The following is a 72,089-nucleotide window of genomic DNA, read 5'->3' as shown; positions in this document are numbered from 1 at the left end:
AAAATGATGGCTGACACAGTGCGTGGATGCCAGTGTAATGCCGAAAGGGAGCGGCGCGGCTGGTAAGGGAGGTACACCCGGCAACAGTTCCGCCTGGGCCCCCCTGTAGCGAGATATAGTAGATGTGGCAGGAGTGTGTGTGTTTTTTCGTTTGTACATGCTCGAAAAATGTTCGGATCGTCAACTCTCTCACTCCATTGTGAACGTGAATCGGCCTTTGTCTGCAGTTTTAATTTAAAGACAAATCCTCCTTAATCTGTGCTGATAATGCTATATACTGATTACTTAATGACCTGAGAGAGAGAGAGAGAGAGAGAGAGAGAGGGGGGAATACGTTATGGAGGGTATCCAATCATCGTGGAATATATTGTAACGGGTAACAATGCAACAATATTTCATTTTTTTTATTGTTGTTAGGAATACAAAGTGTCAGTAACCTGAAACGATCCACAATAATGACTGGGAAAACTATTATCATGTCCAATACAAACAACCTAGCTGTTCGTCCACCCCAACTCCGACCCACCTACCGTCCTGACCTCCCGTCTCTCCCCCATAACCACACACCGCCATCTATGGAGTGAATTCAAAGGCCGAATCACGTTCACAATGGAGTGAGAGAATTGACGATCCGAACATTTTTCGAGCATGTACAGACGAACAAACCCACACACTTCTGCCACATCTACTATATTTCGCTACTGGGGGGGCCCAGGCGGAACTGTTGCCGGGTGTACCAAGAGCGTGCGACCGTGTGTGAATCCGGGACCTGAACACCGACGTGAGTCAAACTGACTGATGGTTAATCTTTCACGCACGACTGAGTACATTAAGGAGCTACTAGATATTATAAAACCGGTTTTAAAAATATCATCTGGGTGACTCCAGTCTAAAACAATAACAGAGGAACAGGTATTAAGGAAACATAATTATCATGTACTGTACACTGGGGGTTAAAAGTTCTATCCTGATCCCTGGGACAACACGAATCTCTACCAACTGAGGTTCGAACAACGGTGCTTCGGGAGGTGGGGGATGCGAGGTGCTGGGGTGGCAGGAGAGGGGGTCAAAGGAAGGGACTGAGTGTTCGGATGCATGGAAGATAAGTAACTAATATTGCCATACTCTCGATGTGATTCACTGGTTAGGCTTGGCTGTAATATCCAAGATTTACAATGGTCAAATATTCCATGAGACTGTGAGCATATATGAATGTCAGCCTTGATATACTCGTAGTGAATTTCAGTCTCAGCCGTTCAATTGTGGAGGAAACGCAAAGCACGACGTGATGAGGTTATGCAGACTATACAGCTGCCCTACTACCACCAACTTCGATCAAAGTATGTAGCTCTGGGTATTATTTCCCTGTATCTCCATCCCACCTTCTTCTAACCGCTTTCCATCCATTCTCACCCTTCCTGTCAACATCCTACCTCTTTCCTCCCTCTTCCTTACCTCTTTCCGCCCACTTTCACTCTTCCCACCTACTTACTCCCCACCCCTCAGGGTCCATGGACCTTCTGGCTTCTGTTTGGATCCAGCGCTATGTGTGATCAAAAATACAAGGAGAGCTAACTGGTGATCTGAAGACCAGTGGTAGTGAAAATTTGCCTTTACTAGGTATACCACGACATTCATTACATAAATATTATCTGGAGACAGTTGACCAGCTTTAATCGGAGCCTCTCAATTATCAGAATAAGTACTCATTTTCCAAACCTTCCCTTATAGGAAAAAAAACAATGAAAATTGTTTAATATGATTTGCAAGTTACTAAGACAAGAATGTGGCGATGGCAGGAGGGTAGAATCCCCTAATTATATAGTGAAATGACATGAGTGCTTATACGAAACACACACACACACACACACACACACACACACTGCGAGAGAGAGAGAGAGAGAGAGAGAGAGAGAGAGAGGCTGTTTTGAATGCAGAAGAGAACAGCAGCGAAAGTTTTTTTTTTTTTTTACCAGTGTTAGTCTAAGACTACATTACCAACTATCGCATTATTTTGTATTCGTTGTAGAAATGGCAAAGGGACGTGGGAATGTGGTGGGTGAAGAGGAGAGTGCAAACAATCTTGAGGTCATTACCCTCCGTGGCCGTATCATCGGGCTGTGGGAAGTGGGAAATTCTTCGAGAGAAACTGCCCTTCTCACAGATGTCTCTGTTAGGACTGTGAATTAATGGATTCAATGGTGGCAAATAGAGGGCTCAGTGAAGACTAAGCCTCGCAGTGGAAGACCTCGAGTTCTCACTCGTTAAGATGTCGCCTGTATATCGAACGTAGTAAATGAGCAGTCAAGGTGCTCTGCAGTTCAAGTTTCTCGGATTCTACAGCTTCCCTGCCATCAGCGGACGACAAGATGCATACACGGAATGGGCATTCACTGTTGCAGACGGCCAAGAAAGAAAAACTCTTAAGCCAATAAAGAGTGTAGACTAGGCTTTGTTTTACAATATCCTGAACCAGACGGAGATTTTTGGAACACAGTAATATTTACTGGTGAGAAATGCTTCACGTCGGTGGAAAAGGGGCTCGGATGTGCTGGAAACCTGTAAACACACGATATGAAATGGAAAAAAATATATAGGAGAAGGGCGAAAGTAGTAGGGTTAGCCTATCATTCTGGGGATGGACTTGGGCCAATGAACCTGGAGCACTGACGAAAATAGAAGGAAGATTTACAGGGCAAAAATAGAGTGACGGTAGAAAACGTTTTATTGCTATCCGTGCGAAATATGGCAATCACACTTCCTCATCCTATTAGACTTGTTCACGACAGGAGTCCTGTGCATATGTGCAGAGTGGTAAAGCATTGGTTAAATCAGCACCCGGAAGAGGAAGTCCTCGATTGGCCCTCAAAGGGTTGTGTTCTAAACCCAATCGAGAATTTATGGGCCATTATGTGCAAGGACTGGGACGTTGGCAAAGAAATAACTGTTCAAATTGTAAAACGTAAAGCTTGAGGTTTAAGAGTCTGTGAGGAACCGTCCAAATATTTGTCATAATTTAGTGGCATCCCAACCCAGTAGGGTTGATAGAGTTGTTCAAGCTCAAGGTGGCTCGACCTTGTATTGATGTGTTAGCATCATCTGAATGCTTGATGATGTAATTTTTTTGACCGCGTGTAGCAGGGCCGTTTCTTGCTATAGGCGAAGTATGCTGTTGCCTAGGGCCCCCGACGCCACTAGGGGGCCCCCAGGCTGCCAATATTAGCTTTTTAAGAAATTAAAATATGTGTAAAGTGACTCGAGGTTGTGGTGCTTGGCTATTTCTTGGCTGTCTTGGCTTTTGTTCGCGCCTTTTCGTCTGGCATCCCTGGTCTAAGATAGGGGCCCCCAAACAGCATTCTGCCTAGGGCCCCCAAAAGGCTAGAAACAGCCCTGGCGTGTAGGGTAGCTTTAATACTGATAAGTAATATCGTATGTATTGTACATGTATACTCCGTAGGCAATGAATACTCAAAGCCTGGCATTCTGTATGTGTCTGTCAATATCATTCTTGTTTCCTCTGTGAGGGTTAATGGTATCTAGGGTTATCATAAAATAGTATAATTACTATATGTATGAATGTATTTTTCATAATTGTCAGTGTGGGTTATTTGTATAAGTAAGTAGTGTGGATGTGGATGTGATAGGAAACGTTACGAGGAACACACTGAGGTGGTTTGGCCATGTGGAGAGAATGGAGGGTGAAAGACTGACGAAGAGAGTGTATGTGAGTGAGGTGGAGGGGGGAAGAGGGAGGGGGAGGCCGAGGATGAGATGGAGAGATGGGGTGGAGAGGTGTATGAGAGAGGGGGGTGTGAGTTGGGAGCAGGGCAGTGAAATGGCGGAGGACAGGGCGACTTGGAGGCGATTTGTTTGTGGCCACCCCAAACGGGATTGAGGAGTCTGGCAATAGATAGATAGATAGAAGTAGTAGTATTCCAAGTCTATATAAAAAATACATTAACTTCTTCATTGTATGTGTCATTAATAGTGTCTGATTGATATAAATGCATTTATTTAACTTATGTTTCGGTTACCTCTAAATTAAAATTTTCCGCTATAATTTCTTCTTCATCCTGAGCACCTTCTACCAAAAGTGGTTGAAATGATGAAGCATTTGCCATAAACTCCTTCCCTAGCTGAAGGGACAGAAAATCACGGTGGTACGGTATACCTGTAAGTGTGGTAAGAATTATAACCTCATTAAAGACAGAAAAGTATGATCATAATATACACTAAAAAGTTTAATATCCAGTGATAAATGAAAACTGGCCCGTCTGCAAAGAAACCAACGAATCACAGTTATGCAAACGATGACTGAAAAAATGAAATACAAACAGATTGCTTCCACGCTATGAGGACTGAGAAACATCATAGTACTAACAATGATTTTCTTAATCCTCTTATAAAATATTATCTCACGGAGTATACAGCTACCTGTATATCATCATACTCATACTTATTAATTTCATATAACTTTATCAGTGAATCATATAGAGATCACGTCAATCTTGGTCACTTATCTATCCATGGATCCGGACACTCAGTCCCTCCCTCTTACCTTGTCTCCTGCTACCCCAGCACCTCGCATCCCTCACCTCCCGAAGCACCGTTGTTGGAACCTCAGTTGGTAGAGATTCATGTTGTGCCGGGGATCAGGACAGAACTTGTGACCGTCAGTGTACACTATTACTGTTTGAATTGCGCCATAAAATATTTATTATAAGACTTCGCGAACAAAGATGTACAGTTGCGGACATATCAAACAGAAACATCCCGTCCACCAGCGAGGTGGTGTAATGCTTTCCACACCTGGTAGCACTGACAGGTATGGAACTTCACCAGGTTTTGTTTGGTCGCTAAGGCGAACTGAACGCGAATATCATTGTCGCTGTGAGCAGTTATTGGTGCTAATATAACATGTAAGCAATGTTCCGCCAGAAAAAATGCTTATAAAAGCATATCATGATTACTGTAAGTTTTTAAAATTATGTCTCACAATACTCCCTCTATATAATGGCAGTTATTATGAATGACACGGATTTCATGAGTGGTTTAGTTTCGAGTCATGAACCATGAAACAGTTAACAATTCATGATGTAATTCATAGTCTGCTTCCCCACAGCTATCAATGGAAAGAAAATTATCGTGACACCTATCACCCCTACCGTGAACCTGAAGTAAGTTCACTACATACAGGAGGTGTCGCCACAATGCCACAGGATGGGGGTGGGGGACCTGGGAAACAGGGGAGGTGGGTGAGTAAGGGGACAATAATGGTCGAACTGTGGGCTAGAGGAGAGGGGTGATGGGGTAGGGGACGGTGGACTATGGTAGACGAAAGGAGCTACAGTGGGAGGGATAAAATAAAAGGTGATGACACGGCCAACTCATCGTTTTATGGAGGCTATGGAATTCTAGAGTCAGAACATGAACTGTTATGTTTACAATGCCATGAGTTGTAACTGACCATCATGCCTTGTAACAATTCATGACACAAATTTCACTGAGTGGCCCAGTAGCCCTGTATAATGAGTATATTGACTATTTGTTAATGTGAAAATATATGACACGTCCTTACAGTTTGTCAGATGTTACAGCTGTCGTCACAGTGATTGGGAATTTCTCTTGCAGTCAAAAGCTCCAGCCACACGAGTGGGCAGTGACTGGTGAGCTGTGCCTGCACCGGGCAGAGTCTGCCGGGCACGACTGTGATGTCTGTGAGGATATAGATGGTCTCTGAGTAGGTAGTCGGTAGCACTTGAGTACAGTATGACAATGGCCAACACAGTTCGTACGAGAAAAATAACACTGTATAGCACAATAATCGCTGGACTAATGAAGAAAGAAATGAAACCAGAGAGTGAAAAAACCGGGCAGTATCTGGTGATTTTACTCAACGATGGGCACAGACTGTCCATTGTTTTGCCTGTCAGACTTGCCACAAATTGTCCGATGACAGACTTCTCTCTCGTGCCCCCCAGTCACTGTCCACTAGTGCAGACGGGACTTTACGCAGTATCATCATGGATGATGACTGATATTGCAAACAGAATAGGGATAGGCCTATGTGATTTTTCCTTTATTTCCAATAAATATGAACAGTCTGACAGTAGTAATGGTCCCTATGGTTCTGATTAATATCTTCATGGCACTGATGTAAAATAAGGGTGGATTTACTTAACTGAGGTTTATGTTACAATTTTCTGTAGGCTTTGCCATTTTTGGCTCTTGGTTTTACACTTTCCCAGTGGTCATTAGTTATATTTAGGATCATAATGAGAACTGTCGTATGAACCAAGCATTCCTTCACAAATCCTTGAGCCAATAATGGTGGAACAAGGTTGTAATGTCTGCAGTTATCTAATCTGAGGACGTGCGTATTACATCAGCTATGCCATTACATACAGAAGTGCATCCATCCATCTAGCCATCATCCAATCCTTCGTTGCCTCATGAACGTAGGAGCCTGGGACTAGGCAAGTTGGTCCTGATATTTAAGATAAGAGTGACCAGCTTCACTCATCCCTGAGTGGCATTACATGAGAAATAAACCCCAACCACCCATTGGATATAAACCTGAACCGACTCAATCTGATTGGAGCGCATTAATTACTCATTAAACCACCAGGCGCCATAATTTGATGGTTACCACCCAGCGTAGTATATGGTTTCCTGGTGTACAGGAAACCAGTTAACTTGTCATTCAGTGTAGAGTCATCTATAGGCAGAAGGAAGAGGAAAGAATGAAGGAAAGAAATACAGAACAGGGAGGAAGGACAAGAAGAAAGGGCAGACACCCAAAGCAGCGCTACGTTGAGTGAGCGGATGGTGAGCACAACCACCTACCACTAATGTTACAGAAATTGTATTAAATGCTAGCACACACTTTACCTGCAGTGTGCTTTTTTATTCTAAACAACCGCGTAGCATTCACACTATATGAAATTGACAGGATAACGATCAATACGAGTATTCGTGCCAAGTCAGTTTTTCTTTATGGTATAGACGTCCACGTCAGACTGTTTCGGGTGAAGGGTGCATACTGACGAGCTTCGCCTGGTACCTGAAAAATATTGAAATGCAGTTAATCCAAGTGCCTCAAATGAAATACGTCAATATTTATGGAAATGAGGCAGTACAACATGCATACAGCAGACGATGGCAACCGTAAGCATGCTTCCCCATAAACTTCGGAATTGTGTAGCACTGTGCCACCCGTTAGGGCGCGTCCACACGTGTGCATGAACAAGTGCTGGCAACACTTAAACAACACAGTAATGAACACGCTGCAAACATGTTGGGAACAGCAGCATCCAGATCATGTTGGCAACATCATGATGAAGTCTCAGCTGCTTGATATAAACATACTTATCCCATCGCCTCTGCTGCCAATGTTCGAAGCTGACCTGATAAATGTTTGCATACACTCGTCCAAACATTGCTGCATACATATACCCAGATATGTTGCCAGCTGTGTTGCCAACATATGCTTGAGGGCACGTGTGGATGCGCCCTTAAATAATTGTGTGTGTGTATGTGTGTGTGTGTGTGTGTGTGTGTGTGTAATTCACCGGGTCGGCCAGGATCACTTGATGGTCGTGATCGTCAGCTTTTACCCTCCCGGAAGGAAGCTGAGAGCTCATTAAGTCCGATCTAAGGGCAAGGCTGTGACCTTCACACACGCACACACCCGTCCCCTTGCTCAAGGGGGACAGTAACCACCCACTTCATCAGTGAAACTTTTCGCAACCTGAGCGAGGCGCGAACTCCCATCCACCAGATGGCAAGCGAGAACGCTACCACTGAGACAGCGAGCGGTGTGTGTGTGTGTGTGTGTGTGTGTGTGTGTGTGTGTGTGTGTGTGTGTGTGTGTGTGTGTGTGCGTGCGTGCGTGCGTGCGTGCGTGCGTGCGTGCGTGCGTGCGTGCGTGTGTGTGTGTGTGTGTGTGTGTGTGTGTGTGTGTGTGTGTGTGTGTGTGTGTGTATGTGTGTGTGTAATTTTATATGGGGTGGCAGAGTGCTACACAAGTCCGAAGTTTATGGGGAAGCATGCCTACGGTTGCCATTGTCTGCTGCTGCACGCATGTTGTACTGCCTCGTTTCCATAAACATTGATGTATTTTATCTGTGGCACTTAGATTAACTGCATTTCAATATTTTTCAGGTTCTAGGCGATGCTCGTCATTATGCACCTTTCACCTGAAACAGACTGACATGGACACCTATATCATCAATAAAAACTGACTTGGCGCCAATACTCTTATCAATCTTTACCCTGTCAATTTCTGATAGTGTAAACACTACTCGATTGTTTAGCATAACAAAACACGCTGCAGATAAAGTGGAAGTTAGCATTTAATACAGGCAATTTCTGTAACTAGAGGCATAGCTGATGTAGTACGCACGTGCTCAGATAAGATAACTGCATACATTACAACCTTGTTCCACAATTATTGCCTCTAGGATTTGTGAAGGAATGTTTGGTTCATACGACAGTTGCTCATTATGATCCTAAATATAACTAATGACCACTGGCAAAGTGTAAAATCAAGTGCCAAAAATGGCAGAGCCTACAGAAAATTGTAACACGAACCTCAGTTAAGTAAATCCACCTTTGTTTTACATCAGTGCCATAAAGATATTAATCAGAACCATAGGGACCATCATTACTGTCAGACTGTTCATATTTAATGGTAATAAAGGAAAAATCTACATAGGCCTATCCCTATTCTGTTTGCAATATCAGTCATCATCCATGATGATACTGCGTAAAGTCCCGTCTACACTAGTGGACAGTGACTGGGGGGCACGAGAGAGAAGTCAGTCATCGGACAATTTGTGGCAAGTCTGACAGGCAAAACAATGGACAGTCTGTGCCCATCGCTGAACGAAATCACCAGATACTGCCCGTTTTTTTCACTCTCTGGTTTCATTTCTTTCTTCACTAGTCCAGTGATTATTGTGCTATACAGTGCTATTTTTCTCGTACGAACTGTGTTGGCCATTGTCATACCATACTCAAGTGCTACCAGCTACCTACTCAGAGACCACCTATATCCTCACAGACATCACAGTCGTGCCCGACAGACTCTGCCAGGTGCAGACACAGCTCACCAGTCACTGCCCACTCTTGTGGCTGGAGCTTTTGTCAGCAAGAGAAATTCCCAATCACTGTGACGACAGCTATAACATCTGACAAACTGTAGAGACGTGTCATATATTTTCACATTAACAAATAGTCAATATACTCATAATACAGGGCTAATGAGCCACTCAGTGGAATTTGTCTTGAATTCTTACAAGCCATGATGGTCAATTAAAACACGTGGTAACATGAACATAACATTTTATGTTCTGACTGATAAAATACCATACTGTAGTCTCCATAAAACAATGAGCTGGCCGTGTCATCATGTAATTTATCCCTCCCACTGTAGCCTAGCTCCTTTCGTCTGCTGAAGTCCACCGTCCCCTACCCCATCACCCCTCTCCTCTAGGCCCCAGTTCGACCACTATTGTCCCCTTCCTCACCCACCTCCCCTGTCTCCCAGGTCCTCCATCCCTTCCTTGTTGCCTTCTGTGACGACACCTCCTGTATGTAGTGAATTTACTTCAGTTTCAGAGGTCTACTGATGTCAGGTTCACGGTAGGGATGATGGACGTCATGCGTGCTTGGATGTTTTGGCCACGGACGTTTGATACATGGGCCACCACCGTAGGACATTTTGGGCATAGGTTAGGTTTGGTTATGTTAGATTAGGTAAGGTTCACAACACTTCACACTTCAAAACGTCCTAGGCTGGTGGCCCATGGCCCAAACGTCCGTGGCCGAAACGACCTACATTCGGCGTCACGATAATTTTCTGTTCATTGATAGCTGTGGGGAAGCCGACTACTATGACTTATATGCTGAATTGTTAACTGTTTCATGGTTCATGACTCGAAACTAAACCACTCAGGAAATCCGTGTCATTCACAATATCTGCCATAATGTAGAGTGGGTATTGTGAGACATAATTTTAAAAAGTTACCATATTCATGACATGCTGTTATCAGTATATTTTATGGCGGTTAATTATTATATTAACACCAATAACTGTGCACAGTGGCAATGATAATCGCGTTCAGTTCGTCCTAGCGACCGAACGAAACCTGGTGAAGTTACATACCTGTCAGTGCTACCAGATGTGGAGAGCATTACACCAACTCGCTGGTGGACGGGGTGTTTCTGTTTGACGTGTCCGCATCTGTACGTGGGAGAGAGGGAGGGATGATAGTTAAAGTTTTGTTAAAATATAGTAGTTAAAGTTTTGTTAAAAGAGAGACGAGGGAGGAAGAAGGAATGTTGGGAAAGGGAGGAGTGAGTGTCAGGAGAGGGAGACGAGATGAAAAAGAGCAGGTGTGGGAGAGCGAGAGAGGCAGATGAATGGAAGGCGTTGTTGTTCAGGACATGTTGCCTCACCAAATATTGGAATTTACATCATGCAAAACCAACCAAATGATAAGGAAACAGAAATTAGATGGCCATCAACTTTTGGGAAATTATCCACAAATACTCAGTAAAATATAATCAGGGTACAAAATTGGCAAAAACTGACAGGCTTATTTACAGGCAAAATAACGGTGAGAGTTGAGAGTCGGTTTGATACAAGCACGTGGGTGTTTGCAAACTTCTCACCAAAATGTGGGGTACCGAAATGTTTCAAAACATTGACGACCAATATTCATCTAATTGTTCTCCTTTTTAAATTTTACTTTCTTTACATACTGTACAGTAGATAGGCTTTCACAAAATATTTCTTCCCGTTAGCTCATTGTAATTACCATTACTCTTATGATCCAAAGTTCATCGTCTCCTTGTTCATAAAATCTAATATTAGAAATGAGGAGGTCAATAAAATTACAGTGAGTGCTTCTGGATGATCGATAAAGAGACTCTCGCCACGGAGATATTTATACATGGATTGTTTAATCGTGTTTTCTTTACATTTAAGCTTGATAAAAAAAAAAAAAATTCTAGACTGTTTCCATATTTATTCTTAAATCATGAGATGGAGGAAATGTTTGGAATCTGTTTGTACGAGGAAGTATTTGTAAAGGAAAGTTTTCTTCCCCTCTCAGTTAGTAGTGATGTCAACTAGTGAGATGTGTGCCATTAAAAAAAAAAAAAAAAAAAAAAAGACTAATACTTCTGATTTCCTTCCACCCTCACATTATTTTTTTCCTTTTGTTTCCATGACATCTTTCCCGTTCAGACTTCATGACACAATAATTTCGGCCTTCTTACTAACTTCCTGCCACTTTGTATTTCGTTTTGTCTGATCTTTGACTATCATATATTCTTCTTACATCTAGCTGCACTTGATCCCTCACAAATTTAGCTTTATTTTCCCTATCATACGGTACTCACACTGCTTCTTACCTTTCTTCTTCTGTACCAAATATGAATTTCATGTGTCATTAACCCTTTCGTGCACGGATAAGGTAATAAGTTTTGTGGGACATGACGTGCCTGCATTTCTCCCCTCCCCCTCGCCCGACGTGCGCTCCAAAAATGTGTACTCTCTGCTTATTTTCACCACCCAAACATATAATTTTTTAGCCACAAAACCCACATATTCCTATTCGTCGATATTTGTACATTAGGGCCATGTGAATAAACTTTTAAGAGCATACATTTCACTTCCCAATGTCATAAGTCGAATGTTTACTATTCAATCTCTACATGTTGTACAATCATTGGAAAGAGAATTTTATTAGCTTTCGAGTGCCAGAGGTCCCGGTTTGATAAGTGGTACAGTGTTCGAGTAATAAGCGAAAAAGTAAAACCCTTTTCCGACAGACAACAGATTTTTTTATTCGGGGAGCTCTAATGAAAAAATTTTCATGCCACTGTCATGTTTTTGTTTTATCATCCTATGCAGAATTTAATTGGCTTTCTTTTGAGCCAACAACGGTGATCCTAGGCCTCATAATTTTCGAAAAAAAATGCAAACAAACTATGGTGCACCCATGCTGTTTGTGACTGTAGGGCAGTTTCCTGCCTTCCTCTAAGCTACTGCATGTATTTCACCAATTCTGTGTACACTAGATATGCACACTATATTCACATGATTCACTGTCACTATTATTATAGCTGAATACTCACATTTGGTGGAGGGTAGCGGCAATGTAGTTGATTAGAAAGAGTAGCATAATCTTGGTTGGCTGATAACGACCAGGATTGCTTCACAAACACCAAATTTCCTATTGTAAACACCAAATCTAATCACAACAGTGCCCAAACACTATACACAAGCACTACTGGTATAGTGAAATGTGTTGCACGGTTTGGACGGGAGTAAGAGTGGAAATATAATGGGACAGAACTGCGCAGTACCTTCCCCACTCACAGCTCATTTGGTATTGAATAACCTGCCCGCTCTCTTGCTGGTATTGGGACCCACAGTTGCCAACTCATTACTTTTGATGAGGAGCAGGAAAGCTATGATGCCTCCAAAAATGACACTGATCGGCCTAAAACTTTTCCTCTGATGAAATATTTTATGCTTCAATGACACCAAAAGCGTCAACGAGTATATTCGCAGCCACACCCATATGGTGACAAATGCGTCATTGTGGGCAAATATCTAGGTTTTAGGTTACCTTAGGTTATCTAGGTACGATATATACCTTTAGTTCTTTCATTAATTTTTACTATAAGATTTTTGTCCTTTTGCACCTTACTTCCCATACCTATGTGGCAGAATAAGGTAATACTGCTGTTCACGAACTTTCCCATAGAATTTCTTCATTACTAATACCATATTCTAGTGTTAATAGCTTGCTAACATCAGTATTCACGATGGAGGATGACAGTTTCACTCCTGGTTAAAGTGAGCAGTGTTAACCAAAAGGCTGAATGTAAGATATCCATTGAGGGAACTGAGGACTGAATTATTTTCTGCTTGGACTCTGATGTTATGAGAGGATTGTTAAAATGAGGTATGTCAGCGAAGAAAATAATAAATTTGGCCCTGCATTTACCATTGCAAAACATGTTTTTATTACTTTTGATACTTCTAGACGATATTATTTGCTGTGGATGTTACGTGAGTAACGGCGTCCATAGTAGCGTACCAACTGATTCCATATTTTAACATTCCGAAGGGAGGAATGGATGCACCAAGAGGAAAGATCAAGACATAAATGCATAATGCATTTAGACTGATGGAGTTGCCCCCAACATTGATGCAGCTGGCAGAGAAAGTGGAAATGTCATTGGAAACGTCGGCTGCATCATTTACCTTAGAGACTGAGGTCGATGTTCGCATGGGTGTCCCTGTTAACATATAGGCTAGCACTCGTGTTCAGTTTTGGTGCTCAGACTAACTTCAGTCATAGATAACACAATATTTTTTATCTCTCTGTATCTTTATTCATCATAGAGATGGTCATAATAATAATTGTTGTTCTATAATCCTTAAAGTGACCAAACGAAACACAGATGAATTTTGTAGTTTCCTAAAACTAAATATATTATAATCAGTCCTACCTTTCTCATTGAAAATCCGGTCTTCTCTATAGTCATTATGTGTGGTATATAGTACTGAATATTATTTCAATATAATTCTGACATTAACCCCTTAACCGCGGGGCGTCACTTTCATGACGCTTGGGCGCAATGGATCATCCCGCTGGGTGTCAACTTTGTGATTTTGTGTTATTTTGAATTCTCCCGGGCTTACAAGTGGTGGCTTGTATCATCTATCAGTACTGCTAATGTCCAACACTAGTCAGCACTTCTAATCTCATCTGTACTCCCATCCATTGTTGACAATTTAGCCATTTTTCCCCATTCTGGACTCCCCTCCCTACCTCCCCTCCATTACCCTCTCCTCTTGCCTGCCCAGCCACGCTGTGCTAAGCAAATCTTCCCCGGAATTTTCCACTGATTTCATCCAATGAAATAAGCCCTATGTCCTTTTCTTATACAAAATAATATATACATGAAAGAAATAAGGTAAGTGATAGTGCCATACACCTGGAATTGGCTAATTATCACCTGACAGCACCTCAGGTGTACTCGTTCGCTAATTTCCCCCAATAATTTCCCCTTGAAATATGCCGTATAACCTATTCTCGTAATAAAAATATATATATGAAAGGAAGGGAGAAGCCTAAGTGACATTTACATTCACCTGGAACTACCTATTTTTTTCATGTATTGTCGAGATTTCCTACCAATCATTTCGTTGCATGTAAATTAGCAGCTGTCACCCTATTGACCTTGTCAACCCTTGCCTGCCCATATACGCCTTGGGAATCAGTTCCTTGTCGTCCTTTGAGGTGAAACCATGTCACACTCAAGCCCTGCCATTTCTGTCGCTTCTGCGCCCATTGCAAAGGGCCTTGTGACCTCTACCCCTAGAAAAACTCGTGTGGGAAGCAGTAAAGGACTTAGTGACTCGGCAGTGGAACATGAACTGGCAGAATTATCTATGATAATGATGGATAGTGACTTTGATCCTTTGGGTGAATTGTGTGAGGAGCCTGGGGAGGAAATCATTACAGAAACTCCTAGCACGAGTGCTTCAGTGTCCCAAGTTATCCCTAGCTCCAAGGGAAAGGAGCCGTTAGTGCAGCAAAGGAAGGAATTCGGGAAGGGAGTGAAAAGGTGGCGGTTTAGCCCCGGAAAAATGGCCCCGCTTGACCCAGCCCGCCATGAGTCCCAAGGTGAATCACCTCCCCACTTCCCCAGCCCCACTTCACTAATTTCTTCCTCGTCTTCAACGGAATTTTCTCCTGAGTCTTCGTCGTCGGAGTCTCCACTAGCATCTACAGTGAAAGCAGGCCGTAGGGGAAGAGGTAAATCCCTGACTCGTCGTAAAAGTAGAGTAGCAAGTACAGTAAGGGCTGCTAGTGCTACATGGCAACCTAGGGTCTGTGGGAGTGACCTTGAAACAGCCCAGTCTGCCTCACAGCCACCCACCACCCTCACCCACCCTACACCACCATGACTGGGAATCCTGGACGCCTCCGTGTGGACGGAAGGTTCCAATTTTGTCCCTGAACATCTTCATTTTGACAAGAGTTCCTCAGGGATGCAGCCTGCCTTCATTCTTGACGAGGATGCTGAGTGTGTGGACTTCCTTTTGGTCTTCCTCGATGATAAAGTCATGCAGCACATGTAATGAGACAAACAGGTACGAATCACGTGCTGCAAGTGGTGCAGGTGCAGCAAAAATGCAACAGTGGATCGTGCTGGGAGTGCTGGAGCTGTATGTGTTCTTTGCCCTCATGCTTCTCATGCCACACTCAAAGAAGCATGAGTTGGAAGAATACTGGTCCATGGACACCTTACTACCCTCACCAACCTTCAATAAGTACATGGCCAGAGATCGCTTCTGGAACATCATGGGAAACCTGCACTTCGCCAGCAACGATGTACCTTCCCAAACCGAGATCCGGGTCTGAGCAGAATGAAGGATAAGTTTATGTCACTCTTCCACCCCTTTCAGAAGGTTGTCATAGACGAATCCTTGGTTTTGTTCAGAGGACGTTTTAGGTTTGTACAGTACATTCCAAGCAAACGCCATCACTTTGGAATCAAGTTCTTTGTACTGTGCGACTGTAAGACAGGGTACATCCTTGACTTCGTCATCAATTCAGCCAGCACTGTTGATCTGGACAAAACACACCCCCTTGGCTTCTCAGGCTGTGGAGTGAAAGTGCTGCTTGAAAGGTATTTTGGTGGGAATCATGTGCTGTATACTGACAATTATTATACAGCACCGAAACTCGCTAAATATCTTTCAGAGCACGGCATCGGCTCCTGTGGCACTGTGAAGAGCAATCGTGCCCACTTCCCCAAATTCCCAGAGGCAGGAAACTCGCAGCGAGGAGACGTGCACCTACTCAAGTCTGAGAAGATGCTGGCAATACGGTGGCATGACAAGAGGGTCGTGCACATGCTCACCACCGTTCACAAGAGGGAAATGAAAGACAGTGGGAAGGTTGACTGTAGGAAAGGCGAACCTTTGAGGAAACCTGATGCTGTCATAGACTAAAATATCAACATGCGTCTGATGGACAAGTCCGACATGATGATTGGAGAGATCGACTGCCTCAGGAAGAACATTAGATGGTACAGGAAAGTTTTTTTGCATCTCATAGACATGATGATGCTGAATGCCTTCATCCTGTACAAGATGAAGGTAAGCCACCCAAGTCCTTCTCCCTGAGGTTGTTTGCCAGGACTTGTGTTCAGCAGCTGCTTGAGAGATATGGTAGGGTGACAGCAGCAGCTCCAAGGCGCCATGCAGTAAGACTTCCCAGTAGACTTGAGCAGAGGGCGTACATGGATCGGGATAGACTTGTGCAAATGCCTGCCACAACCAAGAGGAAGGCTGCGATCCACAGGTGCCAGGTGTGTGCACACACCACCCAACGCACACCTGAGCACAAACGCACCTCTTGGCAGTGTGCTGAGTGCCAGGTTCCCCTCTGCATTACCTGCTTCTTTGAGTACCACAGCCTGAAGCAGTTCTAAAAGTGCAAGTGGAAAATGTAAATAATGTGTAAATAGCAAGTGAAAGCAATGGATGTAAATATGATGGAACAGTGTAATATAGGTTTATAAGTTACTGCAAGTGACAGTGCATTACATAGTGTAAGTAAAATAGAAGTGTAAATATTGAAAATACAGTAGAAAATGTAAATAGAAATGTAAACAATTAGTAATATAAGAATATGAGTAAAAATACTTGAAGTTATGACAGTGAAAGTGAAACCGTGGCTCCCTACATATTTTACTGAAAGAGAAATTGAAACCCTCAAGTGACAAAAAACTACTATTACTGAAGGAAACTTATGGATAAAGACTGAAGATATATATAAGTGTTATATAGTAATAGGAATATAATGTGTGAGTGTTTTTACGAATAATAAATGACAGAATACCAGCGGCGAACGAGAACAAGTGGGAAGGTCATACATGCTCATAATTATCATTGCTTTCACAGGGTTTTTTTTTGGAGTATGGATTCCAGACTATTTGAAAATCATAGAATAGTGTTTCTAGTGATAATATCAGGCTGTGGTAATCATATTACGGGTTGTCGGGAAGTGTAAAGTGGAGACTTCGTTACCCAATTTTAGAGGTCTCCATAAGTCCTACGGTACCCGACGAAGGCTCAACAAACATCCCAGGAGAAAGCTGAAGGTATGTGCCATAAGCAAATTTAATTATAATATTCTAGGACTAATAACTTATTTTTGGCAAATATTTTTAGAAAGTCTGTTGGAGTGCGAATATCCCCGCGGGACAAGCAAGTCGAGTGAAACAACCCCGCAGTTTAGGGGTTAAGGACAGCTTTCTGAAGTGCGATATGGGTGTGAAACATTAAAAATAATCAAATTGTGATCAGAATAAATTACTCGCTCTCTTCTGTTCCATCCCTAAATATTCTGCCTATAAAAACCTCTAAACCATATTATTCCTCCATCGGCTCATCGTTTTGAATAGGTATGTGGAGATATGATGCTCCCTTGGGAGACCCTGCCGACAGCTGACTACAGAAAATGCCACTCAAGGTTCCTGTAAAATCTGTAGCGCTCACGCCTCCACGACTCCTCTGTCCCCCACCACTTAATCCCCCACTTTACCTCCTTTCTTCCCTCCCCAAGATCCCTTAATTTCCTCTCCTCAACTTCCCCACTCCTCCCAAACTAATCCACCTCCTTAACTCCACACTCCCTCGATCCTCTGACACCTTCCCTCCCATTTCCCTCTCCTCTCTTACCTTAACCTTATTCCCACCCAAATCTCCCTCCCTCCCTCTCGCCACCCCCGTCATCCGTAACCCACTGGATAAATAGGCAGGAGAGGGAGCTTCAGGAGCCTCTCCCGGGTTCTATCCCTACCCTCTTCACACCTCAATGCATTTACACAGGTGAATGGAGGCCTTACACACACACACACACACACACACACACACACACACACACACACACACACACACACACACACACACACACATGCACGCGCGCACACACACACACACACATGCACGCGCGCACACACACACACACACATGCACGCGTGCACACACACACACACACACACACACACACACACACACACACACACACACACCTCTTGCTGGCTCAGTTGTAATGCTCTCTCCTAGCATCGGCTAAGATGGGAGTTCGCCCCTTGCTCAAGATGCGAAAAGTTTTACTGACGAAGCTGGTGGTCACTGTCCTCCTTGAACAAGAGGGTGGGTGAGTGCGTGTGAGAAGGTCAAGGCTTTTCCCTTAGATCGAACTATATGAACTTTCAGCTCTCTTCCGGGAGGGTAAAATGATGATGATCTCAACCCTCATATGATCCTGACCAAGGTGGTGAATTAAACAGATACATACACACATACTGTACATACACACACACACACACACACACACACACACACACACAGACACACACACACACACAGACACACACACACACACAGAAACACATAAAGACACAAACTCAAAGATACATACGCACGCACGAGCACACATGCACACGTGTTTTACATTATAGCTATCTATCTATCTATCTATCTATCTATCTATATATATATATATATAATATATACAGTATATATAAATATATATATACATATATATATATATATATATATATATATATATATATATATATATATATATATATATATATATACATATATATATATATATATAGTAACCGCAGGAGAAATGAAAGGAGCGACAGTGAGAACGTTCGTTCATCACATCTTCAGTGTGATAAAGAAACGTAAAGGGTATAGGTCTTTTATGCACACCTGCAGCAGGAAGTGGCACACAGAACAAATAATAACCTGAATTAAAAAGGATCGATACACAGACCAATTTGTACCTGACATTTTACCTTAGGGATGCACCTGACAAAAATGGTAAGTACTGCAGCTTAACTTATGGGAGTGGCACACAGAACAAAGGATGACCTGAATTAGAAATTAGCGATGCACAGAACAATAGGTACCCCAATTTTTACCTTTGGGATGCACCTGCCAAATAGGGGTAAATACTGCGACCTACCTTACGACCTAGAGGATTAATGCTAGGTGTATCCCACACAGGCGTGACCGCACTACCAGGAAACGACAAGGAATAATCAATTGTTTGTCTTGTGGGTACTGCCATTAAATTATCACACTTAAAATGGCCATAGCTCATGTTTACATTCTTTTCATATGTGCCAGAAATTAGGCAAGGTTCTATTACATTTCTTTCATCATAGCTTTTTGATCTGGCTAGAATCTTAGAACCTTCCCGGTCAATATGGTGATCACTGGATGCCTTGTGCTTTAATAAGCCACTACTTTGTTGGGCTGTTCCTGCACTGTGTTTATGTTGTGAGATCCTAGTTTCCAAATCTTTTCCAGATTGTCCTATGTAAAAATTGTTACAGTTTTTACACGGGATTTTGTAAACAACGTCTGAAATACTTTAAGGCCGTTCTTGATGAGTTTTTTTTTTTTTTTTTATGGTGTTCTCATATTTAAATACTACTTGTACATTAAGTTTCTTCAGGATGCGAACAATATCAAGAAAATTTTCGTGGAAGGGGAGGACAAGGGTTCTTTGAATATTCTGGTGATCTGGCTTATTAGTTTTCCCTTCAAGGAATAGTTTCTTGGTTGTACAGCCAAGAAACGATTCCTGGTAAATGCAAGATACTAGAAAGTATCCATAGCTCAGGAGGATCCTGTCTACTGTGTGCTTCCAGTGCCCAGATTCCTTTCACTCTCTTCTTTCTTCTCTCCTGGTCATTACGGTATCATAATTTTTCATTGTGGTTACCTACATTCTTCAGTAATAAAGGACTGAATATCTAACAAATTTAGTTGAAGAGCAACACCCGCATCCAGAAACTGGTCTAGTGACCAATCGTTAATTTTGGCCTTGACCTTTGACAGATTGTTCTCGAAATCGACTTAGTGATATTTATCTTTGCCTTGCATAACGAACGACTACTCCGTGAGACTGCTTCGAGACCATTTTCTCCACATAATAAGCGAATGCTAACTTCAGCTACATAGGATATTCAGGTTCATCCTATTCATAGGGTGATACCCGAACAAGTCAACTCAAGGTGGAGGAGGCCAGGGGGAAAGGCTGGAGCAAGTCTATCGTTCCTGTCAAGGGAAACAGACTGGGGAAGGAGCTTGTTATGAGGGATCCATGTGAGTGGGCGCTTCCTCCAGTGAGTTAGTAATCCTTTATTGACCTTCATTTCTACCACCAAATTTGATGACTATCCAATCAAAATTGCTTGAGTGTTCCTTGTCCTGTGACCTTTCCTTTTATCCACTGTACTCAATTTTTTTTTTTCATCCTGCTGACCCTCAGCCCTTCAAACATGTCTAGAGGTGCTGGACAGAGGAGCCTTCACTTGGTGTCACTGATATGGATGGGCGGCTCAGTTGCCTGGTTATGTAAAGGCCCCTTAACTCCGCCCCTCCCTGATACTGGGGATGGTTGACTGCAGGAGGTGTCGTAAAGACTTTGTAGTTAATTGTAGAGAAGTATATTTTAGACTTGTGGTCGAGCGGCTTTTATATCTTGTAGTAGTTTCCCCACCAGATGTCATGTAGTGACGGGAGAGGTAAAGAATAGTATGGGACTATTTTTATTTGTCTTGGAAATATTAAACAGGTATAATAGTATAAGTCCTGGGTAGCTACCTCCCTGTCTCGCTATCTCTCTCTCTCTCTCTGTTCTAAAGCTAATCTCCGTCTCGACCTCTCTCTAGGGTCGCTTGTCTCCTTCTCAACTCTCTTTCCTAACATCTCGTGTAGTAGGGTGTGTGTGTCAGAACTTTCTCACGAGAGGACTGCTGACAGCTAACTGCATCATCTCCTTACTGGCCGCTGTCGTCAGCTTTCCTCCGTGTAAGCGTAGCGCTGCTCGCTTTCTCGCAAACACAACACCTTCTCATCATTTGACTTCCTGCTTCTATCTGTCTCTCTATCTATCTATTTATCTATCTATCTAGTATGATTTGCAATTATAATATGGAGACCTACCACATTGCTCTGCCGCGCAAAAATGGCGTACCATCGACATTTAATAGTTATAATATATTAATACATACTACATACACATTATAATGAACTTATAAGCTAATTAAGTGAAATACATAATATTGTAAAGTAACATAATTGTATGAATATTGTATACATATATTATTCATAGTAAATAGTGATTATTCAGTAATATTACATTTTAAATAAGTTGAATACATATTGGAATAAATGCAATGATTGTTGTATAACACTTTGTAAGACGTGCATGTACAACAGACGTACGCATATAATTGTGCAATGGTAATACTGCTAGGTTATACATTACATATTTGAGTTATCACTTTAGTAATGTCTAATATTTCACCTAACTTGTATGATGATACTGGTAATATAGAATTGTGCTATAATTGTATGACTTATAATATTGTACTAACATTGTGGTACTACATAATTGTAACATTTTATGAATTGTTACCAAATATTGTGTTAATGCATAATTGTGTTGGCCTTATAATTATAGTTACATAAAAGTTACATCTTGTTAATGCAACTGTTTTGTCGTTACATAATTGTTACATATCGTTTGTAGGTACATATTTGTTGTTAAAGTTACATAAAAGTTACATCTTGTTAATGCAACTGTTACATAATTGGCAAAGTGTAACATAATGCAATCGTTTGTCGTTACATAATTGTTACATATCGTTTGTAGGTACATAATTGTAGTTAAAGTTACATAAAAGTTACATCTTGTTAATGCAACTGTTACATAATTGGCAAAGTGTAACATAATGCAATCGTTTGTCGTTACATAATTGTTACATATCGTTTGTAGGTACATAATTGTAGTTAAAGTTACATAAAAGTTACATCTTGTTAATGCAACTGTTACATAATTGGCAAAGTGTAACATAATGCAATCGTTTGTCGTTACATAATTATAATATGGAGTAACAATTGTAATAACTGCAGTCCTAACATATGCTGCGGTCGATGATAGTGATGATGTGTCGTGCCACTTGTATGTGGAGACAACAATTTGCTTTTTTTGTTTGTAGTTTATGTGGTATTTTGGCTTATGTAGTAACACTTACACTTATTTTCATTTGTTTGTTATGTGATCTTACTCTATTTCTCTTTTTTCTGTTTTACTTTTCTTTCTTTCTTTCTTTTTTTTTTTGTATGTATTGATTTTCCATAGTTTGTTTCTCTTTGCTTGTGTACGCTTGTTTCCATGTTGTTCATGGTTACATAATTACTGGCTAATTTTCTTGGGATACTTTTTCAAAGTTTAGTTTATATTGCACAGATACTATAAAATGATATTATATAGTCCCATATTTTGTTATTTTATATAAAATATATATATATATACACTATATACAGTATTAACTATACACACTGACTTGTTGTTCACCTGTACCTATCGTGAGTAATATGTGTGTCAGCACTGTGTGGAAATCATTGTCTTCACGATTGTGTTGAAGATGTTCACTCTTGCTAACGGCATTTGTGTTGGCCATTTTTTTTTTTCTAGTTTACCTTGTAACTTAATTTGTATGTTTCCACTAGGTAGCTTTAATTAATAAATGTTAAATACAGTTCTTTTAATTGCTCACTGAGTAACTGTGATGGTATATTTTCTTTATTACTTTGTAGATATAATTAATGTATAGTTGTATGTATGAAACACGTATTTTACGTAGGTATAAATGGTAACACTCGTTGGTAGTAAATAAATATTATAATAAATGAATGAATATATAGTGTGTAGAATGTTTATTGTTGGTGCAAGTATTTAATGATTGAATTATGAAGATAATTGAAGTAAGTATGTGTATTTAAACTGTAACTATACAGCACGTTTTATATGTTTGTGCAGAAGCTTATTGTCTATCACTGTGTATTGTATAAATGAAGTAACTATGTAACTTACTAATTTTTACCGTGGTGGGAAATGGTGTGAGTGGTGGTGCAGGTGGTGTGTTGACTGACGTGGCGTCTGTTCAGCAAGCACGCATGATGACCTCAACTTCCCACACTGGTAGCTGTGGTGAGTGAATGAGTAGCGATGAGTAACTTGAGTGAAGACGAGTGAGGAAGATGAGTTGTAAATCGTGTCTCACTCTTCGTTTGTTTGTTCCCTTTATTCTATGTGGAAGTTTTCTCTGTCCTTTTCTCTAGTGATTTATTCGTTGTGGGATGAAGACTGCCGCTACTTGTAGGTGCGTGTAGAAGATTATACAGACGACGTAGAGTTGTTAATTGTAGTTGATTGTAGATGGCTGTAGTTGATTGTAGATGGCTGTAGACTTTGTAGAACTGAAGCTAACCTTGTAGTCTCGGTTGCTTTTGTAGAAATTTGCTTTTAATTCGGAGACGATGTCCGCAGATTCGCTGGTTTGTCGTTAAGCTACTTGCAAGGCGTCGAGTGATCTCTTGACCTCTGCATCAGCGTAATGATCTGGGAGACGGAGGGGGCAGGAGCTGATATTGTTGGTTGTTGTCAATCTTGATATTTTGTAGGAATTTAATGTTGATTCGTAGACGAGGTTCGTATACGTTCGCTGCTACCAAATGTCATAAAGACTTTGTAGTTAATTGTAGAGAAGTATATTTTAGACTTGTGGTCGAGCGGCTTTTATATCTTGTAGTAGTTTCCCCACCAGATGTCATGTAGTGACGGGAGAGTTAAAGAATAGTATGGGACTATTTTTATTTGTCTTGGAAATATTAAACAGGTATAATAGTATAAGTCCTGGGGAGCTACCTCCCTGTCTCGCTATCTCTCTCTCTCTCTGTTCTAAAGCTAATCTCCGTCTCGACCTCTCTCTAGGGTCGCTTGTCTCCTTCTCAACTCTCTTTCCTAACATCTCGTGTAGTAGGGTGTGTGTGTCAGAACTTTCTCACGAGAGGACTGCTGACAGCTAACTGCATCATCTCCTTACTGGCCGCTGTCGTCAGCTTTCCTCCGTGTAAGCGTTTAGCGCTGCTCGCTTCTCGCAAACACAACACCTTCTCATCATTTGACTTCCTGCTTCTATCTGTCTCTCTATCTATCTATTTATCTATCTATCTAGTATGATTTGCAATTATAATATGGAGACCTACCACAGAGGGGGGCAACTCTAGCCTGCAGTCTACTGGCTTAACATTCAAACTAACCCGAGGTAACAACTACTGCTACTTTGAACTGCTAGAACAGCAACAACATCACCACCACCACCAACAACAACAACATCAACAACAATAACAACTACAACAACAACAACAACAACATCTACTACTACTACTACTGCTACTACTACTACTACTATCAAGTCTGATAAACATAAAATCCAGACTAGGTTATAAGATCGAAAATTACCTTGAACTAAGGTCTTGATTTTTGTCTGTATTGGAGATCTAATTACTTCATCCTTATCTAATTGTCAACCTTTCCCTCAAGTGTGGTATAAACCGGTGAAAAACTATTTAAGTTGACCTTTCCCTCTGACACCAAGATTTAAAGCATTATTAAACTCAAATAATTATATAAATTAGTCAGGCCATGGCTGACCCTCAACTCTTCAAATAACTTTAATAAAATTCGGACACTTTCTGTTTGAGTTATCTTTTCACACCGGCTCGTGTGCCACCGCGAGGCAAAACAATCCACTCACTAGGGTACAGCGTGCGTTGGTATAAGAGTTATCACAATGGAACAGGGAACAAAAAACTACTTATAAACCACCAAATTATGTCCCATGATGTATTATTTGAGTCTAGATTCGTGTAAATCATCTTCCAGATGATGTGGTGTCAGGCCGGCACACACAAACGACGAACGCAGGTGTGACATCATCCTGGGTCACGCCACGCAGAAGATTACTATCAAGCCCAGGCATGAAACAGATCTGAGTATAATCACATTTTCTGTTATCCAGCCAGTTTTCATCACCTGAACCCACCCATGTATCATTCAGTCCTTGCTTTGCCCATCAGGGGTGAAGAGACGTAGGGCAAGTCTCCTCATTTTCGACACCTAAGGCAAGAGTAACCAGCCTCACTTCCCCCGAGTGGCATTATGTGAGCGATAAATCCCAGCCACCCCTCAAAGGAAACCCATACAGGCTCCATCCGATTGGGGCCCCATATCCCACTGCCCCACTATTTGTCACTTCATTATATGGCTATCACTCGGGTGCTGTAAATGATTTCTTGGGTTACAGGAATGGATTTGGCTTGCAAATTAGTGTAGACTCACACACACACACAGACACACACACACACACACACACACACACACACACACACACACACACACACACACACACACACACACACACACACACACACACACACACACACACACACACACACACACACACACACACACACACACACACACACACACACACACACACACACACACACACACACACACACACACACACACACACACACACACACACACACACACACACACACACACACACACACACACACACACACACACACACACACACACACACACACACACACACACACACACACACACACACACACACACACACACACACACACACACACACACACACACACACACACACACACACACACACACACACACACACACACACACACACACACACACACACACACACACACACACACACACACACACACACACACACACACACACACACACACACACACACACACACACACACACACACACACACACACACACACACACACACACACACACACACACACACACACACACACACACAGAGGTCATTAGAGAACTGCTTTGGTTGCGAAGTGGAGGAGGAGAAGAGGGGGATGGAAAATGAGGGAAGAATGGTTGGAGAGAGAGAGAGAGAGAGAGAGAGAGAGAGAGAGAGAGAGAAGAGGCAGACGGAAGGGAGAAGAGGAAGGCGAGGAGAAGAGATGAGAAACGGAAGTGAGAGCGAGGGGAAAGGAAGAGGGAGTAGATAAGAGAAGGGAGAGGAGAGAACAGAATATAAAAAAGAAGAGGAAGATGGAGAAGGAAAAAAAAAAAGGAGAGAAACGTGGAGGGGACGAAAGAAGGGGAAGAAGCGGGTTTCAGGGGAGGGAGGGGAACAGGGAGAGAGGGAGGTCTTTGAGGGAAGATGTATAGGCAGGAGGGAGGTGGAGGATAATAGAGAGAAAGGGGATGTATAGGGGCAACAGGGTAAAGGGCGAAGAAAAAGAATAGGCGTATAATGGTGGAAGAGAGAGAGAGAGAGAGAGAGAGAGAGAGAGAGAGATGCTGACGTAGCTATTTAATGGACATTGTTTTAATTCCTTCTCTAAGGACGGTCCTGATTAGTGAAACAAAGTAAGCAAGATGCGGTGCCACGGCACAACAAACCCGTCCCCGGTAGTCATTTTAGCGCTGACGTATAATACAACAGGAAATCTAGTTAAATACGTCACATATCAAATTTGGAGTAAATCGGTTGAATATTGACGATTTTATGCCCATTTAACATTTTAGGCCCGACCCACCTGACATTGACCCCCCCTAACGCTAACTGGGGGGTGACCCCCCCTGATGTAATGAGGCATGTTATCGGATGCAGATTTGACAAATGCACCTTTAGGTTTGGGTTTCATGTCGATACGACGAATTGAAAGGAGTTATGGAGAAAAAACAATTTTTACTTTTACATTTTGGGGGCTTACAGCCTGGGCCACAGCCTGGGCCAAGGCCCAGGCTGTAAATTTAAGTAGGTTATCATGTGGTCATAGTCCATCATCCCTGTAATTTTAGTCAAAATCGCACCAGAAGTTTTCGCGTAAAGTTGTTAACAGATAGAAAGACAAAGAAACAAAGACATAGACAAACTGAGTGAAGAAAATACCCATCCCCGAGCCTCTCCGGAGCGGGGATGGATAATTAATACTGTTCTGCGGAAGATAGGTAAAAGCGTTAAAAAGGGCATCGTCGTACAAACTGGATCAGTTGCTACAATGGTTTTATTGTGACTACAGGGGGTTCACTGACGGTATTTTATGCTGCTGATGCTTAAAATTGTTAGATAACGTACATCAATAGGTAATGCATAAAATGATGGACAAATGTGAATATTAAAAACATACAGTACACGGACAGAGAGAGAGGACGAAATGTGTGTGTGTGTGTGTGTGTGTGTGTGTGTGTGTGTGTGTGTGTGTGTGTGGAAGCGGGCAGTTACTAAAGCTGAAACTACCAGAGAATTATTAATGAATGCTGAAGCCAGCAGAATGAAGGGGGTAAGTTCTGATTTTGCCTCTTGTCTACAGTAACATATCTTTTACACTCATCCTTTCAACTTAAGAATTTATTCAGGTTAAGTGACTCTTCAAACAGCAAAATTCAATTGGTAATGAAGAGGTGACAGAGGACCTCCTAAGTTGTTGAAGAGAATACAGGCCCATGACTGAATGTGAATGTTACATGAGTGTGAGTGGCGGGTGCCGTGTTGGTGAGGCTGAGATGATGACGTGAGGGTTGGTGCTGAGCCGAGGACAGTGACGAGGAGAAAGGCTGGAGCTGATGAATCAAGGTAGATACCTGGAGGATGTGTTGAGTCTAAGATGATTGGCGCCAGTGCTGTATTAATGATGATGATGATGATGATGATGATGATGATGATGATGATGATGATGGGGAGGAGGAGGAGAAGGAGAAGGAGGAGGAGGACACGACGAAGAAGAAGTAGGAGGAGGAGGAGGAATATAATAATAATAATAATAATTATTATTATTATTATTATTATTATTATCATTATTATTATAACAATAATAACAACGTCAACAAAAACAACAACAACAACAATGGCTAGTAGAAGGAGGAGGAGGAGAAGAAGGAGAAGGAATAGGAGGAGGAAGAGGAGGGAATACACTGCGAGCAGAGTGCTGATGGGGAAAGGAAGAGGTCACACTTTGCCGGGATGATGATGAGGCCCGGAAAGTGTTGGGGAGAGAGGAGAGCATTGCCTGGGTCGAGGATGATGATGGTGAAGTGCAGTAAGGCCAGGACTGCGATGGAGGAGTATGATGTGAAATGGAAGAAAACGGGACGGGGAGTGCAGAGTGTGGCCGCAGCGTATGGTTGGGAAAAATGGGCAAGATTAAATTATTTATGAAAAGACAGTGATTCAGCCAGTGTCATAAATACCATTAAGGCCATGAATCTCATACAACTGCAAAGCTACAAATGTACAAAATTATTTTTCAGATGTGCATATTAAAAAAAAAAAAAACTGCATAAAACTACAATACTGTACGATATATTAGATATGAAAAATACACCAAAAATGTATTAAGGTTCTTTTAATAAGTCTATAAATTCAGTGCAGTTTGGCCAAAAGAAATTCAATAACTACATACTGAAAGTTGCTGTTGCAAAGTTAAAAGGAAATCATATAATATTCCTGGTTTGTTGAGCAGTAATGAAGTGCATGAAACAAAAGCATTCGAGGGCCGAATGCCAATCGCCCGCCAAAATATGTTGCTGCCTAAGGGACTAGTTACCAACACATCAGATTCGAAGAAAATTCACAAAACTTTATGGGATTCAGTCCCCGCATTCCAAAAATGCCAATCCATATTTAAAAATGTGTGGCGGCTGGCATTCAGCCGTCTTTGATCGGATACTTACCAACAGTAAATGGCTTCTGCACATCTACACAGTTGCTATTTTACTGACGGTTTGGTGAAAATTCGTCCACAGCTTAATGAGATATTTTGGCAACCGATACATATACACACAAACACACACAGACACAAGTTGACAAAACTATATTGCCTTGCCTTGCTGAAGGAGGGAGAAATTTATATACAGCGCTGCCAAGTTTATCTGTTTTTGTATAAGTTCCCATTCATTTTTAACTAAAGTCAAATTACAAAATAATACAGGCTGCTGATATAAAATGAACATTAATTATAAGTCACTGCAATTATTCCAAATTCTTCATACCGTATTATATTATTAAATCAAGGAAAGCCCTTTTTCTTCAAATATCTGTACATTTATAACTGTTATGTTTGTGTCATAATGAACTCACCTTAGTACATAAAATATAGTGTTTTTTTTCCTTGTATTTGTTGTTAAAAAAAAAAAAAAATGGTTAAAACCAACCTGCATTTGAGATCATACTTTTTTATATCTATAAATTTTTTTAAACACTTAATGTCAAAAACTTCTATTCAAAATTGAGTGTTAAATCTCTGTTTAACCCCTTAACCGTGGATCGTCACTTTTCTGACGCCTAGGAGCAAGGGATCATACCGCGGGGCGTCGCTTTTGTGATTCTGTGTTATTTTGAATTAACCCTGGCTTCCAAGTGGGGGCTAGTATCATCTATCAGTACTGCCAATGTCCAACACTAGTCAGCATTCCTAATCTCATCTGTACTCCCATCCATTGTTGACAATTTAGCCATTTCTCCCCGTTCTTGACCCCCCTCCCTACTCCGCCTCCATTACCCTATCCTCTCGCCTACCCGGCCGTGCTACGCTAAGTTAATCTTCCCTGGAATTTTTCACTGATTTCATCCATTGAAATAAGCCCTATGCCCTATTCTTATACCAAATAATATATACAAGAAAGAAATAAGGTAAGTGAGATTGCCATACACCTGGAACTGGCTAATTATCACCTGAGAACACCTCACGTGCACTCATTCGCTAATTTTCGCTGTTTATTTCCCCTTGAAATATGCCGTATAATCTATTTTCGTAATAAATATACATATAAGGAAGAAAGGGAGAAGCCTAAGTGATATTTACATTCACCTGGAACTACCTAATTTATAATGTATTGTCTAGATTTCCTGCCAATCATTTCACTGCTATAAATTAGCTGTGTCAAGAGGCTAACGTTGGCAGTAATGATTTCCCTAGGTAGGTCACCACCCCGGCCCACCCTTGTCAGTTCACTCTCATCTTCCAGTGTGGAGGTACGTCTGTTCGCTCTTGCTAGCTTCAGGGACTTTTCACCCCCATGCAAAGGGCCCTGTGACCTTTACTCCCTACTAAACCTCGTGTGGAAAGAGGTAAAGGGCTGACAATTGAAAAAAGAGTTACTACGATCTTTCTATTGAGTAAAACAGTGCAAGTGGAATTGTAAATAATGTGTAAACAGCAAGTGAAAGTAATAAATGTAAATATACGTGAACAGTGGAAAATAGTTTTATAAGTTACTTCAAGTGACAGTGCATAACACAGTGCAAATGAAATAGAAATGTAAATAACGTAAATAAAATAGAGAACGTAAATAGAAATGTAAATGAGTAGTATTATAAGAATACGAGTATATACCCTAGGAGTAATGAAAGTGAAAGTTTCACTCTAGCATGTCTGAATACTATGAGTTATGAGAGTGAAGGTGAAAGTGACATTCACTCTCAATGCTAGTATACAGGATGAGAAAGTGAATGCTACGTATTTTACTGAAAGAAATTGAATCCCTACGGTGACAATAAACTAATACTACTGAAGGAAACTTATGGATACAGACTGTAGATATATATAAGTGTTATATAGTAATAGAAATATAAAGTGTGAGGGGTTTTATGAATAATACAAAACAGAGTACCAAGAGCGAACTAGCGCAAGTGCGACGGTCAGACGCGCTCGTAATTTTCATTGCTTTCACAGTGTTTTTTTTTTTTGGAGTATGGATCCCAAACTACTTGAAAATCATAGAGTAGTGTTTATAGTGTTAATATCTGGCTATGGTAATCATATTACGGGTTATCTGGAAGTGTAAAGTGGAGACTTCGTTACCCAACTTCAGAGGTCTCCACAAGTCCTACGGTAACCGACGAAGGCTCAACAAACATTCCAGGAGAAAGCTGAATGTATGAGCCATAAGCATACTTAATTTTAATATTCTAGGACTAATAACTGATTTTTGGCAAATATTTTTTGAGAGTCTGTCGGAGCACGAATAACCCTGCGGCACACGCAAAACATTGGTAAACATGCCCGCGGTGTAGGGGTTAAAAAACTTGATGTAATATATGCTAACTTAGGTGTAGGATGTCGTGAGTATGGACGAGTCGGTGCTCTAATAACGTACATGATGGATTATGCTGAAATACATAATATGCCACTGGGAGGGAATGTTCTGAGTGTAAGAGTGAAACTGGAGAATGTTTCGAGTGATGGAGCAGGGCCGAAGTAAGAAATGTGACATGGAATTGTGATGAGTTAACCGACACCCTCTGGGTCATTATACAACAAACATTCACCACTCCCTGGGAAAATCCTCAGAATCAATCATCTTCACACCATCATTTTTCAGGAACTAGACCACTGGTTTTCAGGCTGGGAGCCATAGCCCCCAATTTGGCCACGGCAGGATTTTAAGGGGGGGGGGGGCATGGCGGGCTTGTGTAAGTAGTAAATCATCGTGTGTCTGAAATCGCACTTAAGATTCCTCTTGCCATTTGCAGTAACATATTTATGTGAATCTGGTTTCTGCACCCTTCTGCAAACAAACAATAACAGCTGATACCGGCTGGATGTGGACCCAGATATGAGAAGTGCGTTATCAGTGACTCAACCTCGAATCAGTCGACTGAAAGCAAACAGTGTCATCCATCCAGCTGATCTGTAACAAAATATGCATTCTTATTGGCAGCTGTAAACATTAAAATAAATGGAGAGCACTGAAACAATTTTTTTTTATTATTTGTGAGGGACTTGAGAAAAAAAACAGAAGGGGGACCACGAGGATGTAAGATCCCTGCAAGTGGGGAATGAAGTGAAAAATTTGAGAACCAGTGAACTTAATCATCTAGAACATTCATTTAAAAACAAACACTCACTAATCATTCCACTCACTGAAGCAAAAGTTGACAGGTCTCTAGATGAAAACATTATGAGGAACAAAAATAAGGAACTGAAGTAACTTTTGGTTCTCGGCTGGTTGGTGTTCGTATGTGTACGACTGGCATTGCTCAAAACTTAATCACACCCATAGCCAGTCAGTTGTTTGCATTTTCACTATTCACTACCCTCATTTTCACTATACTATGTCTGTGTGACTCACTAATTGGCGTGTATGCAACTTGTGAGAAACTAAACAGGAGTAGCCAACACATGGGGTTGATGAATCGAAGATGCCCTGACAACAAAAATATCTGTCTGCCCCTGATGATGTCAAGAAGTGGCTGACGTAGAGCCTGTAGGTATATGGAGAGCAGCTGGTGCGGAAAAATATTGGCATGCACCACAAGCTATGATAGAAATGCAATTGCGAGTATACTCGTGACACGCAGAACCCAAGTAGGCTTAGCTCGAACTTTATGAGCATACTTGTGATCCGGAGGATAAAGGTTCATTAAAACAACCGGGGGATTGTGGTGGCTAAGAAATGTAATCAGCCTCAGTGATGGAGGTCCCAAGCGTCTGAGAGTAACGAGACACCATTCTGCTCGTGTGTTGCTGGTGGTGAGAACATCTTGAAATAAACCTCCAGTGCACCCAAGCCACTGACCCAACAACATTGACTTTTACAGGGTGTATTTTCTTGTCCTAGCTTGACTGCTTTCCAAAATTCCATCCATACCTCATGGCTTTGCTCACCACTCCCATTTCTTCATCTTCTGCGTTGACGGTTTCATGGCATGATACTGGTCACACAGTCAATGAATGGGCTTCTATTTCCAAAATAACAATGAAATTTCATTTCTGTTCACTCTCGTGTTATTTCATATATGTTATGTGATTTTTAGCATTTTTTCTTCCTTTCCCGTGAATATGCTAAGGACAGGTGCCAACTGCCCGCTTGGGATGCAGTTCTTTGCACTCCAGTTGTTTGATCTTTGATTAACAGCTTTCATTGTTCAACACCCCCCCCCCAAAGAAAAAAAGTTTCTTGGGCAAGTTTTCGAAAGTAAAATTTAAACAGACAAAATAAGAACACACACACACACACACACACACACACACACATAGATGTGGTGTGGCCAACATGTGGAAAAAAATGGAAAAGATACAGAGAATGATAGCAAAGATGATCACTAGCTTAAGGGAGTTTTTTGAGAGACTGCAAATACCAGAGCCATCATCACTGATGCAGATAAATGAGAGAGGAGATCTGGTTATTGTGTACATGTATAAAGGGACATGAGAATTGGAATCAGCAGTCAGAGAATCTTTTTTTTTTTTTTTTTTTTTTTGTAAGGCGTGATAGTAGGACAAGAGGGCATGATCATAAATGAATAGAAATAGATGTCTTAAACAATGTGAGAAAAAATCCTTCATTAAAATGCAGATACATGGAAGTGCGGGTATGCCTAAAGAGTATCCATGATTAGAAGTATCTAATATACCATAATCTTGGATGTGTGTGTGTGTGTGTGTGTGTGTGTGTGTGTGTGTGTGTGTGTGTGTGTGTGTGTGTGTGTGTGTGTGTGTGTGTGTGTGTGTGTGTGTGTGTGTGTGTGTGTGTGTGTGTGTGTGTGTGTGTGTGTGTGTGTGTGTGTGTGTGTGTGTGTGTGTGTTTGTGTGTAGTGCAGCCAAAACTAGAATATGGCTTTTAAAGAAACTTGCGAGAGAGTTAGAACTGGGTCCCAGATGGGCCGATTTCAATTTAGTCAATTGATATTTTCTTGAGTGAGTTTTGGCCCCTAATAATTATTGTCCCCACTGATGTTACAAGCCTCGCACGTGGAACAGGCGGCAGGCCATTTCCGTGGAGTTTCATACGTCTTTGCACACACACACACACACACACACACACACACACACACACACACACACACACACACACACACACAGGTTTTGTACATCTACACTCCTATGTCTATTACTTCAGCAGATAATAGTGGTAGCTGTGATGGTGTTGCTGGTTGCTGTGGTGGTGGTGATGGTGGTGGTAGCTGTGATGATGATGGTGGTGGTGGTAGCTGTGATGATGATGGTGGTGGTGGTAGCTGTTAGGGTGCTGGTGGTGGTGATGGTGGTGGTAGCTGTGATGATGATAGTGGTGGTGGTAGCTCTTAGGGTGGTGGTGGTGGTGGTGGTGGGAGCTTAAATGGTGGTGGCAATTGTACCTCTGATGATGATGGTCGTGGTGGTAGCTATAGTGATGATAGTAGTGGTGGTAACTGTGGTGTTGATGGCATTGTGGTAACTGCAATGATGATGGTGGTGGTGGTAGCTGTGATGGTTGTTGTTGTGTTGATAGTAACTGTGATGATAATGGTGGTGTAGTGGTGTTGTTGCTAATGGTGTTGGTGGTAACTTTGGTGATGAGGTTGGTCGTGATAAATGTGGTGGTTAAGGTGGCGGTAGCTGTGGTGGTGATGATGGTAGTGGTGGTAGCTATGATGATGATGGTGGTGGTGCTGGTGACTACGGTGGTTAAGATGGTGGTGGTAGCTAATCAGGAACGGCTCTCATTTGGGCCCGGTAGGGCCGCAAAGCACTTGCTCCAAAGCGAAGCATGGCTCAGAGATGGCTCTAATTTGGACAAGTGCTGAGCAGCTAGACAGGGCTGTGAGGCTCTTGTACTACAACTAAGTGAATACAGTTAAGTATAAAACACACATCTACACAAGAGCAATGACGTGGCCTGCCCACTACACGCACTGCACCCAGCTGCTCATACCACTGAACCACCACATCGTCAGACACATTGAAAATTGAGAGTGGGAGAAGCAGGTTAGTAAAACAGAGGAGAATTATTCTTACACACCATGTTCATTCCACAGTTATCAAAGCAAAAGCCTTCTCATTAACATCATGAGAGAGAGAGAGAGAGAGAGAGAGAGAGAGAGAGAGAGAGAGAGATTGACTACACATTACCTTTGTTATAAAAGGCATTTACACAACAAGGAAGTCTACACACACACACGCACGCACACATACCCCCGCATTTATATATATATATATATATATATATATATATATATATATATATATATATATATATATATATATATATATATCTGTCTATCTATCAATATTTATCTATCTATCTATCTATCTACAGTATAGCTATATCTATCTATCTCTATCTATCTATCTATCTATCTATCTATATATATATATATATATATATATATATATATATATATATATATATATATATATATATATATATAAAAGCTTGATTCTGAACTCTACTGATAAACTTTGAGGGTTGCTTCTGTAGTAAGAAATAATCACTTAAGGTATTATTATATAACGTTTTATCTAGAAAGGCTTTATTTCGGAGACACAACTATACTTTTTTTTGTTTTATCGAGGCGAAGATGCACTTGACAGCTTGGTGATGACTGGCTGAATGCAGCATTACCTCATAATCTCTTTACTCGTTAGCATTATTAATTAACAACATATGTCTGAGGGGGATATTTGGGCTAGTAAATGTTATTCGGACATGTTGCATTCAGCCAGTCATCACCAACCTGTCAAGTGCATCTTCGCCTCAATCAAAAAAGAAAAAAAGAAAAAAAAGAGTTGAGAGAATTCTAGCGCAACAGAGTAGTCCGGCCAGCGCTAAACACCGAAGGTAAATACATACTACTTCCACAAAAACGTCGAACACTAGTAGTATCATGATTACCTGTTTACATGTTTTGATTTTCGTAAGTCATGTGCGTAAAGACATGGTGCTGATATTATGTGATTAGCAAGAAAGTATCAAATCCGTGAGCGACCTTTGCTAGAGACATGATTATTTGCAGCACTATTCACAAGGCGTAATGTTGATGCCTAAGTCTGGGTCAAGTGTCCGAACACTTCAGGCTACCAGTAGCTGGGTGCTGAGCGTGACATCGCTGATAGTTGTTAAGATGTTTATCGTTCAATAACAATGTTATGCACAAACAGTCATGAACTGGTTACGTACTCGTACGTACAGTACTACAAGAAGACATGGTTAGCGAGACATTCCCCCCTAACTGCTAGAGAGAGCATTAGCATAACTATTGGGGAGGGAGGGTGGCGTAGATGGCGGGTGAGACAAGGTGCCAGAGTTCAAGACGATACACAGTTTGTGTTGTCCCAGGCTAGTACAGCACTCACTGTATAGGTCCCGTATCTCACCAATCATACATTTTTTTTTTTTCGTTTTCGAATAGAATGGTATTGGTGAATTGTTTTATGGAGGATAAGCCGTGAAGGTTTGTCGGTAGAATTCAGAATCACGTTGTGTATACAGTACGAATACTCCTCCATCTGTGTCCCTTCCATCCTCCATATGGTTCAGCTTATCTCAGATGAGACCGAGTACTTTCATAACAATGCCAGATATAATAATAAGGGTATATTCAAATGAATGACTGCTTTTCGGCGTTAACCCCGAACGCTGTCTGGTCGGCTAAATAAAATTGTTTGGTATAAGCTAGAATCAAGTTCAATGTATGTCTTGTCGGTGATGGGGTTAAAAGGATATTGATTCTAACCTTTTCCGCACTGATGGGATCTTTCTTCTACGGAATAAATTCATTTGGCACCAGTCGAAGTAAAGTCGTCTGACGAAAGTCTGAATATAAATCGTTTGCCAACAGCTAGATTTACAGAACATACAGTACTCATGACGAGGGGACTTAAGCTGGATAAACCACGCTAAGTGCCTGTAGAACAATAAAAATATTAAAATAATGGTTTAGATTCAGATATGTTCACACGTGTCTGTATGTACGTGTGTTCTTACCTAATTGTTACCTAATTGTATCTTTACAGGAATGAGTCTAGCTCGTACTGTTCTGTGTCTTAAACCATATTTATCGTACATATCCTTAAATTTGTGAATTGTTTTGGCACACACTATTTCATTCGGTAGTGCATTCCACTGATCAATGGCTCTGTTTGGGAAACTGAATTTCCTTACGTCTTTATCACCTCTCTTCTTATGCAGTTTTTTGCAGTGTCCTCTTGCTGATGCTTCCCCATATGTTAAGTAATCATTTATGTATATTTTCTCCTTCCCTGATATGCATTTATATAGCATTATCATGTCAACTCTTTTCCTTCTCTCCTGTAATGTTGGCAGTTTCAGTTCATTTAGTCTTTCTTCGTAGCTTAGATCCCTTAAGCTTGGTATCCATCTTGTAGCGGCCCTTTGAACTTTTTCAATCTTGTCTATGTGTTTTTTGAGATGAGGACTCCAGACTACTGATGCATACTCCAGGGTTGGTCTGATGAATGATGTTATTATCCTTCTTAGCATGTCTTTATTTCTGTTTGTGTATGCTATTCTCATATTTGCAAGCAGTGTATACATGTTCCGTACCTTCTCACTGATGTGGTCAGCCGGAGATAGTCTTTTATTGATAATCACACCTAGGTCCTTCTCTCTTTCTGATGTGTGTAGGGTTTTATTTCCTAACGTATAATCCCAATCAGGTCTTTTTCCACATTTACCAAACTTGGTTACATGACACTTGTCCACATTGAATTCCATTTGCCATGAATTACTCCATTCATGAATTTTATTTAATTCTTCTTGTAGCACTTTACAAGAGTCTGTGTTTGTAATTCTCCTTTGTATTTTTGCATCATCTGCAAACATATTTAGATAGCTTTCATTTCCAGTGTTATTGTCTATATCATTTATATACACTAAAAAGATGATTGGTGCCAGCACTAAGCCCTGTGGTACTCCACTAGTCACTTCTTTCCATGATGAGTAGTTTCCCCTTAGTACTGTTCTCATTTCTCTTTTTATGAGAAAATCTTGCATCCAACAAAACAGTTTGCCTCGAATTCCTCCTTGATGGTACAGTTTCCATAAAAGTCTTTGGTGTGGTACTGTGTCAAATGCTTTCTTGAAATCTAAATAGATACTGTACACCCATCCTTCTCTTTCCTGTATTGTGTCTGTTACTCTGTCATAGTAGCTCAACAGATTAGTAACACATGATTTTCCTATTCTGAAACCAAACTGTCTTTCTGTTATCATATTGTGTTCTTCTAGATGATTTACCCAAGCTTTTCTTATTAGCTTTTCTAATACCTTGTTTACAACACTGGTCAGTGATACTGGTCGGTAGTTGAGTGGATTTTGTCTATTCCCTTTCTTGAATAAGGGGACAATATTTGCTTTCTTCCAAATATCAGGTAGTTTACCTTGACTCAAGGATTTCTTGAAAATGAAAAATAATGGTTTACTTAACTCCTTTGCACATTCTCGTAGCATCTGTATGTCTTTACTACAGATTTCCTCTGATACTTCTTTCAATAGACTCATTACATTTGCTTTTCCTCTGTCAAATTTACTTAACTCCTCCTGTATTACTTTTTCTGATATTTGTATATCTGGTAGTATGTGTGGGCATGCATGTTCCACATAGTCCCTCTCATAATTTTTTTCTTCTGTAAAAACTGATTGGAAATTCTTATTTAGTGCTTCACAAATATCTTTCTCTTGTGTTTAGGTGATTCTCTCGTCCGTAATGGATTGTATTATATCTTTTACTTTGGTTTTGCTTCAGATGTATCTGTAAAATAGCTTCGGTTGATCACTACTTTTATTTATGATGTCCTCCTCAAACTGTTTTTGGGCTTCCCTCCTTATTCTTGTATAATCGTTTCTTGCCTGTTTGTAATTATTATATGCCCTTTCACTATTGTGTCTTCTGTATCTATTCCACAACAAATCTCTTCTTGCTTTTGATTTTTTACATTCTGTATTGAACCATTTCTGTATTTTCTTATCTGCTTCTTTGTGCTGTGGGATGTGCTTCTGGGCTCCTATTTCACAAAATTCACAGAATTTTTTAAATACAGCATTTAAATCTTGTCCTCTAAGCTCATTTTCCCAATCAACTTCTAAGAAATACTTCTTTAGGTCATGATAATTTCCCTTTTTATAGTTTAGGCTCTTTTTGTAACTTTCATTGCTGTTAACTATGTCATATGCTATCCTGAAGTTGCAATTTAGTACTGCATGGTTGCTTTTGCCGAGTGGAGGGTGATATATTAAACTGTCAATATCATTTTCTTGCCTAGTAAATATGAGATCTAGCATTGAAGGTACATCGAGTCCTCTTTTCCTGATGGTTTCCCTCATATGTTGCGTTAGGAAAAACTCTTGCAAGAGATCCAGGAGCTTTTGGTCCCAACAGCTTTCTTGGCTTATTGTATCTAGAGTATTCCAATTTATATTTGTATTAAAATCTCCAGTTAGTATAATTCTTTCCGATTTCTCTTCCATTTTATGTAGTAATGCTCTTAAACTCTGAATTGTACTCTCTGCCAGGTCCTCATATTCGTCTCTTTCCCATGTGTTTGATCTGGGTGGCATGTACAAATTGGCTACAATTACGTTCCCTTCAGATGTGTTTATCTTTATTGCAATCAGTTCATCTTGTGAGGGTATATCTAGTTTTATTTCATTGACTTTCAGATTTTTCTTAGTTAATATTATAATTCCTCCTCCTTTTTTTAAGTTTGTATCTCTTCTCCATATATTATATCCCTCTAAGTTTAGTATGTCATTTGATATCCTTGGTGTTAATTTTGTTTTTGTTAGGCGCATTATATGTGGTTCATTATCTCTGACATAATCATTCATCTCCAATAGTTTAGATACCATTCCATCCACATTTGAGTACATCAACTTAATCATCTTGTTTATATATACCTGTCATGACGTGGTTTTACTACCTTCCTCCTTTTTACTCCCTCCTGTTTATGTACCACTTTCGTACCTGCAATCCTATTACTTTGTAAAAAAAAAAATGTGTTCTTCTATTCTTCTGATCTTCCCTCATTTTTTGTTTTTGCTTCCTCCCTCTTCTCTTTCAGTAATTCCAGTTCCTTTTGTGTTAGGCATCTTTTTATCCTTACATTTTTGAACTCCTCTTTTTCCATTAGATTCTTTGCATTTTTTAGTATCTCCTCCACGGTGTTTACACTCTGGAAAGTTACCTTTAGAGGTCTTGACTTGCTTTTCTCGTATTTCCCTAACCTTTTGTGTTCCTCTATGTCTTTACTACAGATTTCCTCTGATACTTCTTTCAATAAGCTCATTACATTTGCCATCTCCTTTTTGTCTCTTGAGATCTTATTTTTTACTTCTTCCTCTTCTATACCAGTGATTACTATAGATTTGTTGATATCTACTGAATCTCTGACTAACTTTGGATTGTTTTGGATTATTCTTTTTACTTCCTTTTAAATGCTTTTTTCTTCCACCCTTGTTTCTAAGTCTTTCTTTACTTTCACTATTTCAGCATATGTGGTTCCACATCATTCTTGTAGCTTTGGACAGCTTCATTCACCTGTGTTATCTTCTCCTCAATATCACTGCTCTGGTCTATCAGACTGCTTACTTGCCTAATTGTCTCTGTATCATTTTTGAACTCTTCCATAATACTCTCGTGGTTGACTACTGTACTTGCCATTTCACTCATTTTCCACCTAAGTGTACTCAATTCCACTGTTAGTTCACATATGGTTGTGTCTTTCATGTTGACCTCCCTTCCTAGTTTTTCTATTTCTTCCTTTTGCAAGTGCATATGCTTCTTTATTTCATCAATCTCATTCTGGAAGGCCATCTCCAGTCTGTGTACACGCTCTACCAGTTTTTGTGAGTCTCCATTTCAACCAGTTCCTGGTAGAAATCATCATCCTGCTTTCTACCTTTATCCCTTTTCTTTTCCAAATTTGCTTTACTAAAGTATGTGGTCATTTTGCAATACTAAAAGCACAGAGTACTTACATTCCCTGGGGCAGTTATAGTCTAAACAAACACTCAGCTGATTGAGCGCATTCTTTCGCTACCCGGTTCCCTTTTCTGTTTGAACAAGTCTTGTTTAAACTTATTTTTTTTTAATAATAAAAAAACATTTTGTCTAACCTGGTATAAAGCATGACTCATATAAAGATACTAATTTAGGTAATGCCACTGGCCGTGCTGGCTCGGTATGGAGCGCTGTCGGCCCGCGTCTGCACTCCTTGGTGTCTCCCGTGTGTGTGTGTGTGTGTGTGTGTGTGTGTGTGTGTTTGTTTCTTGCGTGACGAGGAACTATTTTGCTTTCGAGAAATTCCCCGCAAGGATTTTTCATTCTCGTCACTTGTTTCACCCTAAGTGGGCGTGCACACACACACGCACACACACACACACACACACACACACACACACACATACACACACCTTCAAAACAAAGCCTTTACCAAAAAAGGAAAGACACAACCACCACTTCCATTCGCCTCACAATAGGCACAGCAAATGATCACAAGTACAACAAGACAAATGACACCTTGGATAGATGCACCCACCCCTGGAATTGTGTAAGTGTGAAATATTATTTAAGGGGGAGGCAGACAGGTGAACCCCGGGGGTTCCTCTCACTATGAAGTATAGACTCAGATATGGGTGAAGGTCTAATGTTGTGCCAAGTTTCGTGTCCCTACATATAAACTATGATGTTGCATACCCTGGGCATTTACCCTCACTCCCATGAGAGATGGCCATCAGAATCCCACCCTGCCTAAAATGTGGCCTCAGAGAATGTCTGCTAGTATACAAAATTTCGTGATCCATGGTTGAAAACCATGACTACATAAAGACTTTGGTCAGGCTGACCCTAGTCAACCCCCCATCCCCCGGGGGTATGACGTTTGAGGTGTTTAAGCCAGCTTAAAACATGGCCTAACTAATGATGTACTACTGAACATAACTTTACACGTTAACCCCTTAACCACGGGGCATCACTTTCATGATGCTTGGGAGCAAGGGATCATACCGCGGGGTGTCACTTTTGTAATTCTGTGTTATTTTGATTTCGCCAGGGCTTTCATGTGGTGGTTTGTATCATGTGTCAGTATTGCCAGTGTCCAGCTATAGTAAGCACTGCTAATGTCATCTATACTCCCGTCCATTGTTGACATTTTAGCCATTTTTCCCCTGTCCTTGACTCCCTTCCTTACCTCCCCTCCATTACCCTCTCCTCCTGCCTGTCCAGCAGCGCCACAGTACACAAATCCTGCCTGGATTTTTCCACTCATTTCATCCTTTGAAATGTGCCCTATGCCCTATTCTCATGCAAAATAATGTATAATAAAAGAGACAAGGTAATTGATACTGCCATACACCTGGAATGGGCTAATTATCACCTGGCAACACCCCACGTGCACTCGTTTGCTAATTTTTTCTGTTTATTTCCCCTTGAAATATGCCATATGACCTATTCTCGTAATAAAAATATATATATAAGAAAGGAAGGGAGAAGCCTAAGTGATATTTATATTCACCTGGAACTACCTAAGTTATTATGTATTGTCTAAATTTCCTGCCAATCATTTCACAGCATATAAATTACCAGCTGTCACGACGCTGACATTGTCAACCCTTTCCTGCCCATAATACGCCACATCATTCAGTTTATTGTCGTCTTTCAAGGTGAAACCATGTCGGATTCACGCCCCTCTATTTCCGCCGCTTCTGAGCCCACTGCAAAGGGCCTTGTGACCTCTGCCCCTACTAAATCTCGTGTGGGAAGGGGTAAAGGACTAAGTGACTCTGCTGTGGAATGTGAACTGGCTAATTTATCCATGATAATGATGGACAGTGACCACGATCTTTCTGGTGAACTGTGTGATAAGCCAGTGGAGGAAATAGTGACAGAAACTCCCAGTACAAGTGCATCAGTGTCCCAAGTTCGTCCTGGCTCCAAGGGAAAGAAGCCCATAATTACTGCAAGTGACAGTGCAGAACATAGTGTGAATAAAATAGAAATGTAAAAAATGTAAATAAAATAGAGAATGTAAATAGAAATGTAAATAATTACTAATGTAAGAAGATGAGTATAAATACTTGGATTAATGACAGTGAAAGTGAAAGCTTCACTCTCTACACTAGTTTACTGAACGAGAAAGTGAATGCCTGGAGTGAAAATAAACTACTAGTAGTGAAGAAAACTTATGGATAAATATTGTATATATAAATAAGTGTAATAAAGTACTAGGAATATAAAGTGTGAGTGTGTTTATAATAAATGACAGCTCCGCCTCAGAATACCAGCAGGGAACAAGCACGGGTGGAAAGCTCGTACGCGCTCGTAATTTACATTGCTTTCACATTTTTTTTTGGGGGGAGTATAGATTCCAAACTACTTGAAATTCATAGAATAGTGTTTGTAGTGATAATATCAGGCAATGGTAACCATACTACAGAGTATCAGGAAGTGTAAAGTGGAGACATCATTACCCAACTTCAGAAGTCTCCACAAGTCCTACGGTAGTCGACGATGGCTCAACATACATCCCAGGAGAAAGCTGAAGGTATGTGCCACACGCATTTAAAATTATAATATTCTAGGACTAATAACTGATTTTTGGCAAATATTATTAAAAAGTCAGTCAGAGCGCGATTATCTCCGTGGGACGGGCACAGGCACTTCCGACATTCCTGTGGTTAAGGGGTTAAGGTAGGAAAAAAAAATAATTGACCTATCCTTCCTCCCCGCCCCCCTTGTCGTGGGGATATCATCGAGTATACCACCTTGGCTGAAACATGGCCAGGATAAACAACTGCCAGTGTGCAAAGTTTCATGTTCCTAGGTAAAAATACATTAAGACAATGCATAATGGTTTTGTTGGGACCTCCATGGCCCTCACCCTTCTCCAAACGCGGCTGGGGTCTTTGTTTAAAACTCTCACTGTTCATAACAATACCGAGGGCCCCTTTCCTTTGTGGGGAGGCCCTGGTGGGTCCCACGAGGCTTTTAACTGGGTACAAGTAAAGCTAAACCACTGTGCAAAAATTTATGTCCCTAGGCGAAAATCTGGCTGTACCTAACAGTTTGGGGTGAGACACCGAGGGGCCACTTCCTCCATAGGGGGATCTAACCCTGCCTGAAGCCTGGCCTGAGGGTAGGTCTTCCACTGTGCAATTTTTTTCCTCAGGGCTTTTTTCCCATAGGGCTTTTGCTTGTTATTAAAAAAAGTACAGGAACTCAATTTGTGATTGCGTAAATGAGGGAATGACACAGCTAGGGACACACACACACACACACACACACACACACACACACACACACACACACACACACACACACACACACACACACACACACACACCTACAGCTTCTTGTATTGTAGTTTAGGACTAGCATCATAGGTCACGTTGGTGCGCCACCATCTGTTGGTTGTTTTGTACAGAAGATTGTTTCCCTCAGTAATCTGATGGTAGTGGGGCTGCAACGGTTGATCCTCGATCATAACAAGAAACTTGTCGAGAATCTGTTTGAACGTTTCCAGGGAACACGTCTTTTCAAGGAGGCTCTTGGGCAGACAGTTGTATAGTCTGGAACCATGTACTGATGTGGAGCTTCCCTTAAGTCTCTCCATGTCTTTGACACTGGTGTAATGATGCATATCATGCCTCTTCTACCACTGTTTACTGTTTTGATGGCAAGATTGTGATTCAGATTTGGGACGTGTCCATTAATTATCTTCCAAATGTATAAATTATCGTTCAGGGAAGAGAGATGGGAAAGGGGATGCAAGGAAAACAGTATCTATGTCCATATCACTGAAAAAGTCAATTGTTTTCTCTTTCTTTTTGTGGAAATAATCATATATCCCACTGGAGCCCTGTGCCCCCAGTATTGGAAAGAGCTGGGAATTTTCAAATAATAATAAAGCAGGGAACCCCCGGGTAGAGACCTATGAGCTTCGCGACTATGAGCTGATAGGTGGAGGGCGGTACGCTTAGGACCCTCCCGGAACAGTGCCTCGCCCAGCAACTCTGGGATCCAATGGGTTAATGGCTAGCAAATCTATCAGTTTGTTTAACCCGTTGGAGCCCAGTGTCCCCAGTACTGGACAGAACTGGGAATTTTCAAATCTTAATAAAGCAGGGAACCCTTGGGTAACGACCTATGAGCTTCACGACTATGAACCGATAGGCGGAGGGCGGTATGCTTAGGACCCTCCCGGAATAGTGCCCCGCCCAGCAACTCTGGGATCCAGTAGGATATTGTTATATATATTTTTTGTGTTACCTTTTCACTGCCCAGATTAGATTCATTTACACTAAGTTGCCTCATACAGGCCTGACTATAACATTAAATTTAGTTCGATGGAGCAAAAAAATTCATCAGAAAACCTTTTTCAAGTTGTTTAGAACAGTTATCTAATCCTCTCTGGCTTAAGCTTTTCATTGCCACTACTAATACTGCATGCATGGGAGTGGATTCAATTAACACCTTCACTGCGATGACGTCTCACTAAAAATTGCCAATGCTTGGGGATTATATTCAGCTTTTCTTGGAAGCATCATGTGATTGAAAATCCTACAACCAGTAAAGTGTACTTTTTGAGCGCATGACGAGCGAATGAGCGCCTGGTAATCAAAATTTCCTTGTGATATAGACTTATATGCAGAATCTCCGATATTCAGTTGCTAGAGTTGATGCCAAAAACAGTGTTATGACAGAAAATCTGTAAAATTTGATTTCGTAATTGAGGCATTCAACGATTAGAGCCAAGCACTTCCTTGGAAAACTTGTGATTCCAAAGGATTCCTCCGCCTTTATGGGTGAGTTTTTAGTCGATAAATTTATTAAATGAATTTATCACATGTAGAAAGAATTTCAGCTCAACTTCACATATTAATTAATTAAGTCCTAAGCATCTGCTTAGCGTGTCGATTGGATTGGGCCTCGCCAGGTCAGGCAAGGCCGCCCATTTACAAATTTAACTAATGGTAAACATCACTCGTTCGCTCATGATCACTTCATGGCGATCAAACCTATGGATGGCATTCACTGCGACTGGTACATTGTAGCCGCTATACCACCATAGAGGGTGATATAAGAGGTAGGGTGGTGTGCTATGGGAAGAGGAAGAGGAGTCACTGTTAAGAGGGAAGCAGAACTGACCTTGTGTGACTATTTCCCTACAAGGAAGTTTAAAATACCGCCAATGAAAATTTTCATAGTGTTAACATTTATGTGTTTTACACGGATAAATATCATATGAAAAATTGACTATATCATATAGTTCCTGAAAAATTTTACGCTTCAAATTAGCCGTAAATGGGGAAAGGACAATATCGAAGACCGTCTATCTTCCACAGTGATCGGTAACCTGTCATTATTTTTCTTATTTTTTACTACACCGAGCCTAGCAATTTTCAGAAAATTCTTGATATTATGTCAAAGCTATTTTCACACGACATATATCTAGTTAAAACCCGATTTGTGCTAATACTATGAAAATTATGTATGTCCATTTTCTACTTCCTTATAGCCCAGAACTCACAGTCAGTTGCTTTTTTTTCTTTTTTTTTCTTTATTGTCCAGACTACGAAGTGGCATTGGATAGTAGGTAGAATAGTAGGTAGACACAAACACATAGTTGGAAAACATATAAATAGATTGAATGGCAGAAACACAGAGTCAGACAAACGGACAAGCATAAACAGATAGACAGATTGATAAACAGATGAGCACATGGTGATACATTGCTGATATATATATATATATATATATATATATATATATATATATATATATATATATATATATATATATATATATATATATATATATATATATATATATATATATATATATATATATATATATATATATATATATATATATTGTTATGGGGGTGTATATTACGGTGCACTCTTAGCCCTTAATTAATCACCAAAAGGGATAAGGTAAAGCTTACAAGAAATCTAACTTAACTTTACTGTACACTATAATATACACAACCAAAGAAGAAACCAGGTTCGTTTTACAAAAGAGGATTCATATAGGCCCCAGAATACAAATATAAAACTAGTTATTTCTTACCTAACCAGAACACACTCAGTGGAGGCTAAGTACTCACAAAGCTCGAGGAAACGTGGAGACTTCAGTGAAATAATCCAGATATAAATCACACACTAGTGTAAATGAAGGAGTGAAGCAAAAATGGGAAATGGTGCGCAAACAGTGTGTTTTGTAATCAAAGTCACGTATTGAGCAAAGTTGCGGAAAAGTGCAACACAATGTGACAAAAGTGTACCGTGACAGTAAATGTGACAAAATGTGTACAATACTGTGTGTACAAAAAAATGAAACAAAGAGTGTGTCTGTACAAAACGAGACAAAATTTGTCTCTTCACATTTTCCTTGAGCCTATAAAAGCAGACTTACTCCGCCTCTCTCAGCTAATTAACCACTAGGCTGTCTTTAAAATAATCACCTGCCACTCAGCAACTATAGAGGCATCGGCTACCAATGGGGGCTTCTTACACTCCACACAGAACCAATTGCGTGCTATCAAGAACGTGAAGAAAGCTCCTTTTAGGCTTCTAATTGGCAAACATCCCTACTTTGCTCCTCCCACACTACGTCACATCCAGTATTTCAAGGACAAGAGGGATTTTCTGCGTAATTTGTAAGCAAAACATCTGGTGTGTTATCAGTCCAGAAGGCAAAGTTGACCACTGGGTAAATACACGTGGGGACTAGGGTTGCCCCTTACTGCCCGCAAAACTGATAAGGAAAAGATTTACTGTTCTTAACAGCTCGCATGTCTCCTTACGGTATCACTCATTTTATATTTCACCCATTCGCTAACTATGCCAGTAACAATATATACGGTATATATATATATATATATATATATATATATATATATATATATATATATATATATATATATATATATATAGGTAGGTAGACAGACAGACTTGTAGGTTCCATACAGAATATAGGTAACAACACAGGTAGAGAGACAAATAGAACATACATAGTGGGAGAGGTGGTGCTGATAGATGGCTAAATATCTATGTACAGTCTAGTTAAACAGACAGACAAACAGAAAGATATACAGATAAATATAGATTGAGATGAATGGATGAATACGTTGGTATAAAGCTAAACAGAAAGAAAAAACAGAGAAGTATATAGAGGTAATGACAGATAACGGATAAATATCCCAGTCCTGCATGAGACAGCCCTAGCATATATTCAGTATAGACGATGGGTGTTAGTGCCAAAGTAGTGACATGTGGAGGTGTAGGAGGACTACTGGGCCTTGGGACAGGTCACAGGCCCCGAGAAATAGGTCTTGAAGCCTTTGCCCAGAGTCGGACACACACACACACACACACACACACACACACACACACACACACACACACACACACACACATACACACACACACACACACACACACATACACACACACACACATACACACACACACACACACACACACACACACACATATACATACATACTGTATATATATATATATATATATATATATATATATATATATATATATATATATATATATATATATATATATATATATATACGGTAGACAGCTGAGGATAATGACTCATTCAGTATATTTTCGTTTGATATCCACTACAGGACCTGATATGTATAACTGAAATAAATAAAAATGAGGGCCGTATGTATACGTCTTACACTTTGTGGGTACAGACGTGCTTCAGACATTTTGTTTCATGTATAACTTTAAAATGTGAGAGCTCTGGATAGGTAAGGCATTAGATGTTGCGTTACTTGAATTAATATTATAATGCTAAATTATGTCGTCGTTGGGAGTTGTACCGTCGCATTTGTGTTTTATTCACTCTAATGCCTTGAATTTTCAAGGGACCTTGTAGATAGTTCGTCTGTGTTTTCATTCCTTTTTCCTCTGAGCACGTCCTATCCAACCTGCTTGAATATTATTAGTTAGTTTAGCTAGATACTCATACTGTTCGAGTTTGAGGCAGCTTGCAGCTGTGGAAAAAATAAGTTGACTGAAGCCGTAAACATTCTGTTCATATTTCTTTAGGTTCTGATACAGGCATTATTACTAACAACTTGCTCCTTATTTTGGGCTGGTTTGACAACATCCTGCAATTTTTTGACAGTTTAAAGATCCATCAATTTCAGCAACATATGAGATATTCTTGTGGCGAATATATGGATGTAAAACTTTCCCTTCCCTTCACGCTAATCCCCTCACGCGAGATGCTAATCTTGGGACGTAACGAATTTTAGCCGCTGTGGTTCAACGTGTGCACACCGAGTAGGACCCTACTCTGGTTAGAGTCTAGTAAAACCATCTCTTGCCTCTCTTTGGACACACACAAGACCACCCAGACAACAAAAAGAAATTCATAATTATTTTTTTATGAGACCTCCAATATCATGTACGGACTTTGTAATACACATATCTGCTTGTTTCAAACCATTTCATCACCACTAAAATTTTTTGGGGAGTTAAAATATGGGTATTTCTTAGAGCATTGTTATTTCACTCTTGTTTTTTTTTTTTTTTTTTTTTTTTTTTACTGACGTGTAGGCAGTCATTTGACGAAGAAATTCGCACTTCATTGTGAAGCGCAGGATAGGGTTAGGAAGCTAAAAATTGTATTGCCATGTGTGCCAGACATTTCTCTTCAATTTGGTAAGGAAAATTTTTTTTTCGAAAAAAAAAAAAAAAAATCCTGGGCAGGCCGCTGCGTCCCGATGATTTCCATACCCATGGCCATTGAGGTGTTTCTCCACCCTGCCCAGGGCCTTTGACCGATTTTAATAAAAAACAATAGGCTTCCAGGGTTTATGTATGTCTGCCCTCTGATTTTTATTTATTTATTTATTTTTTCAGATCGTTTGGCGCAAAATTGTGACCTATAGAGTGTAGACAAGCAAACGGAACAGACCAACATCCTTGTCAAATTTTCTGATTCCGGCTAGCAACAAACATAGGTGATTACATAACCTTCTCTATTTTCGTTGCCAGAAGTAATAATAATAATAATAATAATAATAATAATAATGAAAGTTATAAAAATGTTCGGGTAATCTTACTAGGCCAAAACAAAATATAAGTTCCTATGTAGATTTGTATTTACGAAATCGATATGAGGTTCTAACCCACTTATTATCATTAACTAGTTTAGCAGCGTCTTATTCTAGGTTTCGTGTTTCAAACCAATGAACAGTAATCATTTTCATAATCAGGAGAGTCCTTCTTGTATGATAAGCAAAGTGATCATGCAGAACTGACTTTGCCCACATCGTCTTGGAGAGTGGAACGCAGTCATGATTTGGTGACTGGGCCCTGAAAAAGTAGGAATATGTAATGATAAGGAAATACAATACTTCTATAGCTTTGAGGAAAATATAGAACTGCATCCGGTTTAGATATTTTTGATGCCCTTAGAGAGGAGAAAAAGCCAATGAGAATACCTAGTAGTTTATCCTCTCAGCGCGAGGATGGCGATTTAAGTTTAATTTGATACACCAGGTAATTTTGTTGTTTTCCGGAGGGATTCTTTAAACTGGAGATGTTAGATGTAGCCTCCATTAGCCTCTACTCTACAAGATGTCGCCCCCTAACTAACAACATTTCCTCTGCTAACAGCAAGAATAAAATTAATAATACGTCACTGTAATGATGAAAATGAGCACCTCTCATCAGACAAAGATAATTAACTGTCTAAACTGCATTGGACAGGGGGAAGTAAAGTTTATATGCCTCATGTCGTTGTGTTGCTCCACTTTCATAATATGTCCTGCTACGCATGTTTGCGGAATTTGTATTATTATCTGCATTGGTTCATATTACGTTCAGTGCAAAATCAAACCTTCTCCTTGGAGGGCGCGACAACCAGAATTAACCTTTGCCATTCTTACGAAGTACGAAGGATGTGTTAAGTTAGTGGGCATGGGGTAATGTGGAAGTGCCTGTCATGAATGTGAAGGAAGGATGGAGGCAGGATCGTGAGAGAGACAATTGGTAGAGCATGGAGAGAGAGAGAGAGAGAGAGAGAGAGAGAGAGAGAGAGAGAGAGAGAGAGAGAGAGAGAGAGAATTGATAAGATAACGAGAAAATGACAGAACTGAATGCGAATGTGGAGGCAGGAAGTAGGAAGGATCGACGGCCAATGGAGAGGAGAGAGAAAAAACTTATGAAGAAAGAGAGGAATGGATATGGGTATTACACATGACTGATCTCGGCTGGCAACTCTGCCATAATTAGCCCATTACAGTTGGTAATGCAAGTGTGTGTGTGTGTGTGTGTGTGTGTGTGTGTGTGTGTGTGTGTGTGTGTGTGTGTGTGTGTGGAGGGGACCACTGGGGCTAACAAAAGGGGACAATGAGAACAGAGCAGGATGGAAGGAGGATGAAGACTGAAGAAAGAAAGAATTATGAAAATAAATTAGAGAGGTGGAAGAGACTTGAAGGGGGACAAAGAAGTGGTAAAAATTTTGAAGAAGGAACAGATAAATTATTGTCAAGGGAAGGATGTGGGAAAGGGGATGCAAGGAAAACAGTATCAATGTCTATGTCGCTCGAAAAATAATTTGTTTTCTCTTTCGTTATGTGGAATTTATTATATATTGTTATAAATATTTTTCGCGTTACCTTTTAACTGCCTGGACTAGATTCATTTACACTAAGTTACCTCGTACAGGCCTGACAATAAGACTAAATTGAGTTCGGAAGAGTAAAGAGGTTCATCAGAAAACCTTTTTCAGGCTGCTTCTAACAGTTACCTAATCCTCTGTGGCTTAACCCTTTCATCTCCACTACTAATACTGGTCACTTGGGAGTGGATTCAATTAACACCTTCACTACGATGATGTCTCATTAAAAACTGCTAATGGCGGGGGATTTTATTCAGCTTTCCTTGGAAGCATCACGTGATCGAAAATCTTTCAACTGGTAAAGTGTACTTTGTGAGCGCGTGACGAGCGAGCGAGAGCCCTGTTATCAGTTTCCCTCAGATGTGAAATTATATGTCGAATCTTCGATATTTAATTGCTAGAGTTGATGCCAAAAAAGACAGTTTCGACGGAAAATCTATGTAATTTGATTTCGTAATTGAAGCATTCACTAATCAGAGCCGAACACTCCCTGGGAAAACTCGAGATTCCGAAGGATTCTTGTGCCTTTAAGGTGAATTTTTAGTTCATAAAAAAATTTGCTGAACAAATGTATCACATGCAGAAAGATTTTCAACTCTGCTTCACAAAGGAGAAAAGTTATTTGCCTATGCTTAGCATGTTGGCCGAGTTGGGTCTGGCCCAGTCAGGCCGGGCCGGTCATTTACAACTTAACTGAGAGTAAACATCTCACTCGTTCGTAATCACCTCTTAGCGATCAAACATATGGATGGCCTTCACTCCGACAGGTTCATTCTAGCCACTGAACCATTATATAGGGTGATGTATGAGGTAGGGTGGTGTACTACGGGAAGAGGAAGAGGAGTCGGTGTTAAGAGGGAAGCAGAACTGACTTTGTACGAGTTTTGCCAACAAGGAAGTTTAAAATACCGCCAATTATAATTTTCAGTGTTAACATAAAGTGTTTTACACAGACAAATATGGTATGAAAAAAACTTTGACTATACCATGAACTAATTGAACAATGTTACTCTTCAATTTAGCAGTAAATGGGGAAAGGACTATATCGAAGACCGTCGATCTTCCACAGTGATCGGTAACCTGCCGTTATTTTTCTTATTTTCTGCTACGCCGAGCCTAGCAGTTTTCAGAAAATTCTTGATATTGTGTCAAAGCCATTTTCACACGACATTTATCTAGCAAAAACCCGATTTGTGCTCATACTATGAAAATTACATATGTCCATTTTTTACTTCCCTGTAGCCCAAATCTCACAAGTAGTCAGTTGCTTTTTTTTTTTTTTTTTTTTTTTTTTTGTCCAGGCTACTTAAACGATGCAGCGCTGGATAGTAGGTAGATTAGTAGGTAGACACAAACACATAATTGGAAAATATATAAATAGATAGAATGACAGATACACAGACACAGACAGACGGACAAGCATAAATAGACAGATAGATAGACTGATATATAGATAGATAGATATATGAACACATGGTGATACACTGCATATATATATATATATATATATATATATATATATATATATATATATATATATATATATATATATATATACAGTATATAGGTAGACAGACTTGTAGGTTCCATGGACAGAACATAGTAACACAGGTTGATGTAGTGCTGCCTACTTCTTCCTTAGCCTTTATCATTCTTTTTCTGTGCCTGCCCTCCTCTTTTCCTATTTCTCCCATCTTTCCTGTCCCTTGTTATTGCTTTTCTTTCCTTTACAGATGGCTTTACATTGAGTGACAAGCCAAATGGTTTCCTGTAAGCCAAGAAACCATTTACAACGCTGGGTGGTAACCATATAACCAAACCATACGTGCTCCCTACGTGTCTACAGTGGGTTGGTGGAGGATTAGTGCCCCTTCCTGAAGTCAAATGGCCACCCCTTATGGAATTATGGCGTCTGGGAATAGACAGATAGATAGATAGGTCGAGAGTTAAATGGAACACGTACATAGATAGTAGGAGAGAGGCTCTGATATATGGCTAGATATCTATGTATAGGTAAACAGACAGACAGACAGAAAGGCAGATAGATAGATATAGATAGAGATGGATGGATGAGTACCTTGGTATATAGCTAAACAGAAAAAAAAAAGAGAAGTAGATAGAGGTAATGACAGATAACGGATAAATACACCAGTCCAGTATGAGACAGCCCTAGCATATATTTAGTATGGACGGTGGATGTTAGCACCGAAGTGGTGACACGTGGAGGTGTAGGAGGACTACTGGGCCTTGGGACATGCCATTGTTCCCGAGAAATAGGTCCCGAAGCCTTTGCCCAGAGTCGGACACACACACACACACACAAACACACACACACACACACACACACACACACACACACACACACACACACACACACACACACACACACACACACACGTAGAGAGAGAGAGAGAGAGAGAGAGAGAGAGAGAGATGAGGATAATGACTCGTTCAGTATATTTTCGTTTGAAATCCACTACAGGACCTTATGTATAGCGGAATTAAATGAAAAAGATGGCCGTATGTATACGTCAGACACTTTGTGGGTACAGATGTGCTTCAGACATTTTATTTCATGTGTAACCTAAAAATGTGAGAGCTCTGGATAGAGAAGGCATTCGATATTGCATCACTTAAATTGATATTATAATGCTAAATTACGTCGTCGTTGGGAGTTTTACCGTCCCATTTGTGTTTTATTCACTCTAATGCCTAGAATTTTCAAGGGACCTTGTAGATAGTTCCTGTGTTTTCCTTCCTTTTACATCTGGGCACGTCCTATCCAACCTGCTTGAATATTATTAGTTAGTTTAGCTGGATACTCATACTGTTTGAGTTTGAGGCAGTTTGTAGCTGAAAAAAAAAAGTTGACTGAAGCCTTAGACATTCTGTTCATACTTCTTTAGATTCTGATGCAGGCACTATTACTAACAACTTGCTCCTTATTTTGGTCTGGTTTGACAACATCACGCAATTTTTTGGCAGTTTCAAGATCCATCCATATATGAAAATTTAAAATACTTATTTTGTCTACATGCCACTTTACGCAGTGCATTCTGTAGCGAGGTGGAGGAGGCTAACACCCATTACGATTAACATAATTACATATGTTAGAGATTAGGGGCATGCCTATATGTTACCAAACTCTTATGAATTTGAGTGTTAGGGTTGTGTTTTCATGCATTAGAAAATAATTTCTGATAAGATAAAGTACAAGTACACCAACTACGAGTAACTTATCATTTCCTATTAATAGGTTATAATATTCTTTATGTTATTAGTAGAAATTGTGTTGATCTGAAAAAAATGATTATATCTCGCAAGAAAGAATCAGTGTGGTAGATACAGAAACAAGCTAGCAAGGTTACAGATGCCAGCCAGCCTCGTGAGCCCACCAGTATACGAGTCCTTAGTAAATGCTTGACTCTCACTGTTTGTGTACTAGCCCTCCATTGTGCCAGGAGGGCAAACACGTATTTACGACAAACACAAATTGTTAAAACATATTCGCACAGACAAACAGAAAGCCATACTGAACACTGATAGTAAGTCTGTATAAATGTCCGGATATAAACTGAAAATCTGAAGACAATGTTTCATACGATTTGGTTGAAAAATACACATTCACTAATACACAAAGATATGCATGCAGACATTCACGAATACGTAACTCTCTCTCTCTCTCTCTCTCTCGTCTTCTTCGAAAATCAGAACAGTAATATTATTTCTCTTGCAGTCTTCATTAGAACAATTAGAAACGTAGGCAGGGAGTTTACAGGGAGCAGAAGTGGAAGAAAAGAATGATCACGTAATGGAATTTATTCTCGCTAAACGATTTTTTTTACACATACGTGTGCAAGATGATTTCTATATATTTTTTTTTTTTGTTATTTCTTTTGACCAGCGATTTTATTTCTGATATGCTTGCTACCCTTAAAACGACCAAATCCACGTGTGTCCATAACTGTGTCACTCACTTACGTCACTGTCTTTTATGAAAGATTAAATCTGGCAAGCTGCATCCGTAGAGTAGTGTAAGCGTCACAGTGATAAAGAGTAGGCGGTATTGTTGGTGTGTCTGGTGTGCATCTCGGACGTCTCTGAGTTATGTCTGACGTTAGTGTGGTATGCATCTGGGGACTGTCTGAGGTGGATTGAGGGGTTGTATATACTGATAAGGTTGTTGTGACTAATGATGGTGTCCTTTGCCTTTTTTTTTTTTCTTTTATTAATGCCAGAGAGTTTGTTCTTCACCAACTATTGTATCTTTTGCAATTCTTTTTTTTTTTTTTGCCATCGTCTTACGATTTTCACCCACTGTAATCACAGGATGACTATGACATTGTCTATCTTGACATACGGATTGTATGTTATTTTTCACTTTTTACCCAGGATGTTTTTTGTGTATATCAATTATCGTATGTAATGCTGTCAGAGGAACTAGACTGGTCACTTGCCCTATAATTTGGACCATGGTAGCGTAATCTCGGATCCTTACACCTCGAAGAGAACAATAAGGAACTGACTGAGATTGCTTCTTACTCTCTAACCAGCAATTCAGCTGTTCCGACCTCCGTGTGACTCCGCATCATACAATGAAGTAAAAATATTATAGCAGTTAAGAGAGTGCGTTGAAAGTTGGAAAAATGAAACAAATCTATCTCTGGTGCTGGTGTCTTTGTTAGCTTTATGTAACGAGTAGGAAGAGCATTACAAAGCAATCCAAGCAAGATGATTTTGTTCAGCTGAGGACACTTATCGGAGACTGAGAGTTGATGCAGTCCTCAGCATCCTATCGTTGTCAGAATTACTTAAGTATGCCCACCCAGTCAACGCCAGACATTAGCTAAGAATGAGCCAAATGAACGTGAAAAAGTAACTGTGAGATGAAAATGCTGTAGTAATGAAAAGAATCTGTCGGAAGTTGGCAAACAAACTACGGCACTCTCCAGGGTTGTGTGTTGGTGAGCAGTAAAGAAAACTAGGATGAAGTGCTACGAAGCCTTCCAAGCCAAGGAGAATAAGCTTAATGTGAAGAAGAAATTTCTTAGCACTTAACTTCTTCACTCAGAGGACATTTTTTGCCTTGGACGCAATTTGTGAAGTAGCTCTGGTAATGTAGGGAGTTGTTTAGGCAATGTCTATTCTTTCCGGTGAAGAAAATCTCTTCTAAGCTGAAGAAAAGCGTCTGAAAGTACCAAATTAAAAAAATCATGATCCTAATTTTAGGGTTTACGTAAAGTGAAAATGCCATTCCAATAAAAGTAATTTAACATGTGAAAATAATACTAACTTCTGTTGGGGTGTTGTTGAATCTAATAGAAGTAGTCTCGCTAATTGGCTGGGTGGTAATCTGGGACAGCGTGGCATTCAGGGAGGAAACTCAGTTTTAACAACTTCACCCAGAGAGGCCTGTGTTGAGGAATAACAGTGTTTAGCGGTGGGAAAATTACGTAAAAAGACGCCGTCATGCAGTGGTGGTCTCTACTAAATGAAATAAAATGGTGTGCCGGTTGGGAAAAATGATATGAAAAAGATTATAAGTTGTTTATCTTAAATGGTATATGCGTCTCGCAAAAGAGCATCTAAATAATGAAAACAGGCTGTGTATGTATGATTCTGTCTGACTTTGCGTTTGTTTGGTTCTTTCACGAGAACGGTAATAGATATCAACCTAATTCTTTTCGCATTAGGTCGGGGTAAGTCCAAGGAGTGTCAGAAGAATACCACACAGATATTTTGGCTATCGCGCACGACGCGAAGCCAAGAAATTGTCGGAACTCGCAACAAGCAAAAATATGCGAAAATAATTTTTTTACGACTTTTTGGTCAGAACCGGTCAAAATGGTTTCAGAATAGATATGGAAACAAAGATAATGGTATTGGCAGATATTTTGTGATGGGAAAGTCAATAGTTCATTTTGCAAGAAAGCACTACAGTCGTTCTATTTTATGAAGGCAGTTTGGGTGGGACGCTCTGGGACTTCACACTGTTAGCTCTGTTGTCACATCGCCGCCGATACACGTGTAATTATTTGTGTTCACCTCTCTCTCTCTCTCTCACTCTCCTACTTTAAGCTAGTAACTACTTATAAATGAATTTTAAACACTCTGTATAGATGTAATTCAATAAAAAAGCTGTAGTATAGTATGCATCTCATAAGACTCGTCAGAGTTGCCTTTCAGACGTTGTCAGGTGGTGACACGAGGGACAGCCCTGCGTGAGTGGGTCATACTCGGTCAGTCTCCCGCCATGGAAGCTATTAAAAAAAAAAAAAAAAAAAAAACACCTATAGACTTTTACCTCAGGGGTGGTGTGGAAAAAAAGTCGAAAACAAGAGAAAAAAATTAAGAAAATACAATTAGTAGTAGTTAATATATAATATGAGAGAGAGAGAGAGAGAAAGAGAGAGAGAGAGAGAGAGAGAGCGCACGTGTGTGGCGACGATGTGGCAACAGAGCTAACAGAGTGAGGTCCCAGAGGGCCCGACCCAAACTGCCTTGATAAAATAGAACGACTATAGTATAGTACTAACAAGTGGATATTGCTTGTAATGGGTCTTTTCCTAAGTGAAAGTAATTCTGCCTTCAAGTATCTATCATTTGGTCTGTCTGTCTAAATAGAGAGATAGACACATAGACAGACAGATAGATAGATGCAGTAAATAACTCTATTTCGAGGAAGTCTCTTGGACTGTAGCATAACTGTCTGGCACTAACAAATATAACACAAGAAGTATAGAAGTACTAAGTTTATTAAACTTTCTGTTAATGGCCATAGTGTTGTGTGATGTAGAAGCATGCTCTTGTCAGGCGTGGTGTAAGATGGTGTTATAATGTTTTGTGTGGTATGACGCGGTGCGATGTGGCGTGGCTTTGCTTTTGCAAAATTAGAGGTTTCCAAAATTTTCCTCGTCATTCCCATCATTTGCCTTCAAATACTTTACGATTCCCCCATTAGCTCTCAGTGGGAGGAAGAGGAAGGAATTCCCCTTCCCTTTGGCAGTTATTTTAAATAACCCTAGATCCTAGGGTTATTCAAATATTTCTAGCGGTACTCTAAAATATGAAATAGCAGGATGGGTAGCAGTATCTTGAAGAATTTTAACAAGGTTTGGGAAATACTTTAGATATTGCAGTTTTATGTAGCATGATGACTACATAAAGATCGAAATTCTTATCTTACTCCTAAAAGCTGAAACTACAAGCCAAAAAGTGTTTAGCCATAAATATATTAAATCTATAACTAACAAGAATACTGCAATTAGAGGGCACATACCTCCGGCAACACTTATATATGGAAAAAAAGAAAAAAAACTAAGATCACCACCAAAATTTAATCAACCCTTTTTTAGTCATTGGCCCACATATCCACAACATTTCACTGAAATCCACCAATAACTCGTTTTAAAGATATCTTGTGGACAAACAAATAACTGACAGGGATGAAAATATAACCTCCTCCAAATCCATTGGCGGAGATGACAACACATCTAAAAGGCTAGAATGCTTGTGCCATTTTGAGCTTATCTGTTTATTCTCCCCCTGGAGTGTTCAAATGGCTGTTGAGCGGAGGATTCCCCCCATTTGGGAACCCCAATGCTATTTCTATGGAGGTGACGCTCGTCACGAACGAAAGTCGTTAGGGACAGACAAACAGAGAAGCTTCTAGAGATGTCCTTGCAGCTGAACAAACGACACTGGTACAAATGGCCACAGATATTGGTAAAAATTGCTGATGATTTTAACGACTGAAAAATAACAAGTTAATATGTACTTCGTTCAGCCGTTTCAGGGTCCTTCGGTTAATGCTCTTTTTGTGGTGGGATGTGAGAGGGTGATTTTGTGTGGCATGGCTTCACCAAACTTACAAAAGTTTACAGGAATGAAGCAACTGGGATCAAGAAAATCACTAGCTAGAGACAGACGGATGAAGCTGCTATTAGATTTGCTCCACATCTAAAAATGTACTATAATTCTAAAGAATATATTAACGTAAATGAAATTTGGATTGGACAAAATTTGTGTGGAGGAGATTAGGACAAAGTTTTGCCATTTTCGTCTTAACCCATTATTGTCCAAGTTTCCTGTACGTGGGCTTTGCTGGAAATATACATTACGTACTGCCCTTTGCTTGTCAGCTCATAACTGCTCATGAGTCCGTATTTCTAGGCTTTCCCGAAAGTTAAAAACATTTGAAAAGGTTAATTTCTCTCTTTTTAAAAGGACCCTGAACACCAATTACCATCTATCTACATAATTATTGCCGGACGCCTTAATCCCGTAAGAGATGCCCACAAACAAATCGCCTACATGTCGCCCTGTCCTGTGCCATCATGCTGCCCTTCCCCCAACTCACACACACTCTCTTATATGCCTCTCCCTTCCATCCCTCTATCTCATCCTTGGTCTCCTCGTCCCTCTCCCACCTCCACCTTACTCACACACACTCTCTTAATTAGTCTCTTACTCTCCATCCTCTCCACATGGCCAAACCACCTCAGTTTATTTGTAATGCATTCTATCACATCCACATCCACACCACACTGCTCCTTGACTTCTTCATTTGTCAGTCTGTCTCTCCATGTAACTCCACACCCTCATAAAAAAAAAAAAAAAAAAAAAAAAAACTCATTACCTTTGCCAGTAGAGTTGGAGGAGGTTATGTTTTCACCTATGTTTGTCTGTCTGTCTGTCTGTTTGTCCAGATGATATTTCCAACAGCCTGAATAAAGTAGTGAGACGTAGTGTCAACGAGGTGAGTTACAGCACTCTTGGGTTACTAAGTTTATTGCACACAGTTATATTAGTGAGTTACGGTGTAGCAGAGCATGACCCGAGCATCGGACCTTCTCGCTAGCCCTTCTCTCCCCTTTCTCTGATCTGAAGGGAATCTCTCCGACATTATATACAGCTCGGAGAGGATGTGTGTGTATTTTGTAATGTCTAGTAGATTTCCATCCACGTAGGCTAACTGACTAGGGCTGGTTACGCCACGTGTTTCAATGTCATGAAATTCTTGGTCGTCTGGAGTACGAGGAAGTCTGAGATACATCATATGGTTAGGGATTCTTGATGGTCTGGGACAGCAAGGTTGTGGATATACATTATGTGAACTGACATTCCTGGTTCGTCTAGGCAAGGGGATGTGTTCTGTAACTCTTCCTGGAGAACTCAGACTTAACTACATGTTTTACATATTGTTACCTATAGCTATATAGTTACATATAGCATTGTGTTACATTATGCCTACATAGTTCTCTATGAATTTTAATTACATTTTGTGGATGGGTGGGCCATGGGCCAAGGAAGAAATTAAATTTTGGGACGGCTCCAGATCCGGAATATCCCGCACAATATCTCCAAAAGTTCTCAATGAATTTCAATGAAATTTTGTGGAAAGGTGGGCCATGGATTAAGAAGGAGCTGATTAAAGTTTGGGGCGGATCCGGATACTATCTCCCCGGAGCCGGAGCCGGGTCCTTTTTAATGGCATTGGCGGAGGTATGCGCTCATTGAAGGCTTTCCAGTTTCCACTGCTCTCACTCTTGACTTGTGTCCTTTCAACAAGATCCAAGTTTCGCTTCCATATGTTAGATCGCGTATCATATCATGCAATAACTTTTTTACTTCCATGGTCACATCTCTATTTCTTATCACTGCTTTCAAAGAACCAGCAACCTATCTTCCCTGTTGTACCCATTGGAGCTCTTCATTCTCTAAACGTTCATCCTTGCTCATCACACTACACAAGTGCTTAAATGTACTCACATTTTCCTTTTCCTCACCATCCAGCATCACTGTGCAGTCAGTGACTTAATTCCTCTCGAGGTCCTCAACTTTACCATGCACTACATTCAGCTTTAGATTCCGTTTCTTACACACTCTCCAAAACTCATTCACCAAGCCTTGCAGCTCCACTTTGTCTTTACTTAACAATACAGTATAATCTGCAAACAACAGAACAGGAAGTTTCCAAATGCTTCCTTCACTCATTAGGGCAGCTCCAGCATCCACTGTCCTGCCTTGTATCTCTTCTATATCTCCGTCCATAAACAGAATGAACAACCATGGAGACATGACACATCCCTGTTTCAGTCCAACATTCATACAGAAAAATTCACTCGGTTCACATTCCACACGCACTGCTGCCCTAGCACCCTCATACGTACTCTTCACAGCATTCAACAGACCCCTTTTACTCCAAACATTCTTGATATTTTCCACATTCCTTTCTATCCACTCTGTCATATGCTGTCTCCAAATCCATTAAGGCCACATGTTACCTCTTTCCTTTCTCTAGAAACTTTTCCATTACACACCTTAGGACGAACATCTTATCTACACAATCTCTTTCCTTCCTAAAACGTCCCTGTTCTGCCCCAACTAAGTCCTCTGTTATTTCCCTGAGTCTGTCACTAAATATCCTACCATGTACTTTTCTTAATTCACTAATAATATAAATGCCCATATGATTACCACACAGTTCTTTTTCCCTTTTTCCTTTGTACAGGGGAAAAATTGTACCTGGCTTCATATCCTCCAGGACTCTGTCTTCCTCGCAAGCCAATCTGCACATCATCCATATTCATTAACCTACTATCTCTCCCCCGTGCTTCAGCATTTCGCCACACACTTCATCAATTCCGGGGGCTTTTCAAATGTTGACTTTCTTCATTGCTTCCACTGCTTCCATCTTACTGATCTCTTCCTCCCTTCTCATATCCCTCCTTCTCCCAGCCATTCCCCAACCACTTTCATTCTCTGTGTTTAACAATTTGTTAAATTGTTTTCTCCATCTGCTCACTTTTTTTTTTTCATTCTCCACTAGCAATCTGTCATTTTTATTTTTCACTTCCCTTCTACATTCTTTATCAACCTATCTATCTTTCGTCACCTCCTTCCAGAACATTTTCTTTCATTCCCTCCGCTTTACACTCACATTGCTTCCAAACTACTCATTCACCCTCTTCTTACTCGCTCTAATTTATTTTTTAAATTTTCTCTTCTTTTCTGCTTTAATCTCTATTCTCTCTCAGCTTCCTCCATGCCTCTGCTTCCAGTCCATTAATTATGTGCTTTCTTCTCTTGTACCACAGCTTGTTTCACATTTTCATTCCACCATGCTGCTCCTTGCACCCCCTTTCGTCTTCTCTTTGCCCCACACACCACCTCACATGATGCACAGATTTCTTCTGTGAGTAGCTTACTATACACATACCTTCCACCTCCTCCCATGTGCTGCAATTTGTATTTACTCAGTCACTTCTTTACTTCTCTTATATATTATGCCTTCTTTCATATTCTTGAAACCTTTCTAACCTCTTTGTATGGACTACTTCCTTCTACCCTTCTCTCTTTCTATTTATCCATCGCGTTTATTCCTTAGCTTACACCACTACCTAGTGGTTGTCAGAGAGTCCACTTTCCCAACCTCTGTATGCTTTCCCATACAGCACATATCTTCTCATTCTCTCCTGTACACACATATAATCAATCATTGTCTTCCATTCATTTTCAGCACCCACTCTTGTTATCACTGGCCCTGTATACCTTGGATCTTTTTGTGCCTTAGAGAGTACTGGCTATCACCAATCCCCTTCCTGCACAAATGTCAATTAGAGCACTACCATTCCCATCCACTTTCGCAGGCACATCCCATTCACCATCTACTCTATCCACCTTCACATTCCCTACTTTTCCATTCATATCTCCAGTAAAAAACGCTTTGCCTTGTCTCAAACTTCTCTATACATGCATCCACATTTGCCCAGAACTCTTCCTTCACTCTGCTTGCACGGTCTTCTGTCGGCGCTTATACACACAACCATCCACTCTTGTATTCCTGCTTTCAGTCTTGCCCACACAATCCTTGAACCAACCGATTCATACTCTCTTATATTCTTCTTTCACCATTTGCAAAAAAGTATTGTGGTGTGGGTGGGTTGGCTGGGGAGAAATGGGTGGAATATGTCATAAAAGTTGTAGGAGTAAGTGCTTGTACCGAAAATTCTGTTCGGTGGGAAAATGATTGCATTTATATCGATGTATGCTCCACAGGTAGGCTTGGATGATGTTGACAAGGATACATTTTGGGATTACTTAATACGTGTAGTAAGTGGTATGGGTGATGATGAAATTGTAGTTTTGGGAGGGGACTTAAAAGCCATGTAGGTGAAGCAGCTCAAGGTTATGAAGGAGTACACTGGGGATGTGGATATAGTACAAGAAATTAGGAAGGGGAAAGGACACTCGAGTTTGGGGAGGCAATGAACATGATTGTGTGCAACACACATGTCAAGAAAAGAGAGAGTAGGTTGATTACAGACGAGCCAGGGGTAAATAGCAGCCAGATAGACTATTTCCTGGTCAGGAGGGCTGATAGGAAGTAAGTGAGTGATGTTAAAGTTATAGGGAGAGAGAAGTGTGTGTAGCAACTCGAGTTATTGATATGTGACATGGTACTTAAGGTGTGGGTGATGAAAAAATGGACCTATGCACCAAGGAAGAAAATATGGAAGCTGAAAAACTAAGCAGTAAGTGATGCCTTCCACAGCGAGATGAGGAGAGTGCTGGCTGAACAAGGAGACGTTGCCAGAAGTGTTAGTGAACAGTTCAGAGCCCTCAAGAGCGTTCTCTTGAGAGTTACTGATACAGTATGTGGATGGACAAGAGGCCCATCAAGACATAAAGTAACTTGGTAGTGCGATGAGGGTGATGAAGCTGCAGTTAAGGAGAAAAGTCTTTTCCAGGAATGGGAGAAGGGAGGTAACAGAGAGGAATACTTGGCTTCCAAGCATAGGGCTAAAAAAGAGGTTTACAGGGCGAAGTTTGAGTCACAGAGACTTTTACTTAGTAATCTAAATCGTGTAGAAAGGAGGAATATGATAATTAGGGTGGCAAATCAGATGCAGAGGAAGAATTGTGATATCATAGGTGAGCAGCGTGTGAAGAATGATGAAGGAAGGGTAGTGGTGAACAATGGGGATATTAACGATGCATGGAGAGATCACTACAGCTGGTTGTTGAATGAGGAGTTTGACTGGGACAGGGAAGGTTTGGAGCCTGCAGATCCAGTGTTTGACCCTTGGTCTTCGATTAACGCTGCTATTGTGAGGAAGGCAATAGGCACGATGCAGATGGGGAAGGCAGAAGGTGTGTTTGGGTTGACTGCTGAAATGTTGAAAGCCTCAGGAGATATAGGAGTGAGGTTAGTCACTGACCTGATAAAAAAGATTATATATGAATGTGTTGTCCCAGATGATTGGCTGAAGAGTGTGATTGTAAATGTGTACAAGGGGAAGGGTGATGCCCCGGGGAGAGGAAATTATAGAGGCATAAAACTTTTAGACCAGATAATGAAGGTCATGGAGAGAGATGTGGAAGGTATGATTTGAGAAACAGTAAATACTGATGAGATGCAGTTTGGGTTTATGCCAGGCAAAGGGGCCACTGATGCCATATTCATATTCGACAGCTTCAGGAAAAATACAGTATATAGGAAAGAAAAGGGAACTGTGCCTTGTTTTAGTTGATTTGGAGAAGGCCTTTGACAGAGTCTATAGAGAGGTGATGAAGTGGGCAATGAGAAAGCTTGGGATGAAGGAGTGGCTAGTAAGGGTGGTTATGGCCATGCATGTGGGTGCTCGCACCTAGGTAAGGGTGAATGGAGAGTTGATTGATGAGTTTTCCGTGAATGTTGCTGTGCATCAGGGGTCAATTTTGAGCCCCTTGTTGTTTACCATGATACTTGAAGCCCTCTCACATGACATTAGAAATGGACTCCCATGGGAGATGTTGTATACTGGTGATTTGATGTTGATTGCAAAGAATGAAAAGGAGGCGGAGGAAAGATTTAGGAAGTGGAGAGATGGTATGGGGCACAAGGACTTTACAAATGTGGTAGTATCTAGGGCCGTGGCGGTACTGTCAAAGATGAGGGAGACTGGCCACGTGCAATTTGCCACAAGGACGTGGGAATTAATTCCACCTTGTGCAGTGTCTGTGATAAGTGGGTGCTGTAGCACCAGTCGAGCAGGGCAATATTCCCAAGGTGGATGGACACCTGCTGACAGGGAAAGGTTGCACTCCCGTTTCATCAGCCTTTGAGACTGGTTCCTGACCATCCCCTTTTGCTGAACTTTTTCAGTGTTTCAGTAACACAGAGAGCAGGCCAGCATGTTCCCCAGTACAAGTTTCTCTGGCTGTCAACACATTACACACTACACATGCATATTAAACACTACACTTCCTTTTCAAAATCACTTTATACACTACATCCACATTACACACTGCTCTTCCTTTTCAAAATCAAAAAAGAAAAATGGCATCTAATAATCAAGCCTCGGAATCCCCCGGGGGGGGGGGACAATAAATGCCCACCATCCACCCCTCTCCCAGTGACTAATCAACGAGCTGCCTGGAACCACTGGCTGACTCACTTCTTCATTTCTGCAACATTTGCGGCCTTTCCTTTAAGTTTCTCTCTGTTGACGACCGTTTCTCCTCCTCTAAACCTCACCTTCTCTTCTTAACCCCTAGGATACACAATTCGATCGACCAAACTTCCCTGAAAACCTGTATATGGAGCCAAATTTTCGACTCTTACAGAAGTAAAAAGTTTTATGCCCAAGGTTTAGAGCCTGAATTTACACATCTTATGCCGCAAAACAGGGCATTTTAGATCAACTGGTTCATGAGCTATAGCCTGTCAAAGTTGAAAAACGTTACCCTTCCAGGCAAGACGACTACAGTTCTCTATGCGCTCCCACCCCATTCCTCCCTCATTCCTCCCCTCCCATGACCTTCCTGACCCTCTCCCATCACCCCCCTCTCCCCCTTCCCTCCCCCCTACCCCCCCTCCCTCCCACCAGCAGCCTTCAGAATTTTGCAACTCATTATTTTTTCTTCAAACAATAATTATGTCGGTGACCCTCACTCACTCCCAACACCCTTCCCCCCAACACTTCTCCCTTCTCCACCTTCCCTCCCCCGTCCCCTTCCCTCATAGATGTGTAGCTGTCTAAATAAAAAAAAAAATGAGCAAAAGCATGCAAAATCTTTTTCTTGCTGTTATACACTCCAAAACCCTCTCCCCTCACCCATCCCACCCCATCCCCTCCCCTCAGAGCTGTCAAATCAAGTAGCTGTAAGAATTTCAAGGGGAATAAAGGCTAGAGCTACCGCTCCTTCTCCCCTACCCCACTTCAGAATTTTCCAGCTCATTTTTCTTTTTTTCAAACAATAGCGTGCAAAATAATTATGTCGGTGTTCCTCACTCACTCCCACACCCTTCCCCCCAAACAATTCTCCCCTCCCCACCTGCCCTCCCCCGTTCCCTTCCCTCATATCCGTGTAGCTGTCAAAATAAAAATCATACATGAAAAAACATACATTCTATGTATGTTACACAAACAATAATCTGGTATTGAATGAAAACACGTGACATGAAGAGTAATAATGATGTAAAATACTCTAGGCGGGGGAAGGGGGAGAGGTAAGCGGACGGCATACTACGGGGGTTGGGAAAAGCCTGGAGGGGTGGTACGGGGGTATAGAGGTGGGAGACGGACACCACAAGACAAAGAGGAAAGGCAGAGAGGGAGAACAGGGGTGTGGAAGGTGGGTAGGGGGGATTTAACTCTCCCCAAGGAGACAGGAAGGGGTGAAAAGGGGGAGAACCACGGTGGCGTGATGGAGGATGGTGGGGGAGGGGGAGGGAGGGAGCAGAAGGTGGTTAGAGGCGAGGGAGGGGGAGAGGAAACAAAGAAACTGGGGAAGAGGAAGGTGATGAGAGGGCAGTGGAGGAATCATCCCCCCCACCATGGGTAGGGGCCCGGATCCTCCCCCCTCTCTACTCAGGACTTAGGTCTCATTGGTTTGCATCAATATACGACACAATCGGGACGAAGCCTAGTGACCACAGTCTTTTACAGAGGCTCCTCTATCGATCCAATTAGGCATCAAGGCAAATTCTGGAAAAGGATCGATTGATCCTGTTAGTAGTTTAGGATTAACTGAGACTCAGCTGTCTGAGGCAACTGGTAGCAAAGCCTTTTCTGTATCCTCCTACTTTCTCTATACTCATTTCAAAGCCAAAGGTGGCTGTTGTGTATATGTATGCAACGACTTATCTTGCTTTTCTGTTCCTGAACTTGATTCTTCTGAATTCTCTACTCTCTGGCTTCGACTTTCCTGTCATTCTCTGACTAAATATTTCTGTGCTGTGTATCCCCTAATTCTGCTACGAAAAAATATTCTTCGACTATCTTACTTCTACGATGGAACACATTCTATCCATTTCTCCTTTCAGTGAAATCTCCATTCTAGGAGATTTCAATGTTCACCACCACCTTTGGCTCTCCTCTCCTTTCACTGATCCACCTCATGAAAAAGCCTACATATTTTCAATCATTAATGACCTAGTGCAGCTTGTACAGCATCCTTCCAGTATCCCTGACTGTCTTGGGGAGAGCTCCATAATAACTGACCTCGTCTGTACAACTAATCCTTCTGCTTACAATATCAATCTTTCCTCTCCGTTGGGCTTCTCTGGTCACAACCTTATTACCTTAACTTGTTCTATTGCTCCAGTACTGCCTGTAGACCCTCCAAAGGAACGTCGGTTGTGGCACTTTGGAGCTGCTGATTGGGAGACCCTCGGGCAATACTTCATTGATTTTCCCTGGAATGACTATTGATTCCATGGCTGGGAGCTATCTGAGTGTTCCTTGCGCATTACGGAAGTTATTCTCTTGGGAAGCATACATTCCTTTCTTATATCCTTTGAATAATGCAAGAAAACCTTGGTTTAATCATGCTTGTTCTAATGCTATCCACAGCAAGGCCTATAAAAGGTACCAGAGCCAACCCACCCCTGAATTACATATTGTTTTATGTTTCTGCCCGGAATCGTGCTAAGTCTGTTCTTCGCTCTGCAAAAAAAAAAAAAAAAAAAAAAAATCATCCTTACTAAATGCTCTCAACTCTCCAACTTGAATTCTTCCCACTCCTTCTGGCACCTTGCCAAAAAACTTTGTAACAACTTTACCACATCATCCTTCCCTCCTCTTTTCTACTCTGATGGCTCTGTAGCCATTTCTTCTACTGATAAAGCAGATCTCTTAATTCAGACTCCCTCCTCCAATTCCACCTTAGACGATTCCGGTGCTGTTCCTCCATCACTTCCCCTCTCTGACTTCTTCATGGCTGACTTTCAACTTTCCTCAGCTGATGTATTTTCTGCCATCATTGGCCTCAATACTAAGAGGGCATATGAACCTGATGGGGTCCCTCCTGTTGTCCTCAAGAACTGTGCTTCTGTGCTTACACCCTGCCTAGGTAAACTCTTTTGCCTTTGTCTGTCAACTTGTACCTTTCTTTCTTGCTGGAAGTTTGCTCTCATTCAACTAGTCCCAAAGAAGGGTGAGCATTCCCAACCCTTTAATTATCGCCTAATTGCTTTAACATCCTGTGTCTCAAAAGTTTTTGAGCCTATTCTTAACAGAAAAATTTTTAAGCATCTTTTCTATCATAACTTTCATTCAGATCGTCGGTAGGGGTTCCGTCAGGGGTATTCCAGTGGTGGTCTTGTCACCTACCATTTAGACTCCTGGTCATCCTCCTTCCGGGACTTTGGCAAAAGCTCTGCATTTCACTTGACATCTCAAAGGCCTTTAGTCGAGTCTGGCATAAATCTTTATTTTCCAAATTGCCCTCATACGGTTTCTATCCTTCTATTTGTGCCTTCACCTATAGCTTCCTTTCTGGTCGTTCTATAGCTGCTGTTGTAGATGGCCATCGTTCTTCTCATAGATCTATCAAGAGTGGTGTTCCTCAGGGCTCTGTCCTATCACCAACTCTTCCTTTTATTCACCAATGACCCTCTAAGCTGCACATTTAACCCTATCCACTCATATGCTGATGTTTCCACCCTTCACCTTTCCAATCGGTTCTCGCAACATCCATCTCAGCAGTTACTTCAACAAACAAAGGATGAGGCTATGGCACACCTAATGTCTGACTTGGCTCGTATCTCTTACTGGGGTAAATATAATGTTGTCTTTAATGCATCAGAGACTCAGTTCCTACACCTATCAACCTGACAAAATCTTCCAGCAGAAATACCAATTAATGTTTAATGATATCCAGCTTAATCCTGAATTATCCTTAAACATACTTGGGGTTTCAGTCTCTCGAGACTTATTTTGGAAAGATTATATTACATCTCTTGTAAAATCTGCTTCCAAGAGATCAGGTGTGCCATGCCGACTACATACCTTCTTTACCCCTGAACAGTTGTTGGCTTTATACACAGGTTTTATTCACTCATGTGTAGAGTAAAACTCTCATGTGTGGGGAGGCTCCCCACATACAGCTCTTCTCAATAGAGTTGAGTTAATGGCTTTTGATCTCATTAACTCTCCTCTTCTTACTGGCTTTTTTCAGCCTCTGTCTCTTCACCGCACTGTTGCATCTTTATCTCTTTTCTATCGCTACATCAATGGTCACTGCTCCTCTGAACTGTCTTGCATCCCTCCACCTATACGATGGGTGCGTAGCACCTGTCGAGCAACAAACTCTCATCCCTTTTCTGTCCAGCTCTCTAATCCAAGAGTATGTCTGTATTTCCTACTTCCTGTGATCTCCAGTCTTTCAAACGCAGTGTGTCCTGGCATCTCGAAACGAACGGATCTTGAATTTGGCTCGTTTTTATTTTTTATTTTATTTTTTTTTCCTGGAAGGAATGGTTTGCGGGCTCCTGTCCTTTGGTTCCGTCTTCTTTGCAATGAAAAAACAAAATGTAGTGGTATTAGCAGTACACTGCTAGATAATGCTGATTTCATGTATTCAGTGTGTCAGAGAAAGCAGGTGGAGATTGTCAGGTGTGAAATGACTGAACTTGCTTGTAAGTCTCTTGAGTTTGTGGAAGAGTTTTTTTTTTTTCTTTTTTTTTTTTTACTTGGGAGACATGTTATGTGCTGGAGGTGGAGCTTGAGCTAGCTCCGTGGCTAGAGTGAGATGTTGTTGGAAGAGGTTCAGGGAACTGTTGCTTCTCCTGTCATCGAGAGGGCTCTCCTTTCGTGCTAAGGGATCTTTGTATGTAGCACGTGTTAGGGGTTGAATGCTCTACGGTAGTGAGACCTGAGCAGCAAAGGAAGAGGATATTCGCAGGCTTAAACGTACTGAAATATCAATGATGAGGTGGATGTGCATTGCATCCCTGAGTGTGAGGCCTGAGGGGGCTAGGTTTACAATGGAAGAGTTGAAAGGTAGGATGGAACTGGAATGTATTGGAGTTGTGATGAGGAGAGGTAGATTGAGATGTTTTGGGCATGTGTAGAGGATGGGGGATGATAACTGGGTGAAGAAAATGAGAAGTGTTAATGTTGGGGATAGGATTCCAAGAGGTAGACCGAAAAAGACATGGGACAAGGTCATTCAGTGTGATCTCAGGGACAAGGGCCTGATTAGAGAAGCTGTTAGTGATCGAGCAGCATGGAGAGCCGCCATTAGGTGACCAAAGCTGACGCATTCAAGCATGTTGGAGCCTTCAAAAATGAAACGAATACATACACCTTCGTTTGCCCTTTGATTCTCATCAATTCCCGCACATATACCCAATCCATATTCCCACTCTCTCACACTCTCACCTCACCATTTGATCTCTGTCAGCCTATGTAAGAAAATTACCAAGAATAATATATACAGTATGTCATTTTAGGCCTGTGAGACGAAGGTATTTTTTCGGGAACATGAATGATACGCAAATGAGAGTCAAATCCACTTAAATGGGCATACCATTGATGGTTCTACAACTTTCATTCCTTCTAATTCTTTGTTTTCCAGATCCTACCTTGCAGGGAGTAGATGAAACTTTGATGGTATAAGTGTATGGTACAATGGGATAAAACTATACCATTCAAGAAGAGAAAAAGAAAACAACAGAAACAAAGGATACATCAGTCAATAGAGTTTGAGTACATAGTGATATGGGCCAAACATCCATTCTCTCATTATTCGACATTCTCCTTAAGGGAATACTCGGCTCAAATATTTCCTCGAATTGTGTGTGTGGGTGGGTGTGTTTGATCCACCATTGAAATAGCTGAATAAATTAGGATGATAATGATGATTACAATTTCTATTTCTAGGGGGGTTCCTTTTGATCTGACAGTGAAATGAGGGTAATGATGATGATAATGACAAGGACGACTGCTACGACGACGACGATGATAATGATGATGACAGTGTACTCATATTTCCCGCTTATTCACCCTTGCTTCTCTCTTCTCTCTTCTTTCCTCTGCAGAAGGGAGCTTGGGTGTCTGGGCTGATCGATAATGCTATCCAACTTTCCTAGCCAACTCATCCGATCAGGCACTCACCAACCACCAACCTACCTACCTACTCGTCTACCCACTCCCATCCACAAAGACACGATTGCTTCTTTCATGATTTGGGTGAGGGTGACGAAAAGAGGGAAGTGTTTGGTGGGTGCTCATCCTCCTCTCAGTGGTTGTACTGTAACCTTTAGGTAGCACTTATCTTTAGTCCCAAAAAACATTTACTACATATAATTAAGAAATGGACATCTCATGTTCCATTGGGTTATGACACTCCAGCCGTATGTAACAGTTCTAAGAGATGCT

Source organism: Coenobita brevimanus, chromosome 53 (genome assembly GCF_032717465.1).
Source record: "Coenobita brevimanus isolate Jiangsu-jjx chromosome 53, ASM3271746v2, whole genome shotgun sequence".
Classification (NCBI taxonomy): Eukaryota; Metazoa; Arthropoda; class Malacostraca; order Decapoda; family Coenobitidae; genus Coenobita; species Coenobita brevimanus.
This window is presented reverse-complemented; position numbering follows the sequence as displayed.